The sequence below is a fragment of the Nicotiana sylvestris genome, chromosome 1 (assembly GCF_000393655.2).
Source record: "Nicotiana sylvestris chromosome 1, ASM39365v2, whole genome shotgun sequence".
NCBI classification, from domain to species: domain Eukaryota; kingdom Viridiplantae; phylum Streptophyta; class Magnoliopsida; order Solanales; family Solanaceae; genus Nicotiana; species Nicotiana sylvestris.
Window position 1 is genome coordinate 108,177,210 of NC_091057.1, and position 72,089 is coordinate 108,249,298.

Consider the following 72,089-nt stretch of genomic DNA (forward strand, 5'->3'; position numbering starts at 1 on the left):
TCCCGAATTATTTTAAATTCGTTTAATTTTCCCACAATATTTCCAACAACTATGGCTGTTCTGAAACAGTGTCAAACCTGTTCCAACAGCTATGACTGTTCTGAAAGGTTGCAAACCTTTTCAGAAACAATATCAAATTGACTATAAATATTCCTTCAAATCCCAGAATATTTACTTAAGAAATTTTCTGATTATCTTCTTCTTCTTCTTCTGCACAAAAATTCCAGTGTATTTTATAGTTTTCGAGTGGTTCGCTGTTCATCTGCGTTTTTGGTACCAATACGCTGGTGAGTTAAATCGTTCTATCCTGGGAGGATATATTCCAGAACCTCGGGTACTTGAGGGGAATAATTTCTTAAGGACACATTGTGTATTCAGTGGGCTCGATTTGTTCCTATACTGTTTTTCAGAATTTATTTTGAAATTACTATATTGTTTCTAGAATATATTTTGACGTTCTAGTTCTACTAACTTTCTATTTTTGTTTTTTCAGAAAGTTTATTATTTTATTTTACAGCAATACAGATTTCAATAACATGTACAACAATTAATATTCTCTTGGTAAAAGCAAATTAAAAAAGAGTGTTAGGAGTGGTTACAATTAAACCATATATCTCAAAAAATCTTCAAAGAACTCTGAACCAATTAAGTTTAAATCCTAAAATTCGCTTATGCATACTACATACCATGAAGAAACCCCAATCTTGACAAGCGTTGCTGAGATCGTGGAAGGCTTTTGCACTTTGATTAGGATTACTGCAGATGAGTAGAGAAAAATCAACGATGGGGAGTGAAATTGCGTCATCGAGGTCTGTGGCAGAGGAGTCACCTGAACTGATAGTAGAGTGAACATAGTTAGATGGTATGAAGAGATCAGGCGATTCAGCTAGTTTTTTGACATTGGCTAGTTGAATAGGACTAGTCAAGGAAATTTTAATAACAGGCCTTTGTGGCAGTGAGATTGTTGCTCGGCTAATGAAAATCCTTGAATAGCAGGATGATTTATGCTTGCATTTCGTTGTAATCTATTACTACTAGTATATATTAAAAGACCACTAGCTCATATCAAGTCAAATAAAAGATGCTTTTAGGAGCCATAATTAAACTGAATCAAGGGCAACTTGTATTGGGTTTTTAAGCATTAATCTGGCTTAAAAGAGGGTGAATGAGAAATGGAAGGAAATAAAATTTTAAAGCGATATTTTAAGTTTTCCCCCTTGACAAAGGGACATTGTCCCATATTGGAAGAGGAAGAGGTTTTTGATGGGTATATAAGCAATTGCTATTATTCTAATTCTTAATATTAATATTAATATTAAACCAACAGACTATTAAATGTTTTTACGTTATCTGTTTTCAGTTTTTCGGTTATGTAATTGAAAATTAACCTCCCTCTTTAATTCCCGGTTTATTATTGCAGAAATTAGCCATTTATGTTATGACATTTATGCTATGGCCGTTTTTGCATAAATCACCATTCTGAAGAGTTGCATCTCTTTAGTTTTCAACCCAACATTGGCTATAAATATAAGTCCTTTCTCTCAGAATTTCCATACGATTTTCTGAGTTCTTCTCCTTTCTTCTGCATACTTTTAACTTCAAAGAAGCAACAGTAAGTGTGATTTGCTACTGAATTTTGTGTTCGCTGAAACACTGGGGTTTGAAGTACCACTATACCAATGTGTAATTCGTTCTATCCTGGGAGGAAATAATCCATAACCTTGGGTACTAGGAGGAAATTAAATTCTTTAAGGAAACACTGTAAATTTAATGAGTTCGGATTAACTTATGTTTCATTTACATTTTCTGTTTATATGTTATTTTATCTTTTCCAGAATTAGTTTACAAATACAGTAAACAAACAACTTCAAAGAAAATCTACACTATAGTATATTACGTTTTGTTCGGCTACAAGTCTACAACAAAAATATAAACTAACTAGTATAATTTTTCTATCATAGCCAACCATTTGGTTGGGCATTCTTTTGTAGACCAGATCTGATCTGGGGATGGTGAATGCTAAGGAGGATGAAAGTTGACTGTTCGAGTATGTTTGGGACGCCAAAAATCAATTTTCTTAAAAATATTTTGTATGGTCTTGGACTTACATTTAACCAGTTCAAAGCTACCTGAATTTATCCAACTCCGATGAGTCAGAACTCACCTATTTGTGCTAAAGATGAAGCAATTGTGTGTTCTTTTATTGATTACAATTTTTCTATTTATATAGACTACAACAGTGGTAAGAGTCCTACAAATGAATAGGATAGAAACAACTTCCTATACATTCAAAATACAGATAAGAACAGATGGATAAAGATATATATATACTAATATTATTTGGTGCTATCCCTTATTTTTAGATATTCTGTTATTACGCCCCCTCAAGTTAGGAGTGGTGTCAACGACTCCTAGCTTGTTAAGATGTCGTTGGAAAGGAGCCTTTGCAAGAGCTTTAGTGAGGCTGTCTGCAAGTTGGTCAACTGAGTGAACATGTACAACTTGAAGCTGCTTCTGCTGAACTTGATCGCGAACAAAATGGAAATCAATTGCAATATGCTTCATTCGACTATGGAAAACAGGGTTCTAACATAGATATGTTGTGCCAATATTGTCACAATACACTATTGGTGGTCGGGACGCTGAACTTTGAAGTTCATATAGGAGATTTGTTACCCAGTTCGCCTCTGCAATAGCAGTAGCAACAACCCGATACTCTGCTTCTGTTGAGGAACGAGCAATGGTGTGTTGCTTTTTAGAAGACCAACTGACAGGATTTCCACCAAGATAAAGAACATAACCAGAGGTTGAAGTTCGATCATGGATGTCGCCTGCTCAGTCAACATCAGAATAAATATGAAGTTCTGGTGTGAACGAGCGGCGGAGAAGGAGACCATACTGTTGCGGAATCCAAATGTATATAGTGTGAATAAGTCACAACTACTATACCAAAAATTATGACAGCCACCAAATAATAAATAAGACAATAAAGCAATAATAAAAGAAACACCAGAATTTACGAGGTTCAGCCAATTTTGCCTACTCCTCGAACACAACCAATAGTTTATTTCACTCCAAAAATACAAGTGAAATAATACTAAAGAGAGAAAATACAAATGCCTTAAGAAGATAAGAAGACAAATGAGAGGTGTGTTTAAATCCTAAACATTAGGCCTTCTTTTATAGGAAAAAATTCCCACCTACTTTTGTCCTCCTACCGATGTGGCACTCAACAAATCTCCACCTTGGCAAAATTCCACATCTTCAATTTTCTCTTAATGACAAACTTTGGTTGTGTCTTCATCTTCAATCTTTAGTGTTCAACAATGTTGATCAAATCCAAATAATGTTGAAACTTGACCGCAGTTACCACTTTTGTTAGCATATCAGCAGGATTCTCTGTAGTATGAATATTCTTTACCGTGACTCCACCTTCTTCTATGATTTCTCGTACGAAATGATACCGAACATAAATGTGCTTCATCCTTGCATGATAAACTTGGTTCTTAGCTAATTGAATAGCACTTTGACTATCACAAAAAATTATGATATTTTTTTGTTCAACACCAAGCTCCTTTAGCAACCCTTGAAACCAAATTGCCTCCTTCACAGCCTTTGTAATAGCCATGTACTCTGCCTCTGTTGTAGACAAAGCAATTGTTGACTGCAAAGTAGACTTCCAACTAACTGGTGCTTTTGCAAAAGTAAACACATAACCAGTAGTTGATCTTCATTTGTCCAGATCACCCGCAAAATCTGAGTCACAATATCCAACTACAGACTGATTGCCTTCCTGCTCAAAAACTAACCCAACATCTACAGTATTATGAATATACCGTAGAATCCACTTCACAGCTTGCCAATGCTCCTTTCCTGGATTATGCATATATCTGCTAATAACTCCAACAGCTTATGAAATGTCAGGTCTCGTACAGACCATTGCATACATCAAGCTACCAACAACATTTGCGTATGATACCTTTGACATATACTCTCGTTCAGCTTCATCCTTTGGCGACATAGTAGTACTTAGCTTAAAATGGGGAGCAAGTGGAGTACTAACTGGCTTAGTCTTTTCATCTATGCCAAAACGTTGTAGTACTCTTTTCAAATATTCTTTCTGAGATAAACAGAGTTTCTTTGAACGTCTATCTCTTATTATCTCCATGCCAAGAATTTTCTTTGCCTCACCCAAATCCTTCATCTCGAACTCCTTCTTCAGTTGAATTTTCAACTTATCAATTTCTTCCGATATTCTTGGAAGCTATCAACATATCATCAACATATAGGAGAAGATATACAAAGGAACCATCTTTAAGCTTGCGCAAATATACATAATGATCGTATTTGCTTCTCTTGTACCCTTGCCGCAACATAAACTCGTCAAATCGCTTGTACCATTGTCTAGAAGATTGTTTCAATCCGTACAATGATTTTTCAAATTTGCACACCATATTTTCTTTTCCAACAACTTTGAATCCTTCTGGCTGAGTCATGTAGATTTCCTCCTCCAAGTTTCCATGTAAAAACGCAGTTTTTACATCCATCTGAACTAGTTCCAAATCCAATTGTGCTACCAAAGCCAACATAATTCTAATGGAGGAATGTTTTACAACTGGAGAAAACACTTCATTGTAATCAATTCCCTCCTTTTGAGCATATCCTTTGGCCACCAATCTTGCTTTGTAGCGAACATCTACTTGGTTAGGAAATCCTTCCTTCTTTGCAAATACCCATTTGCACCCAATTGCTTTCTTTCCCTTCGGGAGATTGGCCAATCTCCATGTATGATTCTGATGAAGGGACTGTATTTCATCATTCATGGCAATCCTCCACTTATCTTCTTCTGAACTTTGGACTGCGTCTTTATAAGTGGTAGGAACATCATCAGCTATAATTGAGGTTGCACAAGCAACCGTCTCTATGAGACGAACAGGTTTTGTTATTGTCCTTTTTGGCCTGTTGGTTGCTATTGATTCAAGTTGTTGTTGAGGTTCCTGAGTTAGAATCTCCTCTACTGGCTCTCCTTCCAGAGGATAATCTTCATTTGTTTCCTCCTCTGCTTCTTGTGTAGGAAAAATAAATTTTCCCTCAAACTCCACCTGCTTAGAAGCACCTTCATTTTGTTTGGTATCTTCTGTTACCTTATTTACCATAGCAGATTCATCAAAGGTAACATCCCTGCTGAATATTACTTTCTTTGTCATAGGACACCATAAGCGATATCCTTTGACTCCAGAAGTAATTCCCATAAAAATAGCCTTCTTTGCCCTTGGATCCAATTTTGACTCTGTCACATGATAATATGCAGTTGAGCCAAACACGTGCAAAGAGTCATAATCTACAGCAGGCTTTCCATACCATTTTTCAAATGGTGTTTTGCCATCAATAGCAGCAGATGGTAGACGATTAATGAGGTGGCATGCATATGTAATTGCCTCAGCCCAAAATTCTTTGCCCAAGCCAGCATTGGACAACATACACCGTACCTTCTCCAGCAAGGTCCGGTTCATACGTTCTGCCACTCCATTCTGTTGTGGTGTATGTCTAACAGTGAAGTGTCGGACGATGCCATCATTTTCACAGACCTTATTGAAATGATCATTTTTGTATTCACCTCCATTGTCTGTGCGAATACACTTGATCCTCCTGCCTGTTTGATTCTCCACCATCGTCTTCCATTTGAGAAAAATTCCCAGCACTTCATCTTTGTTTTTCATTGTATACACCCATACTCTTCGGGAAAAATCATCAACAAAGGTTACAAAATAGTGCTTCCCACCCAATGAAGGTGTTTTGGAAGGACCCCAAACATCAGAGTGTACATAATCCAAAATGCCTTTAGTATTATGGATCGCTGTACCAAATTTAACCCTTGTCTGTTTCCCTTTGACACAATGCTCGCAAAACTCCAAGTTGCAAGCCTTTACTCCTTTTAACAATCCTTGATCTGATAAAGTTTTCAAGGATTTTCCTCCAGCATGTCCTAAGCGTATGTGCCATAGCCTGGTTGCTTCTGCCTCTTTTTCATCACTGGATGTTACTATCGCTGTCCCAATAACTGTACTATTGTGATAATGGTACATGTTATTGTTTTTCTAATTGGCCTTCATTACCACTAGTGCACCGGAGCATACTCTCATCACTCCATTTTCTGCAATGATTTTGAACCATTTTGATTCTAGGGCTCCCATAGAGATGAGATTCTTCTTCAAATCTGGTACATATCGAACATCTGTTAATATTCTGATCATTCCATCATGGTTCCTTAATCGTATTGAACCAATGCCATATGAGGTAAGAGGGTTGTTATCCGATGTGTGGATGACTCCATATTCTCCTTCTTGAAATTCCACGAACCAGTCCCTATTGGGAACACATATGATAGCTACAAGCCGAGTCCATCAACCATACGTCTGATGATGTTGATGACTCTGTTGTAACTAATGAGAAGTCTGAATCATCACAATCAGCTACATTTGAATCCATAATGGCCTTTCCATTGATATGTTTGGCCTTATTCTTCAACTTCAGACAGTCTTTCTTCCAGTGCCCCTTTTCTCGACAAAAGGCACATTCATCTTTGCTGGGTTTAGATCTTGACTTGGATCTTCCCTTCTTTTTCCTCATTTGATTTTGAGGACAACTCCTCACAACCAGTGTTTCTCCTTCTCCGCCCTTTTGTTTTCTCCCTTTCTTTGTTCATAGCTACACAAAGCCGAACAAACTTCTCTGAGAGAAATTTCGTCATTCCCATGGAGTAGAGTAGTTTCAAGGTGTTCGTACTCATCAGGAAGTGACCCCAATAACATCAAGGCCAAGTCATCCATATTTTGCAAATCTGTGACCAACTTATTGAAACTAGTGATATGTTCGTTCATTGTGGTACCAGGAACATAGGTGAAGCGAAACAGTCTCTTCTTCACGTACAATTTATTTTGACTGTTTTTCTTCAAAAATATATCCTCCAGTGCTTTCCATAATTTACTTGCAGAAGTTTCCTTTATGTATGGATATTTCTGCTCTCTAGCAAGGTAGAATCGAATGGTACCGCAAATAACACGGTTGATAATTCTCCAATATTCTTCTCCAATAACATCTGGTCTTTTTTCTTCAATGGCAAGATCTAGCCCTTGTTGATAAAGGACATCTAGAACCTCGCCTTGCCACATCCCAAAATGTCCTGATCCGTCAAAAATTTCTACCGCAAATTTCGTATTTGACACAATTCTTGTCATAAGCGAAGATGCCAATAATGACGTATTGTTGATACTTGATGTAGATTCTTTTTGTTTATTGTCTCCCATCTTTGACACAAATATTATTTAATAGATGACAACAAAAATCAAGATTATTTCCTTTCTGGTGTGGAAGATCAGACTAAGCTGCAACCACAAAGCATACTCAGACAGAACCTTGACTCGGTTACCAAGATAAATCTTTTCTGATGTGGAAGATCAGACTATGCTGCAACCACAGAGCATACTTAGACAATACCTTGGCTCTGATACCAATTGTTGCAGAAGCCAAATGTATATAGTGTGAATAAGTTACAACTACTATACCAAAAATTATGACAGTCACCAAATAATAAATAAGACAATAAAGCAATAATAAAAGAAACACCAGAATTTACGAGGTTCAGCCAATTTTGCCTACTCCTCGAATACAACCAATATTTTATTTCACTCCAAAAATACAAGTGAAATAATACTAAAGAGAGAAGATACAAATGCCTTAAGAAGATAAGAAGGCAAATGAGAGGTGTGTTTAAATTTTAAACATTAGGCCTTCTTTTATAGGGAAAAATTCCCACCTACTTTTGTCCTCCTACCGATGTAGGACAATTTTGGCACTCAACACATACAACATTGTGTGTTTAAGGTACCGAATGACTCATTTAACTACTTGCCAATGAATAGTGGAAGGGCTGTGCATAAATTGAGAAAGCTTGTTGACTACGAAAGAGATGTTTGGTCGAGTAAATGATAGATATTGAAGCTTTCCAAGAACCTGACGATATTGGGTGGCATCTGTAGGGGTGTGCCATTATTCAGTGATAAGGTGACTGATGTGCTCAGTGGAGTTTGGACACCTTTACAATCAAACATATCCCATTTGCAAAGAAGATCACAAATATATTTTGATTGAGAAAGGATGAGACCATCCTTGTGAAGAATCACTTCAACACCGAGAAAGTAGTTGAGATAACCAAGGTCTTTTAAGGAGATTCTGTTGTGACAAGGCATGATTGAGCATGTCGTTGTTATTGCCAGTAATCACTATGTCGTCGACATGGACTAACAAATACAGAATAATACCATTTCGGGAGTACACAAAAAGGGATTGATCAGATTGAGTGCGAGAGAAGCCAAAACTTTGGAGGAATTCCCGTAGTTCCGTATACCATGCATGTGGGGCTTGTTTAAGTCCATAGTTAGCCTTTTTTAATCGACATACATGTCTGGGACAATCAGGATGTTCAAATCCCGAGGGTTGTGACATATAAACTTCATCATCAAGTGTTCCTTGCAAGAATGCATTGTTGACGTCTAATTGATGTAATGGCCATCCCCTGTTTATTGCAATTGACAAAACTAGGCGAACTGTTGTTGGTTTAACAACAGGATTGAATGTAGAATGGTAATCAATACCTGGTCGTTGGGTGAAGCCTTTTGCAACAAGGAGAGCCTTGAACCGATCAATCGTCCCATCCACTTTGTATTTTATCCGAAAGAGCCATTTGCACCCCACTACATTGTGTGATGATTGGAAAGGAACTAAGTCCCATGTTTGGTTCTTGAGAAGTGCTTGAAACTCATCATTCATGGCAACACGCCACATTGGGTGTTTTTGTGCTTGTTTGTAAGTGCTGGGTGGCAGAATATCTGATGAAGTAGCTAAATAGTCCATAATTATTTTCGGTTTAAAAATGTTATTCTGTGAACGAGTGATTATGTGAGATGGTGGGGGAGGCATAGATGGGTTTTTGTTAGTATGATTGGAAGCAAGATGTTTAGCAGATGGAGAAGATTCAGAGACAAAATTTCTGATGAAGCAGATGTTGTATGAGGGGAGAGGGAGGAAGAGTCAGATAAACACAAGGTAGAGGACTTACCTATAGTAGAGGATTCTAAAACACGTGAGTCCTGGTTGTTTGACTGAGAGGAATGATCTGTAAGAGTAGCATCCACCATGGCTGGAACACTATTTTGTTGTGAGGTGTTTATAGGTATGTGTGGTGGATTAGGAAAAAGATCTTCTGTTAAAATGGAGTGACTTGGCGAGACTGCTTCAGTGGTGATAAGATCATGCCACTCAATGTTTGGCTTATTATGTTTAACTGAGGAAAACATACTTTGAAAGGGAAAAATGTCTTCATAAAATTTGACATGGCGTGACAAATAAACTTTGGAAGAAATTGGGTCAAAACATTGATAACAGTAATGCTTGGAGGAGAATCCGGCATACACGCAGAGGGGTGGATCTTGGTTCCAATTTATTTTTTTCATATGGTTTAAGCCATAGATAGAAGAGGGAACCAAATGTGCGAATGGTGAGGTAGTTTAGTTAAGTGCCAAAAATGCATTGATAAGGAGACTTATTTTGCAGAATGGTCGTCGGAAGGCGATTTATTAAATAGATCGCAACTTGACAGGCAAAAGTCCATAGATTTGAGGGTAGAGATGCTTGGTGAAGTAAGGTACGAGAGGTTTCAATAATGTAGCGATGACGTCGTTCAACAAATGCTACTCTTTGGGGTATATATGTAGGGGGGGGGGGGAATAAATGTTGGATGCCATGTACATGTAGAAAGGTTTGAAGACCTTCATACTCACCCCTCCATCTGAGTATATTGTTTTTATCTTTTGATTAAAGTGATTTGAAAGTGGAGAAAATGGGGGTGACCTCATGTTTAAATTTGAAAGAGTAGAGCCACGTATACTTGGTATAGTGATCGACAAAGATAATGTAATATAACTTCTTATCAAGAGAAAGAATAGGTGATGGACCCCAAACATCAGTAAAAATAATTTCTAGTGGATGAGAACTCTTCAAAGAAATATGACCAAATGGGAGCCGATGGCTCTTATTACAATTGCAAGAATTGCAAAACTGAAAATTAGAATTTCCTAAGCAAGGTAGAGAATGACTCTTTAAAATATCTTGAAGGACTCAAAAATGTGGGTGGCCAAGTCATTGGTGCCATCGGTAATAGCTGGGCTTGGTTGTAGCAGTAAAGGCAGATGGTGGTTGATATCTTGATGTTGACCACTCATATAGATCATTCCTATTTTGGCCTCGAACCAATGGTGCCCCCGTGTTTAGCTCCTTAACAACAAAGAAAGATGGGAAAAATTCAATAGATGTACGATTTTGATTACAGAACTTAGAAACTGAAATGAGATTTCGTTTAATATGAGGTGCACAAAGAATATTATGGAGATAAAAGTCTTTAGTGGGAATGAAAAGAGTAGATGAGCCAATGTGAGTAATTGGGATACCGTTACCATCACCCATGCAGATTTCCTCAGTGCCAGTGTAGTCAAGCGGCGACATCAAATTGTGTGAATCGGTAGCGATGTGATGGGAGACTCCAGTGTCAAGAACCCATGGGTTATTATTTTGTTGGCCTTGTCGTGTAGCAAGAAGTGCCTTGGCTTCATTATTGTTATGAGAACGCGAACGACACACATTGGCAGTGTGGCCATATTTTCCTCAAAGCTGACATTGAACACGTCCATGTGGGTTGATTTGGAAGTTTTGTCGCTAATAGTGTGGCCGAGAAACAAATACTTGATTCATACCAAATGGATGACCATTGTAAGGCTCTTGTAAACGATTGTTCATATGTTGTGCTTGTGGCTGTTGGTTATTCCATCGCTTGTTACTGTTGCGATCTGAGGTATGGTTGTTTGAACCCTTCTGTGCAACATTAGCTATGATGGAAAGGGTATTCTTCTTGAGCTCCTCATGTTTAAGGAACAATTCATGATCTGAAAGTCTGTCAAACAATTCTTCGTATGAAATCGGTGTGTCTCGAACACGGATAGTAGTGCTTATCTCACGATAGTCGGGGCCTAAGCCGCTGATTATTTTGACTACCAGTTTAGCATTACTGATTGGTGCACCAGCAGTTGCAAGTTCATCAGCTAGTGATCGAATTTCCCGAAGATAGTCAGATACTGATTTGGAGTCCCTTGTCGTCTTGGCCAGCAAATCGCAGAGACTATATATTCGGGATTGGGACTTATTTGCATAAGTCGTGTGAAGCATTTCCCATGCTTGTTGAGATGTTTCAGCAGTAGCTATAGAAGGTGCAATGGTTGCGTCAATATATGCCATTAGAGCATTTCGGATGAGACTATCTTGGCAGAACCAAAGTCTATATTCTGGATTGGCTATTTCTTTGTTGTCTTTGGTTATCTTTTTGGGTGGAAAGGTGCTGGTGTCATCAAGAAATGACATCAGATCATGTCCACACATAAGTGTGAAAAATTGGGCTTTCCATGTGGTAAAATTAGTACTGCCAGATAGTTTTATGGGAAGCTGAGAGGAAGGGTGAAACTCGACAACTTGGGTAATATTGGAGATGAACATGTCAACTGAGTTTGTGGTGGATACAGTAGTTGAGCTTTCAGAGTTAACCATGGCTGGAATTAAGGATCTAATTCTCGTTAGAGTAGGGGCTTCTGATACCATAAAGATGAAGCAATTGTGTGTTCTTTTATTGATTACAATTTTTCTATTTATATAGACTATAACAGTGGTAAGAGTCCTACAAATGAATAAGATAGAAACAACTTCCCATACATTCAAAATACAGATAAGAACAGATGGATAAAGATATATATACTAATATTATTTGGTGTTATCCCTTGTTTTCAGATATTCTGTTATTAATTAACACCCTAACAAATAGTGGTATCCGGAGCGAGAAAGAGAAATAAATGAATAAATAAATAAAACAAAGAAAGTTTGGAGAAGCAACCTTCAACATCAGTACGAGTCATCAACTTGGACATATATAGAGAGATGGTAGCATCAGTCCTATCTGAAAATGACATTTGACTATATATTCACGGGTTCGAGCCGTGGAAATAGGCTCTTGCCGAAATGCAGGGTAAGACTGCGTACAATAGATCTTTGTGATCCATCTCTTCCCCGGATCTCGCGCATAGCGGGAGCTTAGTGCCTCGGGCTGCCCTTTTATTTACTTGGTTATTAAACACGTAGGAAAACCCCGTCATATAGAGTCTAATCAGTAGTGGTACTGATGGATTTCTAATTGAAGTCATGGGTGTATATATTTAATTTTTTGACATACTTATATATATGTCGAGTCGAAAGCCATAAAGCCATAAATTCAGTTGAGTCCGCTACCAAAGAATGCGTCGATCGTACTAAAACGTTTACTGATTAAAAGATCACAATTTACACTATAGTACATCAGTTTGAATTTATACCATTAGTTTTACATTAGAACCAATGTGACCTGACCCTTGCCAAACTCCTCACATAGCCGGAGTGTTGTGCACCATGTTGGTATTACGGTGTTCAAAATCAGAAAATTAGAAAAGTAGAACTTAGAACAAAAAGTGCAAATGTGGAAGATTATTTTCAATGTTGTAAGATATGAATTAGACTTACATTGATACTTGAAAGTATTCTTGAGATCATGAATATAATATATATAAAGATGAACATATATGTGTTTGATTAGAGAAAGAGATCAAACTGTTTAAAGTATTATAATGGTTTAGTTGGAAAACCATTTGGAAAGAGAATTAAAAAATTTTGTGATTTTTACACCCGTTATGGAGATCAAAATTTTCGTGATTTTCTGCTCCTTCTTTGAGATCAAAATCTGTGTGATTTTTTACTCGATCGTTGAGATTAAAGTCTTTGTGACTTTCTATACATTTGTCGGAAATTAAAGTCTAAGCGACTTTATACTCGTTTTGGAGATTAAAATATTAGTGGTTTTCTACTCCAATTTATTATTCGGTTTGAAGATTAAAACTTCACCGTTTATTGAATTTGATTGTGTCACATATACTCGATTTGAAGAATAAAAAACTTCACAGTTTATTAGATTCAGTTGTATCCAATGTTACTCGGTTTGAAGATTAAAAAAACTTCACTGTTTATTAATTCTGAATGTGTCAGAATGGTTTGAAGATTAAAAACTTCACCATTAATTAATTCTGGCTCTGTCGTGACACAAACAACAGTTCTTGTAGTTTGCTCTACAACGTAATAGCGGCGATGAATGTGAATCTCCTTTTCAAGAAATATGTTTGGAATGTGGTATTATTTATCAAACGACGACTCCTTAGTCACCGCAATCTAATGAAATTGTGGAAAGAAAGAGTAGAACGTTAGAGGAGATGATGAATGTCTTCTTGATAAGTTTTGGTTTACTCCAGAACTTGTGGGGGAAAAGTTATTCTTACAACTAACCGAATACTCAATTGAGTTCCCCATAGCAAGACGCAATCCATTCCATATGAAAAATGAAATGGAAGGAAGCCCAACTTAAATATTTTAAAGTATGGGGGTGTTTCGCTAAAGTGCGAGTATCTAAACCCAAAAGGGTAAATATTGGACCGAAAATCATTGATTGTGTTTTCATAAGATATGCAACAAATAGTAAGACATATCGTTTTTTGATTCATAAATCAGAAAATCCCGACATTCATATTCATACGGTAATCGAATCAGATAATGCTGAATTCTCTGAGAATATTTATCTGTATAAAAAGGAATGTGAGTTGTCTAGTGAAATATCTAAGCGAACTCGGGAAGAAGCAAAGAAAAGTACGTTGAATTAGAAAAATTCAAGACGTAGTAAACGTCAAAGGATAATTACTTCCTTTGTACCAGATTTTCTGACATTCTTGTTAGAAAGTGAGCCTCAAACATTTAAAGAAGCAATGTTAGAAAGAGGTCGTCAATAGTGACATAGAATCCATATTAAGTAATCATACTTGGGAATTTGTTGATCTTCCTCCAGGAAATAAACCTTTGCGTTCTATGTGGATTTTCATAAAGGAAATGAAAGCTGACGATACTATTGACAAATATAAGGTAAGATTAGTTGTCAAATGATTTAGACAACGAGAAGATCTTGATTGTTTTGATACATACTCGCCGGTAACGAGGATTATATCTACTCGGGTGTTAATAGCGTTAGCCGCGGTGTATGGCCTTGAAATCCATCAGATGAACTTAAAGACAACCTTCTTAAATGGAGATTTGGAGGAAGAAATTTATATGGAACAACCTGAAGGGTTCGTGGTTCCTGGAAAGGAAAAGAAGGTGTGTCAACTTGTTAAGTCACTTTACAAGCACCCAAACAATGACATGCGAGATTTGACCGAATAATATTATCAAATGGCTTCAAAAATTAATGAGTGTAAACAAATGTGTTTACGTTAAGAATACTTCAAATCATATAGTCATTATTTGATTATATATAGATGATATGTTGATGAAATATTTAAAATGTGGGGGCTTTTAGCTTATGTATGACAAAAGCCAATGTTAGACGTAATGTCTAAATGATATCATTTTTGAACCCCATTGATATGGTAGTTGGTAAATTCATCAGTTGTTTAGTCTTAATGAAGACTAGTTGATGAAACTGCTAATTCGGAAGTTGATCACGTGCTTTTCTCGAAAGATCATTTTCTTTATTGAAAATTTATATTGTTTAGTTCTTTTATGAAATGATATCACTTTGAAGGTTGTGATTTTTCATAGAAAGATACGTCTGTACGTTTTTGTATGGACATGACCGTTCATGAACGAATGTATTAATACATTGGTCTATAATGAGGTGAACCAACCGATGAACATGACCAAAATTCATTGCAAGTTGGATCTGTTTCATGAATGGAGGTGCTATAATTTGCATATCATATAGGCGTATGAATAAATAACATACAAATACTTGAAATGACAGAGTGATTAATAAATGTGTTATATATTAAAAGGTTGTGGCCACAACTGATGACAATCATTCCAGCTGTTGTTATAATATATTATTGCTACATTAAGTGTAGTCAATAATCTGATATGCAATAGAATGTCGAGACGTATTAGTCTACGACATAAGGAAGTTCGCATTGAACTGTCAGGACAATAAAATGAGTTTGGAATATTTAAAATATATCCATAATTATGCTTTGCACTATAATAAGTATCCCGCGATAATGGAGGGGTATAGTGATGCAAATTAGATCACCAGTTCAACCGATTCTAAACAGTCGGTGAAGGAGCAATGTCTTGGAAATTGTCCAAACAAATATACATTGACCGCTCTATAGTGGAGGCTGAGTTTATAGCCTTAAACAAGGCCGATGAAGAAGCTGAATGGCTCCGGAATTTCTTGGAAGATATTCTATTTTGGCCCAAGCCTTTGGCACCGATATGTATACATTGTGATTGTCAAGCGACAATAGGCAGGGCAGAGAGCGTAATGTATAACTGAAAAACTCGTCACATTCGACAGAGACACAAGACCGTTAGACAACTACTCTCTAGTGGTGTTATCACAATTGACTACGTAAAGCTAAGAGATAACATGTTGGATCCACTTACAAAAGGCCTATCTAGAGAGGCAGTTGAAAGATCATCGAAGAGAATGGGGCTATGGCCTAGGACAAGTCATCATGGCGGTAACTCTACCTAGCAGACTGAATATCCCAAGAGCTAGGTTCAAAGAGATCAAACAAAGTTATGAATGACATTTCAACATTGTCAAATAACTCAACCCATTCTCGTGATGAAGACAATGTTCAAAAATCAAGGTAAAGTATTAAGGCTTTTTGATGAGTCAATAAAGCTTAAAGCTTTTTAATGATTTGCTAAGTCTGGCAGGATATGACCAGATAGTGTGCCTATAGGATTACACGTTTAGAAATCACCTATGTGAGTGTGAAGTGTAAGCCGCTTTAAGGGGAATGAAAGTAAAGGCCCATTCTCTAAGCACTCATGAAACCAGGCGATGTTCATGGCTGAAACGAACACAACCGTGAGAACCAAAGACGGTTAAGGATTGATTGTGTGACTTATGGTTGTCTAGGTATACACCAAAGCTCGACGGTTCAAAGATATCAAATCTACCGATTGACCTAGTATATCCGACATAAGTTCACTACGGAAAGTTCAAAGGGAAACTTACTTATTCAGATGCGATGAATCCTTACTTGCGAATCACACTGTATTTTCATGCATGTTTTTACACAGATGCCCATTCCCCATTCATGTGGGGGATTGTTGCATTTTTATTAAGGGGTGTGAATGGAAAATGGAAGAGGCACCTTTTGGATTATACCTCTCCATCTCACCCTTCCTTTATCTATAAATTTAGAGGTTTGACTTCATTTTTTAGTAATGAAAAATCTGAAATATTTTCTCCTCTTTTCTATATTGTTGCATTATTTTCTAAATAAACATAAGTGTCAAGTGTGATTTGCTCTGTTTGTTGAGTTCGCTGAAGTTCTGTGATTTGAAGTGTCGCTATCACAAAATAGTTATTCTGTTCTATCCTGGGAGGAATTAATCCGTATACCTTGGGCAACAGTGAGGGGATTAAATTTCTTAAGGACACATTGTGTATTCAGTGGGCTCAGAATTATTTTTGCATTTTTTGTTCTAAGTTCTATTTTTCTGATTTTCTGATTTTGAACACCGTAATACCAACAATCTTTCACTTTGAACTTTCCGTAGTGAATTTATGTCAGATATACTTGGTCAATCGGTAGATTTGATATCTTTGAACCGTCGAGCTTTGGTGTATACCTAGACAACCATAAGTCACACAATCAATCCTTAACCGTCTTTGGTTCTCACGGTTGTGTTCGTTTCAGCCCTGAACACCGCTTGGTTTCATGAGTGCTTAGAGAATGGGCCTTTACTTTCATTCCCCTTAAATCGGCTTACACTTCACACTCACATAGGTGATTACTAAACGTGTAATCCTATAAACACACTATCTGGTCATATCCTGCCAGACGTAGCAAATCATTAAAAAGCTTTAAGCTTTATTGACTCATCAAAAAGCCTTAATGTTTTACCTTAATTTCTGAACATTGTCTTCATCACGAGAATGGGTTGAGTTATTTGACAATGTTGAACCGTCATTCATAACTTTGTTTGATCTCTTTGAACCTAGCTCTTGAGATCTCCAGTCTGCTAGGTAGAGTTACCGCTATGATGACTTGTTCTAGGCCTTAGCCCCATTCCCTTCGATGATCTTTCAACTGCCTCTCTAGATAAGCCTTTTGTAAGTGGATCCGACATGTTATTGATGATAGGCTATAATTACATATTTTAGTCGATTATTACACTCTAATTTACTGCACTTTAGTTGAGTTTGCGCTTTAATCGCTAATGTTTTGCACTAAAGATGTGTTTTATGCCTTGTAGGAGTGATTCTAAGCTATATAGATGTTATGGAATGAATTCAAGTGATTTGGAGCTTTGAAGTCTGAGTAAAAGCCCAAGGAATTAAGTCGAGATCGTGTCAGGGGTCAACTTTAATAGTTAAGAATAAATGAAGACTCAAGAGGGCATATTGTACACTATCTAGTAAAATACACATAACTCTTTGCTCGAAACTCTAATTTGGCTCATGTTTTACGTTTTTCCAAATTCTAAAGGCAACAGGGCGAAATACGCGAGATGTGAGCCAACACGAACGAAACCGGGAAAAGGGCCGGTTGGGCGCCACAGGCAGTGCCTGGCGCCACCTGTGGCGCCAAAAACAGTATGCACAAATAATGGAGCGTCGTGGAGGGCGCTGGGATGGGTGCTGGTGACGTGAAATGTGTCCTATTTTGCCCGGGACAAGTTTATTTCGGCCCTAGACCTACCCAACTGATATAAAAGCAAGACTAAACCTATTTTTGAGGGGGAGACACCACTTTGGAGTAGAGATACACACGGGATCGTGAGGAAGCAAAGAATTCTCAGTTTTCTTCATCTTTTTCTAGTATTTACAATTGATTCAACATTTATGCAATTGTTTGATTACATCATGAGTGGCTAAACACCCATTGTTCTGGGGTTGTATTTAGCCATGAATATTGTTGTTTTATATTAGCTTGACCTTGATTATAATTCACCAATATATGGTTGTTTCTTCAATTCTGCGTTTAATTGCTTAATTGTCTGGCCAGCAGTTAGGTTCTATTTACTATCTATGATATGCTTGGGAAAGCCGTGTTTAGATTAGAAAAGAATTGAAGAGAGCATGATCTTAACCCTTAGGGGGAGCGGATTTGTGGTTAGGATAGGAATATACCTAGTCACCATGATTAATTAAATCTCGTGATCTTGATGCATTCTTAATAGATTGATTTCATAGGAATATAGGCATTAATCTATTGAGAATAGGTGAGCAGTACTTCAGGAGAAGGCTATGAGAGCATTTATCGATTAATTAGCAACCATGAGTGAATTATACGAAAGGGAGAGTTAATTAGAACACAATACGAATGGTGAATCGATCACAACCCTGGAATATTTGTCTCTACTGAATACACAACAATCAACTCGTTACTTGATAACTTAGTTATTATTTAGAATTGTAGTATAATATAATCATATTATTGGACTTTGATTTTAGCTGGATTGAATAACAATTTTAGTGATTTAGTGAGTAGTTTACACAAGTCTCGGTGGGTTCGACACTCAACTTATCATTATATTACTTGTCGACCACGTATACTTGCGTATGCGTTTGGGAGCAACAGGTTTTTGGCGCCGTTGTCGGGGACTTGAATATTAAGTACTTGCTAGTTTTTGCTTTAATTGTTTATTTAGTGTAGTCTAACATTACTTGATTATTGCTTAGATCTCAGGAACTTTGATTGAATGCGTAGGGTCAGAAGCCAGGACCGACTTCAAGGCTTTGATCCTGAACCTGAGAGAACATTTCACAGGAGGTTGAGGGAAGCAAAGGATACGAATAATATTCAGGCACTTGTTCAATTTCCTGTGGACATGGCAGAGGAGCAACCTATGGCTGTTCAGGAGGTGGCGATGCCCAGCATTGCTAATGTCACCTCCAGTATAGTGAAGCCCAGGATCACTGGGCACTTTGAGCTGAAACAGAGCATGATCCAGTTACTTCATGCAAACGGGCAATTTATGGGTCTTCCACACGAGGATCCACAACAGCATATTCTGAACTTCTTGGAGATTAGTGATACTTATATCACTAACGGGGTCACTCCAGATTACGTGAGGCTCACACTTTTTCCATTCTCTCTATTAGGCGAGGCTAAGCGATGGCTAAAGGCAGAACCAGCTAACTCCATCACATCATGGAATGATTTGGCAAGAAAATTTCTGGCAAGGTTCTTTCCTTCAGGCAAAACTGCAAAGATCAGAAGTGAGATAGTGGCCTTTAAACAGAAAGCGGGAGAATCTTTATACTCAGCTTGGGAAAGGTTCAAGGGGCTACTTAGAGAATGTCCTCATCACAATCAGACGAATGAAGTGTTAGCTCACACTTTCATAGAAAGGCTACATGCTGAAACAAAGATCGTGGTAGATGTTCCAGCTGGGGGTCAAGTATTGGAGAAAAGCTTTGACGAGATATATGCATTATTGAACAAATTCTCCAAGAGCAATCCGGATTGGCAAGGAGAGATGGGCAGACACATAGTGCAAAAGTTTGCAAGGGTTCTTGAGTTAGATGTCGTCTCAGCATTATCAGCGCATATTTCTACACTGACCAATCAAGTCAACCAGATGAACTTGAGTATCAACAAGCAACAAGCCCAACCAGTGCAACAAGTTCAAATATTTTGTGAAGTATGTGGAGAGGGTCACATGAGCAATCTATGCCCAGCAAATCCAGAGTCTGTATATTTTGTGGATAATGCAAATCGAGGCCAAACAAATTAGTATGGGGACACTTACAATCCCAACTGGAGGAACTGCCCAAACTTCTCTTGGGGTGGAAACCAGGGCACTCAAAATCAATACAGGCCTCAAGCACCTCAACAACAATATAGACCACCTCAGGTTGAACAACAAGCGAGTCCTAGAAATCACCTTGAAGATATGTTGAAAAAAATGATGGATGAACAACAAGCCCTTGCCACAACAATGAGAAATTTGGAGCGTCAAATGGGACAACTTGCCAGTGCTCAAAACACTAGACCAGCTGGAGCTCTTCCAAGTGATACTGAGCCCAATCCTAAAGCTCAAGTCAATGCGGTTACCTTGAGAAATGGAAGAGCACTAGAAGAAGTTCCAATGAAAAAGAAGAATACAGATCATCCTGAAGGAGAATTAGCTCCCAAGCCAGTTGAGGGGAATGAGAAAGATGATAAAGGACCCAAGCCAGTAATTGAGACTAGGCCACCGCCTCCGTTTCCACAAAGACTGCAGAAGCAAAAAGATGATGCCAAGTACAAGAAATTCCTAAAATTTTGAGCCAAGTGAGCGTGAATCTGCCTTTGGTGGAAATTTTGCAGGAAGTGCCTAAGTATACAAGGTATCTCAGAGATATTGTGGCAAACAAACGAAGACATGCAGAGTTTGAAACAGTTGCACTTACTGAAGAGTGTAGTGCCAGAGTTCAGAGTAAACTTCCTCCTAAGTTGAAGGATCCTGGGAGTTTCACAATTCCTTTGTCTCTTGGAAAACAAGAGGTTGGTAGAGCCTTGTGTGATTTATGGGCCAGTATAAATTTGATGTCATCCTCTTTATTCAAGCAACTCGGATGGGGGGCGCTTAGACCTACTACAATCACTTTACAGCTAGCAGATAGGTCACTAGTCATGCCCGAAGGAATTATTGAGGATATGTTAGTTCGAGTGGGAAAGTTTATTCTTCCTGCTGATTTTATTGTTCTTGATTACGAGGCAGATGAGGAAGTGCCCATTATTTTGGGGCGACCATTCTTAGCTACTGGTGGAGAAATTATTGATGTGAGAGCAGGGAAGTTAAAAATGAGAGTTGACGATGAGGAGGTCACTTTTAATGTGTACAAGGCACTTAAGCTTCCTAAGCATTATGAGGACTTGTGCATGATTACTATGGTAGAATCGAAGGGGATAAAGCAGAGTCCTTATGTGAATTATAGTGATCCAGATGGGACAACTGAGTTAAAGGAGGTCGTGTTTCCAGCTGAGCGTGTAAAGATGATTGAGAAAAGAGCCAGAGATGAAAGAGGAGACCTTCTGAGAGCGCGGAAAAAGGCTAGAATTCATGGGAGAAAGAAGAAGAGAAAGAGCCCAACCTGAACAGAGTAGCAGAGTCGTGCCACGACTATAAATAAAGCGCTTGTTGGGAGGCAACCTAACCTGTGTACCTTTTATCTATTGATTATTTCTTTTTACTGTGTTTTGTGTTGTTTTTTTTGCAGAGTAGGGGAAGTCTGAGTACCCAAAGTTGAAGTTGAGGATCATGTTTGATCTTAAGTGTGGGGTCGTCCCAGCCCTTAATATTGAGGATCATGTCTGAGCTAGGTCTGAGTGGGTCTCAAGGAGTATTTCTCACCCTTGTTTTAATATTTCTCTACGATCATGTATCGAGGACTATACATAATATAAGTGTGGGGGTGGGGAAACTACTTTCTGAAGTGTAATTGTATAAAACTATTTTTTTATTTAGTTTTTCTTTTAGAACTCGTAGAAAACATAGTCTAGGTAAAAAAAAAACGAAAATTGAAAAAAACAAAAATTTAGAAAAAGTTCAGACTTTTCCCGACGATGGATCTTTTGGATAATTTTCTTGAGGGATAAAGTTCGATTAAAAATACCAAAAAGATTTTTCTTTTAGGATAGTTAGGTAGTATCCCTTAGTTTTCTTTGGGCGCCGGTTCTTTTCCAAGAGTGTAGCTCGAACCGAGCACTTTTAATTTCTTTTTAGGAGTAGTTTAGGAAGGAACTGAGTCGTTCTGAGATACTCACTGGCATGGTTGATATTGGCACATTAGGCTATGACATACATTATGTTTTCCCGTGTATTTGGTTTGAATTGTAAAGCCTAAGTAAAGTAAATAGCCTGTTTTGTGACGCCTTTTCTCAGTTGTCTGACTTGTATGCCGCATAGTGCAATGTTGCTTAAATTTCTCATTTATTTGTGCGTGCTTGACTTGAGAGTTAAACATAACCATCTTGATTGAGTCATGTGCAATGTGTGTGTGAGGATTTGTGATTTTATGTGCTATCCTGTGTAGTCTAGAACTTGCCCCTGTGTTAATTGAAGCGAAATTGTGAGTTGTTCTAATCTCGGAGATGGCGTAGGCATTTTCTTGCTTGATCATAGATGTGCTTGTCACATAAAAGTAAAATTTTCTGTTGCTAGCCCCTTTGAGCATATAGACCTTTCTTTTGGCACCCACATACAAGCTATACTCCTATTTTGTTCTTAATTTGATATTGATTGAACCTTTACCTCCTAAGGCACTTAGTCACTAAAAGAAGCAAGGTGAGATATTGGGGAGTAGCTTTCGAGTGGAAACATGGAAGGGCTCGTTGGTGCACTAAAGTTGAAACCAAAAGTCACTAGCTGATGAACTTTAATGTATGGAGTGTGTGAAAAAAAAAAGAGAAAGGAAAAGAAAAATTGCAAGAAAAGAGAAAAAAGAAAATATGATAGTTCAAATAATGTAGAAAAACACACACCTCCAATTCTTATTGATTTGTGCTAGTGACAAAATAGAGAAGTGCTTAAGTGAAAGGAAGGCTATGTTGTATATGGCAAGTGATTTGGTTGAGAAGAATATGTGCATGAAGTGTAAATGTAGTGTATTAAAGTGCTTAGGAGAGTGAGTTACTATTTCTAAATATATCCTACCCGTCCCTTAGCCTACATTACAGCCTAAAAGTCCTAATTGATCCTAGATTTGGCTAGCTTAAATTAGTGAAGATATACACTACGGGCAAGCTTATGGAACGACCATGAGATGCATATGAATTCTTTGTGAGAGTGAGCGAATTTTGTTCAATTGTGTGATGTCCTTAAATTATGTTCAAAAGCATATTTGAATCTGTGGACCAATTTATATTCACTCTCGATTTGTTGATGAGGGCACATGATCTCATGAATGATTGGTAATGTTGTAAACTTTCTTGTTGGGTAAGTGCATAAATTGAGGGTACTAAGTGGTTGCAAGTCGGTTGTGAGGTTGGGTGGTGACAATTAGGTTATTGGAAATTATTGAATTGAAATATTATACTTGGGCTTGCTTAAACGGGAAGAATGTGAATTTTTGTGTGTTCATGCTTGTGTTCCGGTATTGATCGTAGTCAAGGGTATAGAGTGTGGTTAAAAGTTAAGGTGATCCTCTATGATTGATACTTGTAAGTAGTTGGGGGGTTTATTAGATAGTCCCATTTCTCGAAGACGAGCAACGTGTAAGTGTGGGGTGTTGATGATAGGCTATAATTATGTATTTTAGTCGATTATTACACTCTAATTTACTGCACTTTAGTTGAGTTTGCGCTTTAATCGCTAATGTTTTGCACTAAAGATGTGTTTTATGCCTTGTAGGAGTGATTCCAAGCTATATAAATGTTATGGAATGAATTCAAGTGATTTGGAGCTTTGAAGTCTGAGTAAAAGCCCAAGGAATTAAGACGGGATCGTGTCAGGGGTCAACTTTGATAGTTAAGAATAAACGAAGACTCGAGAGGGCATATTGCGCACTATCTAGTAAAATACACATAACTCTTTGCTCGAAACTCCAATTTGGCTCCACAAAATATGGTTGGAAACCTAACTCAAAGGGCTACAACGTCCTTCATGTTCCCGAGATTAGGAAGAACTTAGTCTCTACTAGACTTCTTGTAAAGCACGGTTTCAAGTGCGTTTTTGTATCTGACAAGGTAGTGATTAGTAAGAATGAAATGTTTGTAGGAAAATGTTACCTTACTGAGGGCCTTTTCAAGCTGAATGTAATAGTTGTTGAAACTAATAATAAAACTTCAGCTTCTTCTTACTTACTTGAGTCAAATAATTTATGGCATGTACGTTTGGGTCATGTCAATTATAAAACCTTGCGAAAATGATTAACTTGGAAGTATTGCCTAAGTTTAAATGTGAAAAATCAAACTATCAAATATGTGTGGATAAGTATGTTAAACATCCTTATAAGTCGGTTGAAAGGAGTTCAAATCCTTTAGACTTAATTCACACAGATATTTGTGACATGAAGTCAATACCATCTCGCGGTGGAAAGAAGTATTTCATAACTTTTATTGACGATAGTTCTCGATATTGCTATGTTTACTTACTTAATAGTAAAGATGAAGTAATAGACGCATTCAAGCAATACAAAAATGAAGTTGAAACACAACTTAACAAGAAAATCAAAATGATAAGAAGTGATAGGGGTGGTGAATATGAATCTCCTTTTGAACAAATATGTTTAGAATACGAGATTATTCATCAAACAACATCCCCTTACATGCCCCAATCCAATGGAATTGCGGAAATGAAGAATCATTCATTAAAGGAGATGATGAACGCATTGTTGATAAGTTCTGGTTTGCCACAGAACTTGTGGGGGGAAGCCGTTCCTATGGCCATCCGAATACTAAATCGAGTACCCCATAGCAAAACACAATCCATTCCATATGAAAAATGGAAAGGAAGGAAGCCCAACTTGAATTATTTTAAAGTGTGGGGGTGTTTGGCAAAAGTGCAGGTTCCTAAACCCAAAAAGGTAAAAATAGGACCTAAAACAGTTGATTGTGTTTTCATAGGATATGCGACTAATAGTAAAGCATATCAATTTCTGGTTCATAAATCAGAAAATCCCGACATTTATAATAATACGGTTATAGAATCAGATAATGCTGAGTTCTTTAAATATATATATCCATATAAAAAGGAATGCGAGTCGATTGGTGAAGGATCTAAACGACCTCGGGAAGAAACAAAAAAAAGTACATTTAATCAGGGGGATCCAAGACGCAGTAAACGTCAAAGAACGTCTACTTCGTTTGGACTAGATTTTGTGACTTTCTTATTGGAAAATGAGCCTCGAACATTTAAAAAAGCTATGTCTTCTTCGGAATCATTGTTCTGGAAAGAGGCAGTCAATAGTGAAATAGAATCCATATTGAACAACCATACATGGGAATTGATTGATCTTCCTCCTAGAAATAAACCTTTGGGTTCTAAATGGATTTCTAAGAGAAAAATGAAAAATGATGGCACTATTGATAAATTTAAAGCAAGACTTGTTGTCAAAGGGTATAGACAACGAGAAGGTCTTGACTACTTTGATACATACTCCCTAGTTACAAGGATTACATCCATACAGATGTTAGTAGCATTAGCTGCAGTGTATGGTCTTGAAATTCATCAAATGGATGTTAAAACGGCCTTATTAAATGGAGAGTTAGAGGAAGAAATTTACATGAAACAACCTGAAGGGTTTGTGGTTCCAGGTAAAGAAAATAAGGTATGTAGACTTGTTAAGTCCCTTTACGGACTAAAACAAGCACCCAAACAATGACATGCGAAATTTGACCAAACAATGTTGTCAAATGGTTTTAAGATAAATGAATGTGATAAATGTGTGTACATTAAAATCACATAGTCATTGTTTGCCTATATGTGGATGATATGCTGATAATGAGTAATAACATTGCCAACATAAATGCTACTAACCGTATGCTAACTAGCAAGTTTGATATGAAGGACTTGGGAATTGCAGATTTAATTCTGGGGATTAAGATCCAAAAGACTCCTCAAGGCCTGGCATTGTCACAATCTCATTATATTAAGACAGTACTTGAAAAATTCAAGCACTTGGGCTTTAAAGTTGCAAAGACTCCAATTGACGTGAATCTTGCACTAGCAAAGAACAAAGGCCAAAGCATATCACAATTGGATTATGCTCGTGTGTTGGGATGCTTAATGTACATCATGAATTGTACACGACCAGATATAGCTTGTGCTATAAGTAAACTAAGTCGATACACGAGCAATCCAGGCCAATCTCACTGGATGGCAATGAAACGAGTTTTGGGATACTTAGAACATACCCAAAACTTTGATTTGCACTACAGTAAATATCCTGCGGTGATTGAAGGATATTGTGATGCAAATTGGATCACCGGTTCAACTGATTCGAAGTCCACAAGTGGATATGTATTCACTATTGGTGGAGGAGCGGTATCTTGGAAGTCGTCCAAACAAACATGTATTGCCCGCTCTACAATGGAGGCTGAGTTCATAGCCTTAGATAAAGCCGGTGAAGAAGCTGAATGGCTCCGGAATTTCTTGGAAGACATTCCATTTTGGCCCAAACCGTTGGCACCAATATGCATACACTGTGATAGCCAAGCGGCAATTGGAAGGGCTGGGAGCGTTATGTATAACGGTAAATCTCGTCATATACGACGAAGACATAAAACCGTTAGGCAACTTCTCTCTAGAGGAATTATCACGATTGACTATGTAAAGTCAAGTGATAATGTGTCAGATCCACTTACAAAAGGCCTAACTAGAGAGGTAGTTGAGAAATCATCGAGGGGAATGGGACTATGGCCGAGAACAAGTCATTGTGGCGGTAACTCTACCTAGAAGACTGGAGATCCCAAGATCTAGGTTCAAGGAGATCAAACAAAGTCATTAATGACGGTTCAACATTGTCAACAAAATTTTTTTAGTCCATTCTCGTGATGAGACAATGTTCAGTACCAAGGATAAAGCATTAAGGCTTTTTAATGATTTCTAAATTTGATACAGGGTATATCAAATAGTGTATCTACGGGATGACACGTTTAGGAATCACCTATGTAAGTGTGAAGTGTTAGCCGCTTCAAGGAGAATTTTGCAAGGCCAATTCTCTACGCACTTATGAAACCAGGCAGTGTTCATGGCTGAAACGAACACAACAATGAGAACCAAAGACGGTTAAGGGATTGATTGTGTGACTTATGGTTGTCTAGGTATACACTAAAGTTCGACGGTTCAAAGATATCAAATCTACCGATTGACCGAGTATATCCGACATAAGTTCACTACAGAAAGTTCAAAGGGAAACCTACTTATCCAGATGCAATTAATCCTTGCTTGCAAATCACACAAGTTTTTCATGCATACTTCCGTGATATAGCCATTCCCCATTCATGTGGGGGATTGTTGAGTTTTTGTTTAAGATGAAATAGTCTTAAAATTAGAGTGAATGGGAAATGGGATTTGGATTTGGATTTGGATTCGGATTTGGTCAAATGATCGATCGATTGATTAATTTTTTGGACCAAATTTATTTGTTAATAGTGAATATTAACGTGATATAATCCGTGTTTGTAACAGATGTTTTCCAATTCGTGTATTGTGTTGCAACACTAAGCAATAAGCAGCCTAGTGCACCTCCTACAATGGTGCAAGTGCTCTTCCCACCAAGCAAGTGTACATTCCACCATGTAAGTGCTTCCTCCATGATAGCCTAGTGCTTGTTGCACCATGGAGGGAGCGTATTTCTCCCAAATAACTGCTATAAATAGAGCATAAGTTGGAGAGAAAGAAGAACACATCGGAAAAAACACTCGAAACACTCTGTATACACTTAATATACACTCTGTATATACTAGATATACACTAGGTATATACTAGATATACACTCTGTATACACTGGAAAAATAAATTGCAATCTGATATTCTCTTCAATAAGAATTCAACATTGGCTATATTTTGCATTCCTTCCTCTCAGAATTTCCATTCGACTTCTGAGTTGTCCTCCTTATTCTGCATTGTTTTTAACTACAAACAAAACATCCATAAGTGTGATTTGCTGCCGAACTTTATGTTCGCTGAAACACTAGGGTTTGAAGTACTGCTACACCAGTGTGTAATTCGTTCTATCCTGGGAGGAAATAATCTATAACCTTGGGTACTAGGAGGGGATTAAATTCTTTAAGGAAACACTGTGAATTCAATGGACTCAAATTAATTTCTATTTTATTTATATTTACGTTTATAAGCTAACGTTCTAATTTCCGGAATCATTATTTACAAATACAGACAGAAAAACAACAGCACTTGCCTCACTTGAAAACATATGCATGTAAATCAAAATGATATGCCAACCAACGTAAATTCATTTGGCAGAAGGAGTAATAAATATAATCTTTAATACATGTCATTCCTTAATTACCATGGCATGCATTTTTTCCTTTAAAGATTATCACAGAAGTAATTTATTCACCCATGAGAACTCACGCATATGCTATAGAAAAAGAAGTCATTTTTAACTTGTATAGGAAACAATAAATCTGAAGCGGCCCTTCAGCTTTTCAATTGCAACTAAACAACGGTTAGGAACTTGTTGGAAAAGTTACGTACCCACTTGCATCGGGCGAATTAAGGACTTTTCCAAACTCCCATTTGGCCATTTGTGTTTCGATTAGGCGCCATAATGCCGTTTCTTAGTCAGATCAGAAAAAACCCAAACTTAAGAAATCTATACTTTGACAGACCAATTGCCAAAAAGATATATCGACAGAGAATACATGTACAAAATGGGAATATAGAAAATTTGACAACACGGCTACTTTTTCCATATTGATGACGCCAATAGTAATCACACTGATGATTATTTGGAAGTATAACCAAAATGAGTTTCTCCAGCAATATAATTAATCAACAGTCACAACTTTTCGCATTACTGTGAACATCACCCATGCAGCTCTGTAAAAATATGGACAAAATTGTTAGAGCCACTAAATTATACGAGAATTTCAAGTCAAATAGTTGCCTTGATTTTCATAAAGCACTAGCTTAAAACTTCAGTGACAAATAAATGACATTTAGTATTCATATCAAGTGCGTAAAAGGCACTTTTGTTTGCATCCTGGAATACATCGTTCCAACATTCATACAGTTCCTCTCTGAATTTTCCTCTTTCTTGTTTAGTCTCCAACAAATAGATGTTAAGATAAACACAGAAAATAATTTAAATTCCTTAAGATTGTTGGTATTACGGTGTTCAAAATCAGAAAAATAGAACTTAGAACAAAAAATGCAAAAATAATTCCGAGCCCACTGAATACACAATATGTCCTTAAGGAATTTAATCCCCTCACTGTTGCCCAAGTTATACGGATTAATTCCTCCCAGGATAGAACATAATAACTATTCTGTGATAGCGACACTTCAAATCACAGAACTTCAGCTAACTCAACAAACGTAGCAAATCACACTTGATACTAATGTTTATTTAGAAAATAATGCAACAATATAGAAAAGAGGGGAAAAGATTTCAGATTTTCCATTACTAAGAAATGAGCTCAAACCTCTAAATTTATAGACAAAGGAAGAGTGAGATGGGGAGGTGCAATCCAAAAGGTGCCTCTTCCATTTCCCATTCACACCCCTTAATAAAAACGCAACACACCAAGCTGCCCTTTTTTATTGTTCCATTAGCCAAGCTTTGTTCACTATTATCTATATGAGAAGAATCTCATCAAACACTTGGAAACAAGAGGTCAGTTCCCAAGGAAAAGAAAGGGAAAAAACACTCAGTTCCTTGAAATCTTGAGTCTTTCCAAGCAGGACTTCCCATCAAGTTGGTTACTCTGTTGCAACTCCAAGTAATCCCTATACTTCATTGGAATATAAGCTGCTGCGCTGTTTTCATTATCTACAAGTGGAGAAGCTGGGCTCACAATTGTTTCCAGTGATGGACCGTGAGCTGTGGCTATTGATATCCTCGTTACTTTGTTGTTCACCGCTGCTCTATGCATATTGCTCTTGTATTTTCCATTACTGAATATCTAACATGATAAAGGACGTATCATTAATCATCATATTTTGAGCCTCAAAGTAACTTGTTATTTATAAACCACTATAAAGGGATTTAATTTACCTCAAGATGGTCGCCGGTGTTTACCAGAAGAGAATTAGGAAGGGCATTGACATTAATCCATTTGCCTTGATACTGAACTTGGAGACCTGAAACTTGGTTCTGAATTAGAAGTGTTAAAAGGCCATGATCTGAATGGGGTGGCATCCCCATTGTAAGTTCAGGTTGAGGACAACTTGGATAGTAATTTCCAACAAAGATTTGAAGGCCTGACTTCAAGTCTAGAGCTTTGTCCAAGAAACTTTCTTCAAGCCCCAGGCTTTCTGATATACCTCCTAGTAACTTTTTTGCCACTTCCCCTATTTTCTCACAATACTCCGATATAATATCCCTATTAAATTGACATTATCAGGTCAACAAAAGATAATTGTCCATAAAAAGTTGAATTAGTAACTGGAACATAAGGTCAGATTACCCAAATTCTTTACATTGTCAGGTATATGTATAATGTAAGTTAATTGACAAACACTATCTTGTACTAGTAAGGACTGACATAAGAAAACTGAATCAAGTAAGGTAAGAGCCTCTGATATTATATTCGTTTTCCAACTTTGGACAATTCAAATAGCAGTCTTCTTAATTTGATGACAATTCCGCGCAGATGAGGAGTAATGTAATAGATGGACACCTGTAGCATTGAGGCTTGGTGGGGGAGTGAAAATGAGGATGAACAAAGACCTTGAGATAGTCTCTCCAGAAGAAGACATTTTCTTTAGAGGCATTAAAACTTGTCCCACATCTTATAGGATCCAACACATGTTTCCCAGCATACTCCCGCTTATCTTCCTCTGGTAAGTTGAAAAAATCATGTGTGCAATCAATCACAGCCTTCATCAAATTTTCTGATATGCCATGGTTCACTACCTGCAGTTTTGCACACCCAATTAAATATTCTCTAGTACAAAACAATTTGAAACGACCATACGAGTCAGTCTCCTTTGTTTTTTTTTTTTCTTTTCTAAACTACAAGGAGGCAAGGAAAGGGGAATGAATACAAGGTGGGGAATCGAACCCTCGCCAATAAGACAACCAACTGAGCAACTAAGATTCTCGAGTCATTCTCATAATATGTACCATGAAGAAGCCCCAATCTTGACAAGCTTTGCTAAGGTTGTGGATGGCTATGGAACGTTGATGAGGATCACCCGAAGTGAGTAGAGAAAAATCAATGATGGGAATTGAGTTTGAATCATCAGGGTCTGTGGCAGAGGAGTCACCAGGATCATTTGTAGAGTGAACGTAATTAGAAGGTATGAAGTGGAGATCAGGTGAATCAGCTAATTGTTTGATGTTGGGTGGTTGAAGCAGTGGAGCAGCTGTGGTTTCCATCTCTGTTACTGGGTGGAGATAAGCCTAAGTGATGATAATATTTGCTGTCTACATTTGATTGTCATTTATCAAGATATTTTTTTTGTTTTATGTGTCAAAGTAGCAACAGAAGTTGTGGAAAACATTTTATTGAATGACAAGTGTTTGTGCACTCTATTATATATATAATTGAGGGCCTAAGAAGCCAGAATTTTTATTTATCTTTTACCTCAATTTTTTTTTTTTCTTCCCTTTTCTTGATTTATATGCTACTTAAAATAATTCAAAAGTCACCTCATAAATTCTCGATCTAATTGCACTTGTTCACTACTATACTAATCATCCTAAAAGTCACTATCAAACACACGGTTAATCTAACCGTTCATAATAGGACTCATGCTTCTTCTTTGGCGTTTCATCTTCAAAATTCATAATGAGGTTTTTTCTTTTAATGTTTACTTGAACTACATATCATTATAAATATTTTAGTTATGTAATTTTACTTCAACATCACTTTTGTTTCATCCCCTTAGACTTCAGTCAACTTCTTATCCTTTAGTCATTTTCTTCATTAAGCCTCTTCCTTATAGCCCCTTCAAATTTCCTTTCCGTCATGTCATTTACATATTATATAGACCTTTACTTCAATATGGGCCCCATCATTCCTCCTCAATAATATGCATCTCGAATTTTAGTGTATGATAATGAATTGATGTTCCTGACGCCGCTTTGGATGACAAAGGTCTCTGCACGAGATCGTCATTCTACTAATAAGTGAAGGAATAAAGAAGTGATCATGACATATTTTAGTGTTCGATGGAGATTTTCTTTTTTTAATTTATCTTTCACTTACCCTCCTGTAATTCTTATCTTTATCTATTATGTACTTATTATGATTTTCCTTTTATATTTTCATGGTTGTACTTGTGTTTCGGGTTCAAATGTCAAGATAGGATCTTATTGCTTGACTGGTTTGGTTTTCATTGGATGTTAAGGTTCCAGTATATTTGTATGTTTGTGTTTCGCTGAGTTTATGTGCCCACTTCATCAGGATATTGAGTGGCTACTGAAGGTATTCTTAAAGTATTGACTTTGGTTGTGATAAACAATTTCTCATTTCTTCTCTTGAAAAAATCACAAAATGCAAGATCCTTTGAATCTTCATATTTCCATACTTGTGAGGGCATTTGAAATATTTAACTTTCTATTTTTCAGTTAAACACGTTTACGCTTTAGGGCACCTTTTTATGACCAAAATGCCAAAATCTTTTTTCTCTTTTTGTCTTCTTCATTTCTCAGCCTTAGTTTTTTAGTTTTAATTATTCTTTAAAATCAGATCACTAATGCGTTCAGTCTATTTGTTATCAATCTATCTATGTTATTTGGAAGTTAGAAAAGAAGAAGGAAAAGAATATTTAACATTTTTTCCAAGAAATAGAAATCGATACGGAAGTAAGAAACAACACCAATAACTAAAAAGAAAAAAAGGGGGGGGGGGGGGGTGTGAAAAAGTGTTAAATAGGAGGAAAAGGAAAAGAATAGGTTAAGACAAAATTTACGGGAGGATTCTTATATTTGATTCAACAAATTTGGACGACGCATTCAATTTTGCCGCTTTTCCCTTTTCATTTTTCTACGATTGCAGTTTTTATCATTGTAACTTCTTGGATTTTAAACAAAAAAAATCTGAAAATAATAAAATTATACTCAATAAAAGAAAAAATTAAATAATTACTTTAAATATCACACAAGCTTCGTTTTTTCTTAACGGACGAGAGGGGGGAGGTTATGGGGAGGGGATTACAAAGTCGGGAATTGAACAAGGCGAAAGTTCATATAGCTAATCAACTAAACTATTGTAAGATTCTGCACAAGCTTCCTTATAATTTGTTACACGAGAACTTTGTCTTTCTATTTCAATTTAGTCTTGACTCTTGATTATTCCAACAATTAGCTAGCAAGTTTGAATGGATAAATCATAAGTTCAGCTACTCCCTTTGTCCTAAAATACTTGTCATGTTTCATTTTTCGAGAGTAAAATTGACTAACCTTATATGGATTAGATTAATTTAATATTTTAAAATTAAATTTTAGATATTTGTAAACTATATAAAAAATTACAGATCTTCTCATATAGTACGGTGAAAATATATATATTAAAATATTGATCAAAGTTCAGGTAATTTAACTCTCAAAAAGTGAAATGTGATAAGTTTTTTGAGAAGGAGGGATATTAGTATTTTTCTTTTACAAATAATGTGAGTTAGTTTTTGGTTTGTAAATTGTGGTCACATTACATGTGACTTGGCACTTCTGTTATACCAAGTTACATACCTTTTTTTCTCGACAAAATTACACAATAATGCACTCCATAAGTTGACTTTGCATTATTTTAGCCCACTTACAAGTTTGCAAATGTGTAGCCAAATATCAATAAGCTTAGATCTAAATTTTTTTTCCAGTTTTTTTATTCTCTATATCTTTAAGCGTGAAATATTTTCATTCTCCTTTTTCCTCAAGTTTCTACATACCTATCACAACTACGAAAATTCACAAACAGACGCGAGAAATCTAAAATCTCATCTTCTTTAATGCTAATCTTATTAGTTTTTGAATACGATTTTATGAGAAATTTGGAGTGTGTATTGTTTAAACTTATTAAAATTAGTCTAAGTAGACTGTATACAAAGTTTGAAGTCATTTAGTGGAGATTTGGAATAGTCTTAATCAAGAATTGCAAGTGAAAATCGTACAAAATATTCATCAGAGATGCTTATACACTTTTATACAATATTATACACTTTTATACAAAGAGGTATATTATATATATAGTTGTATAAAAGTGTATATATAAAAATGTATAAGCACAGTAGTGAAAATGTTAGTGATACACCATGTTTATATGTGTAGCAGTTGAAGAAGAAGAAGAAGAAGAAGAAGAAGAAGAAATGTGAGAAATCCACCAAACACCTGTAAATAATGTATCATCCTTGTATAAAATAATGTATAAGAGGTGTTTATACACTATTATACATTACTTATACAATATTATACACTATTATACAAATGAATCTTATTAATGGAACTTCACTAGTTCTTCTTCTTCTTCTTTGGACATCTTCTGAAATTCAACTCAAATCTACCTCAAATCTGCTCCAAATCACTTCAAATTTGAGTTTTGAACTCCCCTTGACGATCCCAATCAATTGGGCCAACACCCAATCCAAACAACTAACAAAATCGAAAAATCCAATTTCTGAAATTGAAGCTTCGAATGACCTTTAATGGTGACTCCAAAAATAATAATTCTCTTAAGTGGTATTTTTTCTTCTCATCTTAATAGTGATTATCAATTTTGAATCTGGAAGGAGAATTGAAGAATATATATAATGGTAGAAAAACTTTAGGGTGCAAAGTCGTTAAAGAGGAAGAAGAAGAATGAAGAAAAGAAAAAAATAAGGTAGGCTAATTGGTGAAAAATAATTTTCAAATTATGTACAACCTAGGCTATATCAGGTAAGGACTTCAAACGTGAGCCATTTTTTGATGGATTATGGGGCCAAGTGACAAGGAGCGTAATTCCCCCTTTTTTTCTCCTCTTTCCTGTCTCGCGATTGTCCCTATATAGGTGTTTATTTATTAGACATTTCCAAACACTCAGTTACGTGCTCTTTGATGGTCTCAAATTTACCCCCTCCTTTGTAATGTTTATATATTTGCCATTCATTTATGGTTTCAAACATTTTCCCTTCCCTAATAATGATACTTTTAACATTCATTTACGTGATTTTTTCTAATTTCTTACTATAAAACCTATTTGACAAATCATTTAACAAAGGAAATGTGCACGCTTATCCTTCAAATTAGAATTTCATGTTTAGCCTTTTGTTTTGGCAAATTTTCTTTATTTTCTCGATCAACACAAGTCTTTACTCCATGAAAAGGCCAAAAACAAGCTAGCACTATTAATCGTACAATTTCAGTATTTGTAAAATCTTCTACAAAAAACTCTCTGCAACTTATATTTCTATACGTAAAGTGTTTACTATTTACTTAAGCAACTGATATTCAGAAATTCCATTAGATTTATTTGGGGGGACGCTTTAAATGGTATCTGTGATCGCACATTTAATTATAGTATTCTCAAGAATTTAGGTAATTTTGTCATAAGTTATATCATACTATGTGCATGTAACAATTAACTAAATGTATGAAAAGTCTTTTAGTTTTACCCAGTCTTTATATTACTTTTCTTTTGTTTTTTACAAATTGGAAAAAAATAAAAGTATGAGTTTAAGCAAGAAAAACATGGTTAGTATGTCCGTTCATGCATTAAAAAATACATCTAATTAAACATATATCTTCCAATGATATTAATTAGAGAGACACAATTGTAGTATGCACAATGTTTATTACATGATTGATAATAATATTTATGAACATCATCTAAAAATGCACACTTACACGATTAATTTCTCTTTGAGAAGACTGTCCTTAAGAGCTGTCATTTTAAAACTACAAATATATAGGTAGGCAATGCTCTATTTATTTGGATTTTCTTGCTTTAGTTTCTCTTTGAGACAATTGTAGTATGCACAGTTTTTTGCTTTATTTGGTAGACTGTCCTTGCATGATATATTTGTTGTTTTTATTTTGGTACTGTAAAGTTTTTATTTTTTTATATTAATTGAATTACAAAAAAGAACACCTAACTGTGCGAAGCGCGGGTTTAATTAACTAGTTAAATAAAAAGGAAGGGCAATAACGCAAACGTTTTCTTTAATAAGTCAGATAATTTGTGGTTTATATTTTTGTCCAATCTGTTTGTAAAATTTATAACACCTGGATAAAGTTCACAAATTCTGCTCCTATCCATCGTAAAACCTTCCTCAAATTCATCAAAAGATAAATTAACCCACTCGTGTTATTAAGGAGTTTTGATTACTTCTTTTTTGGGGTAAATTAAACAAAATCCACTTGTCAAACAAATAGAATGCTTCAGTCGACAGAACTTATAGTAGTAATTTATTATGTAAGACATAATTAAGTAAAAGTTCTCCTCAGTCCTCATCTATCCATAAAGACCAATCACTCATATCCAGTTACATAAGGGGCAACTTGGAGTAAAGTAAACAAAGGCAATTTGCGACGAGAAAAATTATTACATGCATGTCAATTAACAAGAGCAAAAATTCAAAATAACCGCGTAATTTTGCCAGCAATAGCATACTGTGTTTAACAAAATCAAAGTATAATTAATGTGGTGGTGAATTAATCTTGATTCGATCCAAGCAGGATTTTCCGTCGAGTGGATGAGTCTGTTGCATCTCCACATATTCACTATATTTGGTTGGAAAATAGAGAGGTGGAAATCTTTCATTTTGGATTAAAGGTGAAGCAGCTGGTCTCACTGTGACATTCATAGCTGGGCTATTTGCAATTCCTATTGATATCCTTGCTACTTTCTTCACTACTGCTCTGTGCAATACACTCTTGTATTTCCCATTTGTAAATATCTGTCCATGCCACACACACACAAAAAGAAAAAGATCAGATTGCATATAGTAGTAAATATAACAACAACAACAAATCCAGTGTACTTGATTTTTCTTCGCAGAGTTTTTCAAGAATTATATTGACCAATATTTAGTGTAAAATTAGAAATAGACAAATTCGTCACTAAAACTATCATAAACATGTGATAAAACTACCCCCAAAAAATGAAAAAATTTAACCATTATTTCAAAATTCAAAGTATCAAATAATTGCTTACTGTAGCCTCGCGAAGAATTTCCAACGAACAATGTAGGATAAAATGAGTAATATTACGGAATATTTTATACCTCGAGGTGATCACCAGTGTTAACCAAAATAGAGTTGGGAATGGGATTGATGTTGATCCATTTTCCATTGCGTTGTAGTTGTAATCCTCCAACTTCATTTTGTATGAGAAGGGTCAAAAGCCCAAAATCAGAATGGGGTGGAAGGCCCATTACAAGTTCGGGCTGGGGACATGCTGGATAGTAATTTGCAACAAACACTTCGAAACCCGAGTCCAGATCCATGGATTTTTTCATCAACTCGTGTTCCAGTCCCAAGCTTTCTGATATTCCTGAGAGTAACCTTCTCGTCACTTTTCTGCATTTCTCACAATACTCCCTTAAAACCTCTCTGTAAAATCAAACGACAAACCAAAAATAAAATAAAAAATGCTTTTACTTTCATGACGAATATTAATAAATTAAAACAGCTTTATAGAAAAAAAAAATGAACTAAACAAAAGTCACCACACTCTAATTTGCACATTGTTCTCCTTTAAAAAAAGGAGAAGACATGAAAATTTAAGAAAAAACTATTCTTTAGATAAACTAGTCATTAATATAATTGAGTTAGATGATAAATATGTAAAAAAAAAATCATACTTTCTCTTAGGGGTGTAAATGAACCGGGTTGGTTCGGTTTTTATTAAAACCAAACCAAACCAAATATATCAGTTTGGATTGGTTTGGTTTTGTTGGGTTTTCGGGTGTTTTTGTAACATGAATATTTTTTCAATTTTACTTTATTAAATTTTTTATAAGTAAATATATGTTTAGTAAAAATTTAAAAAATTGACAAACATATGATCTATTACAATATTTTTATGGGAGAATTTTGTTAATAACACATGTAACTACAATAATTTTTCGTTGATGTATACTTTCAAGGTTAAACGAATTTAATAATTAAATATAAAAATCAATATAATACCTAATTAATGATATATTCTATTTAATTTTAGATTATCGAAATACCACTTCAAATTCAAAAAAGACATAAGAATTTAATGAATCTTGACATAAGAACATGGAAGAATAAAGAGATTCACGCATTTCAATAACACTTGATAAGAAAGTGATCATATAACTCATTATATTATTTAATGTTAATAAAAATGGAGTACTTCATATTCTATTAAATATTACATTCCATAAGAGAATCTCAAATATTTCTAGAATTTTTGTAAAGAAAATTTTATATAAAGTCTTAAAAGTATATATAAAAATTATATATTTATATGTCGGTTTGGTTCGGATTTTTTTTTTACTCAATATCAAACCAAATCAAATCAAATCTAGTCGGGTTTTTTAATCAGTTTGGTTTGACTTTTCGGTTGGTGTGGTTTTCCGGTTCATTTTGTACACCCCTACTTTCTCCGATCCAGTTTATGTGATAGCATTTTATTTTTACTCTCTTCTAGAAAAAAAATGATAGTTTTCTAAATTTGAAAAGAATATAACTTAAATTTTTATTTTACAATTAATGATAAGTTTATATAGCCACACAAATGTTATAAAATATTAAAGATCACAATTTTTAAAAATCTTATAACTACAAGTATTATAGTAGGCTTATGACCACAAATTTCAAAGTTTTTTTTTTCTTCATTCTTGAATTTTATGTGTATTCAAATTTTGCATCATAAATTGAAACGGAAGGGGTTCTATATAGTATAGAAGTTTAAAAATAAAAAAAATATCTTGGACCCTTTTAATGAACTTTAGGCCACATGTTTTATTGGATCGATTTTGAGTGCACAGGCCAACCTCAGACACGAGTGACCCGTTGACAGATGTATTCACCTGACATGACATCGACCATTTTCTTTTAGCTTGATTTGTGACTTTTCATGGCCAAATTTCAAATCTGGATTTTTTGAAGTAATAATTTCGATAGGACGATTCTCTTGTTGTACAGTTATTGTACTATGAATTTGCACATTGCTTTTTCAGGTTTCAAGCTAGGTAGCTTTCATTTTATTATACCTTGTAAAGTTTTGGTGAGTGAATGTGACGTATCATGATAAATATGTGAAAGCCAATAGGTAGACCTCTTAAGAATTTTCTGTCATGATAAATTAATGATGTTGTGCATATATAATTTATGACGAGACAATGATTGAACCTGAAATGCTTGGGTTGATGAGGGGAGTGAAAGTGAGGATGAACAGAGAGTTTAAGGTAATCTCTCCAGTAATAGCTATTCTCCTTTGAAGTATAATTAAAGCTGGTGCCATACTTTATAGGATCAAATACTTGTTGCCCTATGTACCGACTCTTCTCCTCCTCCGCCATCTCGAAAAACTCATTTGCCACCTCAATCATCTCCTTCATCAAACTTTCTGCTATTCCATGGTTCACTACCTGCATCACACATGTGTTGCTTAAACAAACTAAATATCTATACTTATTTTTCAAATATATGGGTGTGTGGTTCGACGAAAACACAGATACGCGGAATCAAAAATAAGAGCGAAGAAGAAGAATCAATTAGAATATGAACCCTAATTACCTTTATGAACTCAATCAATTGTAACCCTAAGCTATCAAATGATTGACAACACTTGAAGACCCGGATAAAGTAATTAAGACTAATTTAACACTAATGAAAGAGTGTGAGACCTGATGGCCATAAGTTTTATTTCATAATTAATTCAATTTCAACTACCACTTATATTTGTTAATCAAGGAGGTAGTGAGCTCCCATATAAAGCTTTCCGAAGTTCTGGAGAAGACGATGCATCTTGTATTAGACGCGTAATGCGACTTGTCAGAGCTCCGTCTGTTAAATTTGCAATTATATTGCATTCATTCATGTCTATACTTGCAACTAATACAACAGCACGCTAGCACCTAAGAATCTTAAGTTGAAGTTTAATAAAATTAAACCATGCTAGCTAGCTTATTATACGTACGTACCATGAAAAATCCCCAATCCTCACAGGCTCGTCCAAGTTCCTGTATGGCTTTGGAGTGTTGATCAGGATCTTCTGAAGAAAGGAGGGAAAAATCAACGATAGGGATTGAATCTGCATCATCAGTACTACTAGTGTCAAAGGCCGGGGAGTGAATGGGGCTATTAGGGTGAGCATAATAACAAGGCACTACTGCTTTCATCACATTCGGCATCTCCGTAAGTTGTTTAACGCTTGTGATAATATTGTTGGATTCCCAAGCCATATTTCTGATAGATGTCTTGTGCTGTGATCAGCAGCTGTAGTGTGGAGCTTATTGTTAATACTATATGAAAGCTGGTCTTGGATATATATATATATATATATATATATATATATATATATACACTGATGAAATGAGGTTCACCAGTCAGATATACTACATGAATTAATACTATCTTTTATTAATGGTCGATATGAATTCACACATCAACTTCGTTGTATTATATTTTCAGTAAGTATATTAAGAATGAACCAAAAATTACAAATCTTTATAGAAAAAATCGTTTTAAAATGTTTGAAATTTTTTCCACGGAATCCTATAATATCTCGGGGGGTGATAGTGATCTAAAAATGAGGCAGAAGAGTCCCACACTTCAGCCGTCTCTTTAATTCCCCTATATATTTCCACGTGAATCATATGAAAATATGAGTTCACTTACTTTTCTCCATATCATTTTATTGTTAAATTATGAGGCGTGAGCCTCTTGGTCCTGTGTATTAATTAGAAGATGTAGACGATTGATGTTAACACCTACAAGGTTACATGAACAGATGAACTAGGGTTGAGCTGCTTCTCTAGCTACTCTTTTTAAGCTTTTTCTTTTAAATATTTTTTATAATGGTTGTGTGAGCGACTAGCTGTAGTGGGCACGCGGAGAGGTAGAGGGCGACCTAAGAAGTATTGGGAAGAGATGATCAGACAGGACATGGCGCGACTTAGGATTACTGAGGACATGACCCTTGACAAAGAATTATGGAGGTCGAACACTAAAGTTGTAGGTTAGGGGAAAGTTGTGAATATTTCTACAGCACAATAGAGTGAGACTAGCTAGTTAGGAGTTAGACTAAGAATGTCATTGGTCGTCTATTGATGCAGGGCTTTACCTGCTAGTTTTACTATACAAGCCATTTATTTCGTATTTTGTATTCTGTATTTCATATCTCTTATATTGCTATTATTGTATTCAATGCAGTGGTGATTCAACGCAGCCGCTGGCCTGAGGCGCATCGTATCCCGCCTAGGTACGCTATCGGGATCGTCATCATCAAGTCGCCTCCTTATAGCCGGATGTGCCACTGCATGATCATCAGTGGTGCTGACAGGATCAGAAGAAGGGGTCGTCAGTCCAGTAGAAACCTACATAAGAATAAAAAGCTTAGAATAACAAAGTATATAATAAGTCACAACAATTTGAATTGTCGTATCACTATCTCGTCGGGCTCCTAAATGTAATCATCTGTCGCAACCATGTCAACATTGCATTCAGCCTTAAAAAGGAAATTAACAAAGTTATGGAAAATAAAGACAAATTCTAATTCAATACTATGAAAACCATACCTGCGAACGTGATGATGAACCATAACTCAGCCGGCGCTAACTATGTAAATCTCGGGTCGGCCGCTCCTCAGCAACAGTAGACGGGCTTGGAAAGTATGTATCCCAATCCATTCCAGAACAGTGCGTGCCCATGATCAATAATTGACCTGACGGGGTCACCTGCGAAGTCCCTAGAGCGAGATCCATCCCAAGGCTGTATGACGGCATGTCCGTCTCATGTAGGCCACTCGGCAGATCAGTAGCAACATAATCAGCAGGGGCCTCAACGCTCCCTTGCTGGGGACCACCTCATCTCCGCCCACTGCCACATCGTCCGACACCCCCGCCTCGTCGGGCACCACTACCTCGTGCCATACTAGGGCCTTGCTCATACTGCACTGGATCCACATAATCAGGTATGTGAGCCAAACACTGATCCTCACGGGCTCGCTGTAGTGTCCGGGCAGCCAACTCTACAAATCTACAGCTATAATCCTGCAAGGCGTCTGCAAGATCGCCGACATAATCCTGTATCTGCAGTCCCATCTAATAGACTGTGTGTAGTCCAATAGCCTGTACAACGTATAAAATATAAACTATGTATATTGCACTAAAATACAGTTATATAATGAATAATAATAGAAAACATACCAGGGCCTCGTATCGCCCGACGTATGGAACGTACCGACTGCCAACCTGATGAATAGGGTTCCCGATAAAAATTCGGGTGACGTGCCGGTACTAGGACATATACCTCTGAAGATCAACCTCCTGGATATATGTAGGTGGGGGCGGAATCATCTGATCTCGATGGTCCCAAATATGGATCTGCGCCGCTAACCATGCCATAAGTGCGTCGTCTGCCCTACAATGATCATCCTTCTGATAATGTGTAGGCTCCCATATAGGTCCCCTCGGTATATACTGCGGGCGGCCAAACTGCCGAAGTACCCACTCCGAGGCATGTTGCTCCACAATATCGAGGCATATGAGTGGGGCAGAAGTGCTCCAAATCAATCGGTCGGCCGAGCAATAAGGTACTAGGGAAGCTATCAAATCGTCGTTGTATGGCGTCCAGATGAACTATCAAATAAGAACATGAAACGTGAGTATGCGCAACACTAAGTTAATCTACACCAGATAAGTTTAGGTACATATTTACCTGTGCGCCCTCCAGTAGATCCGACACATCCCTGCAGAGGGAGAGATTATGATGAGCATCATACTCTCGTGAAAGTGTACGACGGAGAACCCACCTCCTAGCTAGAGGGAGAAATAAAGGTGCTACAGTATGAGGTAATTGTGGTCGCGGTGGCTGAAACTGCAAGAACCGCTCCCAGACCCAAACCTAACATACAAAGTTGACGTAATGTTTAAGATAAAGTCTAACTAGGTAAAGTTGGAACTGATGAACACTTTATTTGAATATGTTGTCACCTGTAGAAACGGCATAAAACTACAAATATCTCTCTGAGTGCCCATGCTCGCCCGGCACATCTGCCCATACATGTAGCCGAGAACAGAAGCACCCCAGCTGTAATAGGGTAACTCATCTAGCAGCTGAAAATGATGCAAAAATCTCAGGCTGACTAGCTTCCCCCAAGTGTTCGGGAACAAGACCCCTCCAAATAGAAGAAGTAACAACAACCTCGTATACTGGGTAGTATGTACCTCCTCTGTATCATCGATGATATCGGGGTGGAGTAGCTCCAGGTGCTGTCTAATAAGGGTCAAAGTCAACCGACTAGCACCCGACGATGCAGTCTCGTCCTGTGGCCTAAAACCCGTGAGCTATTGTAGCATGTCTAAATAAGCATCACACGACATAAATCTAATAGCAATAGGCAGTGAAACGGGCATGCCATCAACGGGCAGGCCATATAAAACCTCAACGTCCTGTAGCGTGATGGTAGCCTCACCAATGGGCAGGTGAAAAGTGTGCGTCTCCGGTCGCCACCGCTCAATCAACGTCGTGATCAAAGCCCAGTCAACCTGTATCCGCCCGATCTCAATAATCCTATAGAATCTCGTGGCCTGGACGCAATGGACTACACGCTCGTGGAGAACTCTATGCCTCAGAAAATCCCACAGGTCGTCCACTCTCCTAGCGCGGAGAGTCTGGGAAAGTAACTCTCCCTCCCATATATGAGCAGACCTATGATCGCCTTGAAGCACTAATAGCTCACGAGAGTAAGGGCCGGGATGTATAAGCGCGCCCATGTCGTCAACTGTAAATTAAACAACATTAATTGTATGCATATTATTTAATTGTATAAATTATATATAACAATTGAGTTCCAGGCTCGATATTTGAGGTCCAGTAGTACCAACTTATCATGAATATTGATGTGTGTCAAATTCAATTTTTTGATAATTTTGTGTGGGTTTGTTTTATAATTTTGAGTATTTAATTGTACAAAATATATATAACAATTGGGTTCCAGGTTCGATATTTGAGGCCTAGTAGCACCAAACTATCATGAATATTTATGTGTGTCAAATTCAATTTTTTGATAATTTTGTGTGTGTTTGTTTTATAATTTTGAATATTTAATTGTACAAATTATATATAACAATTGGGTTCTAGGCTCGATATTTGAGGCCTAGTAGCACCAAACTATCATGAATATTTATGTGTGTCAAATTCAATTTTTTGATAATTTTGTGTATGTTTGTTTTATAATTTTGAGTATTTAATTGTGCAAAGTATATATAACAATTAGGTTCCAGGCTCGATATTTGAGGCCCAGTAGCACCAACTTATCATGAATACTTATGTGTGTAAAATTCAATTTTTTGATAATTTTGTGTGTGTTTGTTTTATAATTATGAGTATTTAATTGTACAGAGTATATATAACAATCTACCATTATAAGAAATACTTAAACTACAAGGATTCTACGCTAAAATACTATACAGTTTACTACGCTAAAAGTTTCTACATTTTACTACGCTAATAAATAAACTAAATATAAACAACAAATACATTTTAATCACATAACATTAACAAAAATACATATAACATACTAGTTTCGCAAATAAAACACAAAACGACATGGAAACACTAATATCTAAATTCGGATATTAACATAAAAAATTAAATCTCAATTTTACATTTTTTAGAACACTAATATCTAAGTCCGGATAAATATAACATACTAGTTTCGCAAATAAAACACAAAACGACATGAAAACACATTCAATAGCCAGTGATATACATTATTATACAAGTTTGGACATAAAATAAATCGAAATACCTCGATGTAGTGAGTGTTTTGTGTGAAAATTGAAGGCGAATGAGTTAAACCACAACAATACAATGCTGTACTACGATGTGGGGCCTACGTTCTTAACCTTTTTGTGTGACGGGATGGGCTCACAATTTTTTTAATAACGGGCAGTGGTGGTGGGTGGGTGGGTGGGGGGGGGGAGAATGGGGTTTTAAAAAAAATAGGGGAAAGGGTGGTCGGGGAAGAAAGGGCAGTATTTAAATTGGGGTATAGCGTATGAAAAGAAAACATTATATATAACGTACAATAACAAGATGCTATATATGGCAGTCAAATCGTCAGACCATATAGCTTATGAATAAAAGACGCTATACCTTAACGGCAGGCGTTACCGTTAATGTATAGCGTCTTGTTTTTGCACGCTATATATAAAAATGTATTTTAAAAAAAAAATACCTATTAAGATAATATGTGTCCAAAAAAACAATATTTAGGTTCGGACTCTAAAAAGTGGCATATTTGGTTACTTTCTTTTTTGGTTCAACTTGGTCAATTTTTGAGTTTTGCATGCAATTCTTCACTGGTTTTCTGGTAACTTAATAACATTCAATTATTATGGGTTTTCATTATTGGTTTTTGGTTAGTATTTCACCTATTAGAAAAGAGTTTTTGTTGTAGCACGTGAGAACCAAAAGGTCGATGGGCTTTTTGTCCAATGCAAGAAGCGCACACCGATAAAGCAATAAAGTACAATTTTCATAAGGCACATAAATCAATGAATTACCAAAAATGGGCCTTGATCGGCAAGCTGCTTCCAAGGCTCTTCTATGTAGTAGTAAAAGTAAATATAATTAGTGTGGAAGTCAACTTGCTAACAATGAAATATGATGTATTTAAAGTTGGGAAAGTTACACAATACAGCAATATATATATATATATATATATATATATATATATATATATATATATATATATATACTTTTTTATCCTAGTGAATATAGTTTTTTTTGGTCAACCGATTAAATGTGTAACGTGCCCAATTATTGTCACCCCTTTCCCGTGTTCCCATCAATTCTTTCATTTTAATTAACCACGATAAAGACTTCATAGGCATCCAGATCCATCTCATTAATTTCTGAAATGATGTGGTGAATATCTTAGGAAGTTGGCTAATAAATTGACAACCACGTCTAAAGAACCTTTTTATCACGTGCGTTGTTTGCACCAAGTACCAATCAATGTGACTTGAAGGAACTGGTACTACACACTCTTTTTTTTTTCTTTTTAACTGGTATGACACTCATTTCTTAAAACGTGACACTCATTTCTTAAATCGTGTCACATAGCTTAGACATAATCCACGTGGGAATGGTGTTCTTCTAGAAGTGATAATGAGGCTGTGTGGGCGAATTGAGACTTAATTCGCAAAATTTTAAACCCGTCTCGTCATGTCCCCTCCAGCGTAGCATTTTTCTACTTTCAACCTGCCCCACCCTGCAAAAAAAAAAAATTACTTTTGCTAATACACACAAGTTTAATATTTGAATTTTAACATATAATATTAGCTACTTGTATCTTCAGTTTAATTTCTAATTAACGTCAATTTTTTAATAAGTTTTTGTGCATTTCTTTTCAGTTTCTAGATACCAAAATAAAACTTCAAAATAATAGTAATCTCTTTAAAATAACTTAAGTAAATGTAGTAATACAAAATTGTTAAAGTTTAAAGTGAAGAATAATAAGGTGTCATACTGGAAGTTCGGTGTAATACTTTATATATTCAAAACCCATCAATGTTAGAGTGTAGTAAATAAAAAATCAAGACCCATCACTATTAGACTGTCGTAAAAATCTAGAAATAGTTGCCTAACGTGTTCTGGGTCTTAGAGATGCTACTTATTTTGTTTCTTCTTTACTTGGTTTTGGTTCTAAGTTGATAGTAATTTTGATCTTGTTGTAAATTGGTAGCTTCAAATCAGTGGAAGCATATTTCTAATATTTTTTTTTTCTCTTTGATAAAACCGGCAAATTTACTTGTCTCAAAGTAGCATAAACTAATTTTAAGCGTATCTTCATATATAAGAAATGCTAGCTAGCTAAAAAACCTTGAGGGCATATCAGATTCAAAATTTTAAGCAAAACTCCTGAAACTCGCCCTCGCCCCGCATCCGAATAGAATTTAAAAAATTATTTCAACCCACCATGCACCTGCTCAGCACCAGCACAAAGCCAAAAACGCCTGCCCCGCACAAGGTCAAATCCGCCCCGCCTTGCACCCGGTCTGGCCTATTGCCATCCCTAGTTCTTTCCGCGCTACATGTTTGATATTGCACGAGTACTTTTTGTTGGGGTCGAAATTAATAACAAGGTGCATGCGGAAGCTAACAATATAAAATTTAGTGGACGATTAATCAGAAGACAAAATAATTATACTAAAATAAGATACTATTATAGGGTTTGGTCAATTGATCTACAAAAAAAATAAGTATAAAAATAAAAACTAGTATAAAAATAAAAAATTATTGAGAGAAAAATCTCCCCCTAAACAAGACTCGTTGATGACTACATTATGAATGCTATTGTTGTTAGGGTGAGAAGTAGAGATCCTCAATTTATAGATGTCGAAGACTTTTCCTCCAAGAAAAGGATAAGGCATATATATATATGGAGGAGATTTATTCATTCTAGAAGCCTTTTTCCCTTCCTTCAAGAAAGAGAGTCCTAATAGATTAGAAATTTAGGGAAACTCCTAACACTTCTTAACACGTTCAATATATAACAACAACAACTACCTAGTATAATTCCACATGTGGGATCTGGGATGCAGACTTTACCCCAGCCTTTAAGAAGGCAGAGATGCATTTTTCGGTAACCCCTAGGCCTAGAAAGGGAAAAGGGGAGAGGAAATAACAAGCAAACCGATCTGACAACCAAGCCGAAAATGCAAAACTAGCAATAAGTAATGCAATTAAAAAATCGAAACAAAGACAATAACAAGTAATGACAAAAGTTTAGGGATACAAAAAAATATGAAAAACACCTAGTGGTGTATCAAAGCTATTGTTACAAACAAGGACAACACTCGGATACCTAACCCTTAACCTTTATTCTCAACATCTGCCCCTTCCTATTCATGGTCATGTCCTTAGTAAGTTGGAGCAATGTCATATCTTGCCTAATTACCTCTTCCTAATACTTCTTCGGCCAGCCTTTACCTCTCCGTTGGCCCTCAAATGCCCGCCTCTCACACCTCATCACTAGAGTATCAATGACTCTCCTTTTCACATGCCCGAACCATTTAAATATACCTCATGTATCTTGTCCTGCACATGGGCCACACCCACCTTGTCCCAGATAACTTCATTTCTAATTTTTTAACCTGGTCTGCTCGCACATCCACCTTAACATCCTTATCCTAGCCACCTTCATCTTCTGTACATGGGAGTTCTTAACTGGCCAATACTCCGCCCTATACATCATAGTTGGTCTGACCACCGCTCTATAGATCTTACCTTTAAGTTTTGGTGACACATTCTTATCACACAAAATATTGGAAGCGAGCCTCCATTTCATCCCCCCCCCCCAATATGGTGTGAGAAATCCTCGTCAGTCTCCCCATTTCTTTGTATAACAGACCCAAGGTATTTGAAACTTTCTCTCTTAGGGATGATTTGTGAATCAAGCCTCACGTCTTCGTCCACTTCCTGAGTCGCGCCACAGAACTTGCGCTCCAACTATTCTGTTTTGGTCCTGCTCAATTTGAAAATTTTAGATTCTAGGATCTGTTTTCATACCTCTAACCCCTCATTAACATCACATCGCATCCCGTCAACCAGTACAATATTCAATATACATTTTGAAAACACAAATACCATATTATTGATTAGAAACGTCTAATCGGAAAATCAAGTTTACCTGGAAACATAAGCAATCAATTTTATTTCTATAATATATTAAATTACACTAAATTATACTGAGAATATAATTTTTTTGTGAAAAGTATGTGGCAATATAACCTAGATAAAACTTGAAATCCAAAAAGAATTGATCATATGTACAGAATAGAATTCTTTTGCCTGAGTTTTGTTTCCTCAAGATATATAGTTCATACCCAAAGAAATGTATTTTTCGGCCACCGAATGTAAATAGTTTTTGGCACGGGTTAAAAGTGGTAATACCAACTTTAAAGGGATCTTTACACAAATAGCCTCCATATTCAACATTTACTTTTTTTAGCCATATACATAATTTATACATTGATTTTATATATATAATACACAAATTAGACATATATTATACCTCCACCAACTATTTTTAATTTAAGCGATTTGGTGAACGGCTATTTGGGTTAATTCTTCAAAATTAAAATTTAGATTGGCTTGGGCCCTCCATTAGTAGAAATACTGAATCCAGCCCATTTGCCTGATCCATTGCAACCCAGTCCAGTATACTAGTTATAATTGTAACTGGCTAATTCATCCATCATCAGAGAAATAAAATAGTGCTTGAGTTTTTCACATTGTTTATAGGACCTTTAAGAAAATTAATTGCTAGGATTATCTTTGCCGGAAAAACATTGAAAAAAGAGGTTTAGGGCTAAATTGGAAAGGAGTCAAAGAGATCGAATGAATCATACAATTCACAGACATGTCAATAAAGAAATCAAATCGACTTTTTCTAACCCGACGGGCAATGAACAAATAAATAAACAAAAACGATATCCTGCAGATAGAATGGTACTCCAGCTATTATGTTGAGTTGTTGCTGTGTCACATTGTAGAAGTACAGGATTCGATTATCTTTCAAGCTTTTTTATGAAACTATCTTTTTTCTTTCTTAACAAGATGTAAGTGTAGAACATGCAGTTAACTTTCTAATATCCATTAACTATGGGAAAGGTTGCATTCGTCTCGTCGCCATTTCTTTCTAACAAAAATCAATTTATAATACAGCTGTTTCATTTGGAATCCCATTAAGATTTTGTAAAAACGTAAGAAAGGAAGTATTTCCGAATATAGTCTTGAATAGCCGACTTGTGTGACTTCGTGTGAGGATTATATGTCTCAACTCTCAACTCTGAATTCAGATTTGCTTATTTGATTTTTTTAAAAAAATAGTTAAGTACATCTATCAAAATCTTTCAAATTATTTGCACAGAGATGCATTAAGTATTTTAGGTGTTTACCCTTGAAAATGGATAACAATTGAATTTATACGCGATTTTAATGATATGTTGGTTAATCCAATACAAATGATCAATAACGTTAGATAAACGAATTAAAGGTAAAACAAATAATCAAACCAGTTGTAATGTTAAGTCCGAGCTCGGGTATGAGCTTAGTGACTGTTCTGCCCTCGATTCGAAGCCAAATATCTATGAAGAGCTATGAACAAGAACAAGAACTTTGAACAACTTAGAAGCAGAGAAAACAAGTGTATATTGCCTTGGAATACGTGTTACAGCGTCTTCCTTGAATAAAAATTATCTCCTTTATATAGTAGGAGAGTTCCACCCCTAGTACAATTTTAAGAAAGGTAAAAATACTTTTTTTCGTTAATCACTGATCTGCTGCCAATACGGGCCGAGATCCACGTTGTGATATCCGGTCGGGCACGTACATCATAGCCCTTTGTTAATCGTGTGTGAACGTTTGGTAATGTTTTCCAAGGTCTTGGAGCCCGAACCTGATCCGGGGGGGCATGGTCTCGATGGCTCCGAAGGCAGGTGTTTTGTTCGGGCCTTGATACGAGAGGCTCCCAGCTTCGATTTTGATTCCTTATAGTTACTTCCTTGCTTCGTTGCCCCATCGAGAAATCGGGGTACTCATTAGCCCTGGTTCTACCCGTATACAAATATTCCTCTCATTTTTCAGAGAGTAGGTTTACCGAAATGATGAGAAACGATAGATGCTCTCTGGTTCCTTCCTTCGTATGTTACAACAGAAACGACAAAGAAGTCGAAACGTCCTATCAGTCGCGTTGTTCTGACTTTGAACACATGTCAACCATCGGCTAGTTGCCTCCAAATGTGAAGCGTTGCGAACTTCCCCTATAAAAGCTTCTATCCCCTGTCCTTTTTCCACTTTCCGATCAAGCTTCTACCTTCGAATTCTCTAGCTATCACCAACTTCCTTCAAACATTCATATCTTTATCCTTGATCTTCAAATTCTCATAGTTGTTCTTAGGTTCTTACCCAGATTTTCTTCAAATCTTCATAATCTATTCTTCAGCCTTCAAACTTGTTCCTTCAAACCTTCGTGTTCTTTTTTAAAATTTTTAAACTTTTCCAGATAACAATGGCCAAAACGCCTAAATCAGTTTCTCAATAGGCTACCTCTTCGTCTTCCCAACCGGACACCGGTACCAAAGTTGTCACTCCTGAAATTGTTGTCCTTGAGACGGCTGCTCCCGAAGTGGCTGCCACCGAATTAGCCCCCTAGTGCCCATTGAAAATGTTTATTCCCGGGGGCTGTTCAATTGCGGACAACTTCAAGGTTGAGAAGGCCTCGTCCAAACAAGACCGAGGTAAGTGTGCATCGAGATATATATACTCTGTCACAGAAGATACTCTCCCTCATTGTCCGAGAGGACTGTAAATGGAGAGATAAGGATGTGGTAGTCCCCGGGCCTGAAGACGATATCACTACTCATATGAAGGGATATTTAAGTATTTATACTTATCCCTTCACGTTGGACCCGGTTGACCCAGTCATTTTGGATTTTTGCAAAAGATACGTGGTGTGCCTCGGGCAAATCCACCCATCTCTCTAGAGGATCGTGATCCTCCTTCTTTATTTTGTGAATAAAATCGAGTCTCCTCGGTTCACTTTGACCACCTGTTTCGTCTATACAGTCCTCGAATTTTCCGAGGGGGACTGATCAAGCTTACTCGTCATGCCAGGAAGGCCTCCTTTTATAGGTTTGCCTAAGATCACTGGACTGAGGCCTTTGGAAGGGGATGGGGACGTGTCTTTGTCCGTTGATCCCTCCGTTATGGGACATCTTGGGGCTACTGCAGGGGAGAAGAAGAAGAGGAAAAGAAAATCTTTGGGCCCCTTGGTCCCGAGGTAAAGCCGAAGAAAATGAGGGCTCATAAGCCTAAGAAGAGTACCAGCTTTTGGGTGCTAGATTTTGAATCGCTTCTTTGGTTCAGGGATGAGTCGGAAGAAGATAACATTTTTGTTGCCCATGATCGACCTCTCCCGGGGAGCAGGCCACAGTCGAGGGGGCGGACCATGAGATCGACCTCTCTTCAACTCAAGGGGTCGATATGGAGACAAGGACTGATACCCCCTGAGACGGGTTCTGCACCGAAGGAAGCGATCAATGTAATAGAAATTATGGGGACGCCCTCTTGCATCGAGTCCATGCTCGAGGAGGCCCAAGCAGGAAAAGAGAAATCAAGTGAAGAAGTCCATGGTAAGGGTGACCCCCCCTTCATTCCTTCTTCGACGGTGTGGATTCGTCTACTTTGGAAGATTTTTCGTGGCTGGGAGACTTGGAAGTCCCGAAGAAGAATATATCTTCGGAAGCTGGTGGGCCGAGTTCGAGCCCAAAGTTGGTTAATCAGTTTCTCGCTCCGAGCGTGGACCCTAATCGCAAGAGAACGATTATTCTTATTGCCCTGGAGAATGCTCAGTTCTATCTTCTCCCGTATGCATATCAAGCTGTCTCTAATGCCTGGTGACCAAGGAGGACCAGGCAAAAATGAACAAGGGGGATGTGTCGTGTCTTTTCAACGAGGTGCAACAGGCGCTGAACCGGGTAAGGCATTATTATGCCTTCTTGAGTTTTACTTAGGTTTTGATATCTCTCACGACTTTTGTTGTTTTGCAGGCCTCAGTACTTCACCATAAGAGCTTCCTCCGGTATCGAGTTGAGGTCAATCATCTCAAAGAGCAGGTTCAAAAGAAGGATACATACAAGCTTCTCAGAGAGCAACAAGATAGGGTCGTCAAGGACCTTCAGGCCGAGCTGGATAGGGCTCAGAAGGAAGTTTCGACCCTGAGGTGGGAACATGCCGACCTGGTCAAAAAGATAAAGATCTTTGAGGTTAGAAACGAGGAACTAGTCATAGTGGATAATGACAAAACCTCGCAGGTCCAACAGAAGATCGACCAGATTGACCAACTCGGAATCGAGATGAACGAGGTCTAAGACATGGGCGACGGGTGGAAGAGCAAAATGGACCTACTGGCTTCGGAGAAGGAAACCACCCAGGCAAAGTTGGCATCAGTAGAGGTTCAACTTCGGGTGGGGAAAGAGAAAGTCGACAAGCAGACCTAGTTGAAGGACAATCTCCAAGCATAACTAAGCTCGACTCTAATAGAGCGGAACGCCCTCGATAGAGAATACGAAGCAATAAAGTCCAAGTTAGACACAACCTCCACCGATTTTGAAGATATGGCGGCCAAGTACAAGGCCAATGTTGAAGCAGCCGAGGCTTGCCTGAAGACCAATGCTGAATATATGAGGCGGGTGTCTCGACGGGAGACACTCAAAGAGATTCGCGCCCGAGGCTTCGACCTGGCGGCCGAGATCAAGGAAGCAAAAAAGCTTGAGGTCAAGGCAAACAAACTTTCCAATCCTGAAGGTGTTGAAGTGTCCGAGGGTTCTAAGGGATCCGAAGGCTCCGACGGTTCTGACGACGAATCAGGCCCCGATGAAGATCGGGCATGAATGCCTCAGAACCTTTTTAGTTTTTATCTTAATATATATATATATATATATTTATTTATTTTGAGGCAGTTTTTGTTAGGCCTTTGTTAATACATTCCAAAATATATAAAATTTTTCTTTCTGGCAATTTTGAGTCTATACTTTTTTAGCATCTTTTCATGATTTCTATTCTTGCAAATATTTCTAATGTCTTAGCATAGAATCAAATATAGTAATAAGTCATTCGTTTTCGGAGGCCCGAATAGAGCCTGACTTTGATGGAACTTTATTTGCTCGAGGCTTTGAAAACTCGGAGTGACCGGCAGTTTTTCCAAGATGCTTAAGTAATTTTAGATGATGCTTTTGCCGAGGGTTACCTTTTAGCAGGTTTTGAATTTTTATGAAGGCCTTATGTTTTAATTACGAGCTTCGGACATCTCCAAGCTGCTTTTTAGGGTGGCCATAAACTTTTGTATTAGGCACTACCTAATAGGTTTTGTGTCTCCGAGATTTGGTAGCCCAAGTTGCCCTAGCTTTTTGCCGACGATAGTCCCCGGATAGGGTTAGGATGTATGTTTTTAGAGGCAAAAATGTGTGATAGCAAGGTGGAAATCTTCTTTCATTTCTATGTGTAAAGTACATGATCGAAAGTGTGCAAAAGCTTGTATCACGGCTAACGTGGCCTGTGTGGGCACTATTCACTTAACCGTTTGGCCCTTACAATAAATCCTAACCACCGTGCCTAAACTATTCAAGTACAAAGTTTCCTTCTTCCCCTGCTAAGAACCTTAACCTGAGGGTGATAGCCCCATTATTCGAGGTCGATCTTTAGCGGGCTCGGATACAGTTGATGTGCCCATTGACTTCGATTTAAGATAGGCCTTCAAATCTAAGTTAGCACGATTTACTGCTGGATCATTAAAAACCTTGCCAAAAAAACCTATTTGGTACAAAACAGGTTCAAGGGAAAAAGAGTGCAACGCATGCTTTCAAACCTAATAGTCGCATTCTTCCTTGACCATTGCCTGCAAGTGTTAGTCCGATTCATAATTTTATAAAAAAATAAATAAGATCATACCTTAGCAGTAGTATTGCTTTAAGTGCGTCACGTTTCAGTTGTTCGGTGGCTGCGCACCGTTTCCTGCTTCGAGTTTGTACGAGCCTTTGCTAGTAATTCCGATGAATCGATATGGTCCTTCCCAATTCGGTCCCATTTTCCCTTCATTCGGGTTTCAAGTATGCAGTGTTACTTCAAGTCCCCGATCTTGAAGTGTCGAAGGTTGGCTCTTTGGTTGTAATATCTTTCTATGCGCTATTTCTGGGTGGCCAACTGGACTAGGGCGACCTCGCGCCTTTCATCCAATAGTTCCAAGCTCGTGCTTATGGCCACACCGTTCGATTCTTCAATCTCATATTGAAACTTGAGGCTCGGTTCTCCCATTTTGACCAGTATTAATGCTTCAACACCGTAGATTAGCAAAAACAGGGTGGCCCCGGTACTAGACTTCGATGTTGTATGGTATGCCCACAAGATTTCAGACATAATTTTCTTCCATTTCCCTTTGGAATCGGTCAACCTCTTCTTTAGGTTTTGAAGTATTGTCTTGTTTTTTGATTCCGCCTATCCGTCTCCACTAGGGTTGACAAGATCTTTTTAATCTTATGACCTTCGAAAAACTTGCTTACCTTGCTGCCGATGAATTGCTTCCCATTATCACAGACTATCTCGGTCGGTATCCCAAACCGGCATATTATGTAGTCCCAAATAAAGTCAATGACTTCTTTTTTCTAGATTTTCTCGAACGCTTAAGCTTCGAACTATTTGAAAAATAATCGGTCATAAACAGCATGAATTGGGCCTTACCAGGTGCCCACGGTTGGGGACTGACGATGTCCATTCCCCACTTCATGAACGACCATGGGGACAAGACCTGATATAGTAGCTCTCTGGGTTGATGGATCATCGGTGTGTGTCTCTAACAACCATTGCATCTTCGTAAGAAGTCCTTTGCATCTTTCTCCATTTCGATCCAGTAATAGTTGTCGTTGATTATCTTCTGAACCAAATATTTTGCCCCAATGGTTTCCGCAGGTGCCTTCATGAACTTCTCCCAAGACATATTCAGTATCTCCCGGCCCCAAGCATATAACGAGCGGGCCGTCGAATGTTCTTCTGAATAGTGTCCCTTCGGACAGGCTAAACCTGGCAGCCCTCGTACGCAAAGCTCTCGATTCTTTAGGATCCGAGGGTAATTTCCCAATTTTCAAATAATCTATGTATTTGTTCCTCCAATCCCAAGTTAAACTTGTTGAGTTTATTTCGGCATGGCCTTCTTCTACTTCCAATTTCATGAGTTGTACGACTGTTCCTGAACTGAATTCATCATCATCAACCGATGACCCCAAGTTAGCCAGAGCATCGACCTTGCTATTTTGATATCGGGGCACGTGCTGCAGGATCCATTCCTTGAATTATTGTAGCGTTACCTGCAATTTGTCTAAATACATTTGCATTCATTCCTCTTTTACTTCGAACGTCCCATTGACTTGATTTACCACAAGGAGGGAATCACACTTAGCTGCGACCACCTCGGCCCTAAGGCTTTTTAGCCAATTCAAGACCTACAATCATGGCCTCAAACTCGGCCTCATTCTTCGAAAATTTCACAGTTTTAATAAACTGCCTGACTACATTACTCGTAGGCGGCTTCAACATGATGCCGAGTCCGGACCCCTTTGCATTCGAAGCACCATCCGTAAAAAGGGTCCAGATTCCTTAGGAGGTCCCGGAGATTAAAAACAATTCCTTTTTCAACTTTAGGTATTAAGGATGGCGTAAAGTCAGCCACGTAAGTCTGCCAAGATTTGTGATTTGATGGTGGTTAGGGATCGATATTCGGTATCGTACCTGCTAATTTCTACGACCTATTTGGCCAACTGACTCGAGAGCTCAGGTTTGTGCATAACATTCTTTAGTGGATAAGAGATTACGACGCATATGGGGTGGCATTGAAAGTATGGTTTCAACTTTCTGGAGCCACTTAGCAAAACGAGCTCCAATTTTCCAAATGAGGATACATCATTTCGGCCTCGCCTAGAGTTCTACTAATATAATAAATAGAAAATTGCATACCTTCCTCTTCTCGGACTAAGACTCCACTTTTCGCCACCTCGGATACCGCTAAGTAAAGGTACAACTGCTTATCTGCCTTCAGAATATAGAGCAGGGGTGGACTCGAAAGGTACCATTTGAGTTCTTCCAAAGCTTATTGGCACTCCGGAGTCCAAGAAAAGTTATTATTCTTCTTCAATAGCGAGAAGAACCGATGGCTTTTATCTGAGGACCTCGTTATGAATCGGCCTAGGGCGATGATGCTCCCCGTTAGTCTCTGAACATCCTTGACACTGTCCACCATGGTGATGTCTTCTATAGCTTTGATTTTATTGGGATTGATCTCGATCCCTCAGTTAGACACCATGAACCCAAGGAATTTTCTGGATCCGACCCCGAATGCGCATTTTTCGGGGTTCAGCTTCATATTTTATCTCTTCAATATGTCAAAGGTTTTGTGAAAATATTTCAAATGGTCCTCTGTTCACAAGGACTTAACTAACATGTTGTCAATATAAACTTCCATTGATTTTCCTATATGTTCTTCGAACATCCGATTTACTAGGCGTTGATAAGTGGCACCAACGTTTTTTAGTCCAGACGACATTACATTATAACAATAGGTACCAAACTTAGTGATAAAGGAAGTTTTTTCTTAATCGCCCGGGTCCATTAGGATTTGGTTGTACCCTGAATATGCATCGAGAAAGCTGAGTATCTCGTGCCCGGCCGTCGCATCAATCATGCAATCGATGTTAGGAAAAGGAAAAGAGTCCTTAGGACATGCCTTATTCAAGTCTTTGTAATCTACGCACATTCTTAATTTATTTCTCTTTTTAGGCACTACCACTACGTTAGCCAACCAGTTCGGGTATTTAACTTCTCAAATGGAGCTTATTTTAAGGAGTTTAGATACCTCGTCTTTGATGAAGGCATGCTTGACTTCAGACTAAGGCCTTATCTTCTGTTTAACCAGGTGGAACTTTGGATCCAAACTCAGCTTGTGAGTGGTTATCTCCAATGGGATCCCTGTCATATCAAGATGGGACTAGGCAAAACAAGATATGTTAGCTTTAAGAAATCTAATAAGTTCTTTCCTGATCTTGGGGGTCAACTCCGTGCCCTGTATACCTTTCGATCTAGCAGGTGTTCGGTCAATATAACTTGCTACAGTTCTTCGATCGTAGATTTGGTGGCGTCGGTATAATCAGGAGCTATGAATAATCTAGAAACTCCGTAATCATCTTCCTCATTGACTTCTCATCCCCTCGGTCTGATCAGGACCAGCATCAGTGATTGCTATTTAACTTCAGCCTTTCTAGTAGACTCCCCGTGTTTTAACACCAAAACGGTGGGTACTGGGAGTAATTAATCGACTGCGAACATTTTCTTTGCAGGTGGGCTGCTTTCCGTACACTATCTTGATCCCTCCTGGTGTAGGGTACTTTAATTCCTCGTGCAAGCTCAAAGATACTGCCATCATGTTGTGAACCCATGGTCTTTCGAATAAAGCATTATATCTCATATCCCATTCGATCACATTGAATTTTGTCTCTTGAATGGTCCCGATGGTGTTCTCTGGTAGGGTTATCTCCCATTTAGTAGTTTCACATGCCATATTAAATCCGTTCAACACCCGGACTGCTGACATTATTTGGTCTTGTAGACCCAACTGCTCTACCACCCTCGATATGATGATGTTGGCCGAGCTACCTAGATCAATCAATATATGTTTAACTCGAGATTTGTTTATAAGTACAGATATTACCAGTGCATCATTATGCGATTGCATGATGCCTTCGGCATCGTCATCGTTGAACAAAATGGTTCCCTTCGGGATATAATCTCGGGTTTGTTTTTCCTTTGTGATGGACACCTTAGTGCGCTTTTTGTATTGGTCCCTGGAGGACGTCGACTACTCCAATGATCATGTTGATGAGATGCTGAGGTTTTTCTTTTTCGGTCTGTTTGTTGGAGTCCCTGTTCCTGAAGTGATTTTTGGCTCGCTCACTCAAAATTCCCATAGATTCCCATTATTGAATAAACGTGCCCTTTTTTCTCTTAACTGTCAGTAGTCCTCGGTTTTTTGGCCATGAGTACCATGATACTTACACATCAAGTTAGGGTCTCTCTGGGTAGAGTCAGACTGCAATATTCGAGGCCACTTGGTATCCTTGATGTGCCCGATGGCAGATACGATGCTGGCATCATCGACATTGAAGTTATATTCTGATAACCTTGGTGCCTTCCTGGCCCCGAGTGGCCTGTCAAAATCGTTTTTGCTCATGAGTACCCGACTACCGTGTCCTTGATTGTTCCTTTTTTTGTTTCTCCCCGGTTTACGCCCAGATCCTTTACCCCTTTGATCTCCACTGTACGATTGATACCGGTCTCTGTTTGATTTTGGTTCTTGATCGACGACTCTATTAGACCTGTCATTAGTTTTGATGGGGTAAACGGACCCAGAGGGGCCCCCGGGATGATCGTCCTCGACTTTGATTTTTGACAGGTACTTGTTATGGACGTCGGCCCAAGTTGCCGACGGGTACTCTATCAAATTCTGTTTCAACAACTGTGAAGCCAATGAGCTTCCGGGGTTGAGTCCTTGAATGAATGCCTGAACGACCCAATCATCCGCAACTGTAGGCAGGTCCATCCGTTCCATTTGAAACCTCGATATGAATTCTCTGAGCTTTCGTTGTCTCTTTATTTTACCTTGAAAAGGTCCGCTTCCCAGGTCTCGACTTTGATGGCCCCGTAATACGCTTTCACAAAGGCATCTGCAAGTATAACAAATGAATCAATAGAATGTCGGGGTAAGTTGTGATACCATATCATTGTTCCCTTTGACAGGGTTTCTCCGAACTTTTTTAATAAGACCGACTCGATTTCGTCATATTCTAAGTCATTTCCTTCGATGGCACACGTGTACGAGGTCACATGCTCATTTGGATCCGTGGTTCTGTTATACTTTGGAATATCGAGCATACAGAACTTTTTCGGGATTGGCTTCGGTGCCGCACTTGGAAAAAAACACTTTTGGACTTCTTGGAGTCCAGGCCCTTCAATATCGGGGGCGCCCCTGGGATTTAATCAACTCTGGAGTTATAGATCTCCAATTTTTTGTCGTTGGCCTCAATTTTCTTCTCCCCCCGATTCCACCCGCTTTGTTAGTTCCTCAAGTATTTTTATTATTTTAGGGTTAGTCCCAGGCTCAGCTTCACCCGGCCTTTCTGTGACTTGCTCATTTCTTCGGGTGTTTTCCCGGGATGGTTCGGGCTCAACTCTGCTGGGGGCGCGACTTTGATTCTGCAGCTGTGCTATCGTCACCTATTGGGTCTGCAACTGGGACTCTGTTGGGATCAGCAGGGGGAACCTCATTGCTAGGTACTATGTTGTTGTTTTTGCCGTGATGGCCAGACTCAGCATCAAGTTCAACTGAGCAGACTGAGAGTTTGACATTCTTAGGTAGATCTAAAATTAAAATCTCAAAGAACAAGCGTAAAAATAGAGCGTGTTATGAAAATTTGTATCAAACTACTACTATTATCCTTAGCCCCACGGTGGACGTCAAATTGTTTATCCTTAAAAATGGATAACAATTGAATATATACGCAGTTTTAAGGATATGTAGATTAATCCAATATAAATTATCAATGACGTAGATAAATAAATTAAAGATAAAATAAATAATCAAACCAGTTTTAATATTAAGTCCGAGCTCGGGTATGAGCTTAGTAACTGTTCTACCCTCGGTTCGGAGCCAAATATCTGTGAAGAGCTACGAACAAGAACAAGAACAAGAACTTTGAAGTTTGAACAACTTAGAAGCAGAGAAAACAAGTGTATATTGCCTTGGAATACATGTTACAGTGTCTTCCTTGAATAAAAATTATCTCCTTTATATAATAGGAGAGTTCCACCCCTAGTACAATTCTAAGAAAGGTAAAAATCTTCTTTTTCGTTCATCACTAATTTGCAGTCGATTCGGGCCGAGATCCATGCCGTGATATCCGGTCGGGCACGGACATCACAGCGCTTTGTTAATTGTGTGCAGATGTTTGGTAATGCTTTTCGAGGTCTTGGAGCTCGAACCGGATCCGGAGGACATGGTTTCGATGGCTCCGAGGGCAGGTGTTTTGTTCGGGCCATGATACGAGAAGCTCCCAACTTCGATTTTAATTCCTTGTAGTTACGTCCTTGCTACGTTTGCCCCACCGGAAAATCGAGGTACTCATTAGCCCCGGTTTTACCCGTATACATTAGGGTTCAACATCTAATACGCTTCAACTTTGAAATTCATTTTCTTGGAAGTAAATTTCTTTAAGGAGGATAAAAAGAGGGAGAATTGATACAACTTGTAGGTTTTTGTTTAATATTTATTTTTGGAAAATTTCCAGGAAAATCTGTAGCCACTGTGCATTGGGTAATTCTGCTCACTGTACAATAGTTAACTAATATTTAAATACGTGTATTAGTTAAACATAATACTAAATGGTATTATTATTTCCGTTTGTGTTGCCTGTGACTCCACATGAAGAAAACGAAAACTACATAATTATGTAGGGAACCAGACAAATATATAAGTGCATTGCAAGAAGCTTATTTATTTGTATTAGAAGGCCGTATGTGAACGACGAGAATTAACAAGGTACATCTATAGAAAGATGTTTAATTTATCTGTAAGTAGTCCTAAAGAATAGAAGAGAAGAATTGTACAAAAAATAAAAATAAAAAGATGAAGAGCAAGAAAATCAAATAATCATGATCTTAACAAATTCCTCATAGCTAACAAGACCATCTCCATCAAGATCTGCCTCTCTGATCATCTGTTGGGCTTCTTCATCTGTCAATCTTTCTCCCAAATTCATCATCACATTTCTTAACTGCATTTACAATCACGACCAACAATTTCATTATTAAAATATGTTTCAACGCAGCTAAAGTCAAAAACCCTATAGCTTGTCTACGTATTTTATTTATGGTCTTCTTCCTTTTGAGACAGAAAGTTAAGGTCTTTGATCAAGAGGTAATTAGGGAAAGAAATCAATGAAATATATTAAGAGTGTAAGTATTACCTCATTAGCAGAAATAAATCCATCTTGATCTCGATCAAATACTTTGAATGCTTCTTTTAGCTCCTCTGATACGTTGTCCTGCACAATAGTAGTATTTAAGTATATGAGTTTAACTTCTATATAATGTCACCTAAAACTTAACTACAGATATTGGATTATCATTGCATTTAAGTTGATTCCTCTACAAACTTAAATATATTGGGGGCCTAAACAGATGCAGAGACATATTGAAGTTTATGGGTTCTGAATTTGCCATCAAATTCATACATCGCCATAGTTCTTGGGTTCATAATTAAATGCTTATACATATTTAATAGATTTCTTAGTACAAATACAACTTCCAAGCAAAAGTTACTGAGCTCGAACGAACCCGTAACTAATACTCTTCCTTCGCCCCTGTGCCTATAATCTAGATATCAGAATAATCACTTAATTATAATTACCTTGAGCTTTCTAGCCATGATATTTAAGAAATCTTCAAAATCAATGGTGCCATCACCATCAGGATCCACTTCGTTTACCATTTCTTGAATCTCTTCTTTGGTTGGATGTTCATTTAAAGATTGGATTACTGCCGCAAGTTCCTCCATTCTTATCACCCCTTTATTATTTCCATTCAAACAACACAAACTTTAGATTTCATGAGCAATATGTACAAAATAAAAAACCATAATCTGAAGGATTTATTATAACTATTGGTACAAGGAGACAATCGAGTTATATTATTACTTTTAGCAAAATCCTTTGATATACTATATGTACAAGAAATGCTAAACGTACCATCACAATCCTTGTCGATAACCCAGAAGGCTTCACGAAGCTCAGAAATTTGGTCTTCTGACAATGCATCAGCCATGGCTAATTGCTCTAAATCTTAATTTGAAGCAAAATAGAACAACTCTTTAATTTGAAGAAGTAAGAGAAGAATTGGACACGATACACATATGCCAAACTTTGTCCTGCTTTTAAAAGGGTGTAATTACGACATTTTCCACAAAAAGTAAATTGTAGAAAGTCAGATAAACAGACACGCTTGAGGAAAAAATGGAATTAAAATTATATTCAACATTCAAGGATTGAAGCTTCTATGAGATTTGAGTCCAAATATTCAATAGTCAAGAATTGAATATTAAATAGAGGGGACACCAGCAAAGACTTGACACTATCATATTAGAATGGCCAGGGCTACAGCCTTTCATTCTCGTCAATTGAACCTTGACTTTTTAATTCTTGACTATGGGTTTGATTGTGATGGTTAGTTATGAGTAATTATGACTCAAGAAATAAGTAATACATACTCCAATTTTATTTCAGTCAAACTATTGATTAGAAGTATATATGCAAAACGCTGTGCAGTAGAAATACTCACCACTCGGAGATGATTCTCCACTTTTTGATTAAGTCATTCGCATGCACTTAGGAAATATTCAAAGTTCAACATGCAAAATCGTTATCAATATTATTCTCCTATATGAGAGTCAACAATATTTTTTAATTATTGTTTCCTTTCTGAAACGCCACAAAAAAGTGTCCAAAAGATAATGGATTTCGAAAAAATTCTTTTCGAGATTAATAATTTGTGTTTGACCAATTCGTTTGAGAAATATTTTTTTCGATAGTTGATAACAAATTATGTTTAGCCAATCTTTTCAAAAAGTATTTTTGACTGTGAAAATACAAAACAAATTAAAATAGTGAAGGTTTAGTTTACAATTAGTATTGTTTAAAAAAGAGAAATTTTAAATATTTATTATACAAAAATATAATTTAATTAATATTGTATTTTTATTTAATTAAATTATAAAATATAAAGTAATATATATTAGAAGATTTATCAATATATAAGATACAGGTATATAGTAATAATATTGGTAGGAATATATGTGTTTACGAGTAGGGGTGTACATAGGTCAGGTTGGTTCGGATTTTACAATTACCAAACCAAACCAATTGTGTCAGTTATTAAATCTAAATACCAAACCAAACCAATAAAACTCGGGTTTTTCACTCTTGGGTTTTCTCAGGTTTTCGGGTTTTCTCGAGTTGTTTTTCAGTAAAATCTTCGTAGAACAAAACATATAAATTGTGCTCAAAATATTTCTTTAGTCCTAGTAAGATACAACTATATAAAGTATTTTCCAAAAAAATAATACAAAATATGAGATGTGTCATGGCATTATCCTAAAATATTCAACAATAAAGACAATAAAATTATGTAATATAAATATTGCTAATTCAAAAGCCATAATAAAAATAAACATAATCTAAAAGTGCTAAGTCATGATAAAAACAATAGACTAATAGGGGAGTATTAATTACATGACTAAACACTAAAGAAAAAATAAAAATAGGTTATGCATTTTTATCTAAATTATTGCAAAATAAAATATAGATATTCAATACATTCTCATTCATAGTATTGAATTGAATGTCTTTTGTTAGCATTAGTATTGATTTGATTTAGGTTTAGGCTTTTGTTGCAATTATTTAGTTTACCAATGTTAATGGCTATAAAACTTATCGGAACATTCAAAAGTTCTAAGTCCAACCGTGAAATAATATCTTAAAAGATAAAATTATGAAATTTTTTAAGAAATATTTATAAATTACATCACAATAAGTATATTTATATATTAAATATATCTAAAAATTTTATATATGTAATATCGGGTTGGGTTGGTTTCGGTTTGACTTTCTTTAGTTAAAACCAAATCAAACCAATTATGGTCGGGTTTTTTTTCCAACACCAAATCAAATCAAATCAAACCATAGTCAGATTTTTTTTCTCGGTTTGACTCGAATTATCGGGTTGGTGCGGTTTGTCGGTTTCCTTTGCACACCCCTACTTACAAGTTACATATATGAAAAACACTATCTATTCTTGAGAAAATAATAAACTAGGTAGTATTGCATTCTGCCAACTATATTATGTGCATGCATGCCAATAAAAAATCTAAACAAAACTACAAACTAGAGATCATATAACTCCAAAAAAATAAGAGAAAAATAATAAAAATGTGGTAAATATAAAAAAGAGAAGAAAAGGATGGTAGAGAAAAAAAAAGTAAAGTTAGACTAATGAGAGATAACTTAGGAAATATAAATTTATGGTAAGGATATTTTTGTCTTGAAAAGATTAATTTTTTGCTTTCGATTTTTGGAAGAAGTTCGAATTTATAGATTCTTATCAAAAGCAGAAAAACTGTTTCTTCTGTTACTCAAACTCACTTCTCTAAGCTCAGTACATGTCGAATGTCATGTGGTTATAGTGGACTGTGTCCGTATCTTTAATTTGTAGTGTCTTCTTTGCTCCAACCCTTGTTCGTGTCTTGCAGGGCTTGTCTTGGCTTTGTAATGTCGGCATTGACAACAACACATGGTTGTGCGTCGTGTGTTGGGATGCCATTGTTTCATTGGGCGTGCATCGACGAAGTACTACTTAAGGTATAACACGTGTTTTGGCCAAACGCCTCAACTTTTCAAATAATTATTTTTTTAACAAAAAAAATATTTTAGACTTCCTAAAAGCTTGGCCAGATAGACTCTAGATCTGTCGTTTTATCCGATTATAACATGGTCCATTGATTATGTGCGGGTTTTTCTATAAGCTTAAAAAGTTGTCATTTTTGACTTATTCACGTTTTTGGTAAACAATTAAAAAAAATACTTATAATAAGATAGAATTAGCAAAAAAATCATAAGTTAGGAGTCCCAAGTCTTAACTTATGACATTTCAGTTCCCGAAATATCTTTCCCAAAACAAAGCTCGTAAGGATTTCTTTCCGTTCCATTTATGCTATTTTTCCTTGTCCAAGTAAAAGTACTTTAATGTAAACAAAGACGGACTTGTTTAGTTTGCATAGAAGCTAGAAATCGATTTATTCTTCATTCGAACTTAAATATATAGTTACATTTTTATAAAATAGTTTTACACAATGAGTGCCTGTTAAAATGTTAATTTCCTTATTTTCTAGATCATTATATATTGATCCACATTTATTAGTAAAGTTGTCTTTTACATGAAATGATAACTAATGTTAAATTATTTCACTGGCGTATGGAAGTTAAAATCTTTTGATTTATACAGTATTGTGGTTTTGGTATACAAACTTGAATTCGTAAGAACAGGGAATCGTACATAAATGTCCCAAATTTTTTTTAACTTACTAACCTTTAATCATTAATTATAGATTTATTAAAATTAGCCAAACACTTATAAAAATTAAAAACCCAAAGAAATAAGGTTTTTTCTTTCCAAGAATCACACACAAATGTGATGACCCGCCATGTCATCATGCCACATAGGCACCATTTGACATATATTAATGCCATATGGAAGCTTACATAAGAAGAAGCCTAGCATTTGTGAGAAGATTCTAGAGAGGTATGAACATTTCCTTAGGAAGAACCTAGATCCTTATGGATTTGCTAAGAAAATCCTTGGAATCTTCTAGGCTTGTAGAGAATTCTAGAGAAAGCCGTTATCTTGTAAATATCAAGGACTTGTATAATAATTAATATTTACATACTAGCCCCTAGGAGACTAGTATATAAAAGGGGTCACTCATTTGTAATTCACCAAGCAAACAATTCAAGTTCTCTCTAATACAAAGCTTCCTTGAATAATTCTCTTGTGTTCTTTCTTCCATTCTCTTAGAGATCTTGAAGGTAGTAAGGCTGACTTAGCATAGCAAGAACGTGAGCAAGTTGTGCAAGATCGTGAACGAGTTGTCAAGTGTCGCACGTGTACTTAGTTAACAACTAAGGACGTGACAACGTGGTATCAGAGCGAAGGTTTCAACTAAGGGAATAGCGAACGATGGAGAAATTAACGATGCCAACACCCAAGCCAATGTCATCCAGGTTGTTGCTGGCAAGAGCGGCCGTAGCAAAAAGAGGAATGCCGCCAACAAGAGCCAGGAGGTGCCACCTGAGGTTGTGTCAAACGAATGACTTACGTCCCAAGAACCATCTGCCACTGAGGCGAGCGAGGATGAAATGGAGGTCCTTCCAAGGGACGTCTCGCTCGGTAAAGAGTGGGTAATGAAGATGAATGCGGGGATGGACGCCGTGGAGATCTTTGGCCAACGCTTGGGGAAGGTGGAAGGCACCCTTAACGTTCTTGAGGGGCACACTCTTGAAGAGATTGAGAGTATCCGAAATGACTTGGAGGGACGTACACAGACTGAGATGGAACTAAGGCAAACCATCACTGCCTTAAAGTGCAGACTCATGGAGGCTTTGAGTACTATCGATGCTATGAAGGCAAAGATAGAGTCACTCGAGGAGCATGTCAATGCTGGCGTGGCCGAGGTAGCCAGCAATGTTGTGGTGACGAGGGAGGCCAAGATCGAGGCTCCCAAACCCCCTGTGTTCAAAGGTGTTTGTGATGCACAAGAAATGGAAAACTTCCTTTGGCACTTGGAGAACTACTTCAGGCACGACAAAGTGAGGGACGGCGAGGCCAAGATCAACACTGCGGTATTGTACCTCTCAGAGACTGCCATGCTATGGTAGAGAAGGAAGATGGACGACATGGATAAAGGTCTATGTACTATTAGCACATGGGATCAGTTCAAAGCGGAGTTCAAGCGACAGTTCTTTCCAAACAATGTCTTGTACGAGGCAAGGTGCAAGCTTAGGGAATTGAAGCAAACATGGAGCATACGTAACTATGTCAAGGAGTTCACTACCCTTATGCTTCAAATCCCCAACCTGACTAATGATGACTTGTTGTTCCACTTCATGAATGGGTTGTAAAATTGGGCTAAGCAGGAGTTGCAACGCCGACAAGACACTGATATAGACCAAGCCATAGTGGAGGCCGAATCATTGATGGATTTCAGGCATGACAAGCACGACAAAGGCAATGGGAAGGAGTCAAAGGTTAACAATGTCAAAGGTGGGGAGACCGTGGCAAAGGCAAGGAGATACAGCAACAATACTCCAAGACTCAAGATTTCAAAAAGTAGAGTGGCCGTCAAGGCTACGCCGAGAAGCAGGCGCAGGTCGAGAAGAAGGGATGTTATATATGCGGAGGGCCACATGGCTTCAGGAATTGTCCTGACCTCAAGAGCCTTAGTGCCATGGTGCGTGAGCGGAAGGAGCAGCCACAAGGAGAGAGTCGGGAACCGCACAGTTGGGTATGATCGGATTATGTGGTGATGTCACAAAGCAAGCTATCCAACCTACCGAGAATGGCAATCAGTACGTAGATCTCACCATCAACAACAAGCCCACTTGTGCAATGGTGGATACTGGAGCAACTCATAATTTCGTGACTGAGGTTGGTGCAAAGAGACTAGAATTGAAACTTGCTCCAACCAATTCTTACGTCAAGACCGTAAATGCCGAGATACAGAATGCTCGTGGGGTAGCTAATGGAGTTGGTGTCAAATTGGGAACTTGGAAAGGTATGACAAACTTTACCGTAACCGCTATGGATATCTTTGAATCATACTGGGTCAAGAGTTCTTTAGGCATTGTCATACTTTAATCGACCCCTACCTCCAATGTCTCTTGGTTATGGAGCGAGAAGGAGCTTGCATGGTACCTACAGTGACTATGCCATACTGACAGATCCAAGCACAGCTCTCAGCTATGCAGGTTGTCAAGGGGATCAAGAAGGGGGAGCCGACGTTCGTGGCAACCATTGCAAGTCTAGAGGAAGACAAGAATTTTCAAGAGACAGTGCCGCCTTGCATAGAGAAGTTGCTTGAGAAGAACAAAGATGTCATGCCCGAGGAGTTACCTAAGCACTTGTCGCCTAGGCGATAGGTGAATCACAAGATTAAGTTGGAGCCAGGGGATAAGCCACCCGCATTTGCCCCATATCGTATGGCACCGCCCGAGCTGGAGGAGCTCAAGAAACAATTGAAAGAGTTGGTGGATGCTGGTCACATTCGCCCATCAAAGGCACCTTTCGGTGCACCAGTATTGTTCCAGAAGAAGAAGGATGGATCGCTGCGCTTATGCATAGACTACCAAGCATTTAATAAGGTTACAGTGAAGAGTAAGTACCTGATCCCGCTCATTGTTGATTTGTTCGATAGACTTGGGCAAGCTAAGTACTTTACCAAAGTGGATCTTCGAAAAAGCTACTACCAGGTTCGCATTGCGGAACGGGATGAGCCAAAGACAGCATGTGTGACGAGATATGGAGCCTTTGAGTGGTTGGTGGTGCCCTTTGGCTTAACCAATGCACACATTTTGCACCCTTATGAACAAGATTTTTCATCCCTACCTTGATCAGTTCGTGGTATCTACCTAGATGACATAGTCATCTACAACAACACCTTGGAGGAACACATGGAGCATTAAGGAAGGTTTTCTAAGTCTTGCGGGAGAACAAGGTATACATCAAGAGAGAGAAGTACGAGTTTGCACAATCAAAGGTGCACTTCTTGGGCCATGTCATTAGCAATGGTGAGCTATGCATGGACAAGGCTAAGGTACATGCTATCCAGGAGTGGGAGACACCCATAAAGGTAACTGAGTTGAGATCCTTCCTTGGCCTTGTTAACTACTATCGTCGGTTCATCAGTGGATACTCAGCAAAGGCCGCACCATTGACTGAGTTGCTAAAGAAGAGCAAGCCATGGGTTTGGACGGAGCATCAAAAGTCATTTGAATGCCTTAAGGCAGCTGTAACAGAGGAGCCAGTCTTGGCATTACCTTACTTTGCCAAGACATTTGAGGTGCACACAGATGCCTCAGACTTCGCCATTGGGGGTGTCCTAATGCAGGATAAGCATCCCATAGAATGTGAGAGCCTCAAGTTAAATGAGACGGAGCGCCGTTACACGGTGCAAGAGAAGGAAATGACTGCCATTGTGCATTGCCTTCGTACATGGAGACATTATCTGCTCGGGTCGAGGTTTGTGGTCAAGACTGATAATGTGGCTACTAGTTACTTTCAGACACAGAAGAAGATCACACCAAAGCAGGCTAGGTGGCAGGATTTCTTAGCCGATTTTGATTATACGCTGGAGTATAAGCCGGGAAAAGGTAATGTTGTAGCCTATGCCTTGAGCCGGAGAGCCTAGATTACTGCAATCACTTCAGCGAGATGGGACATTCGTGAGGCTATAAAATAAGGCATGCAGTATGATCCAGCAGCCAGACAGCTTATCGAGTTAGCTAACAAAGGCAAGATGAGACAATTTTGGATAGAAGACGGCCTACTACTTACCACAGGTCGGCGGGTCTACATTCCTAAGTTTGGAGACATTAGACGATGGATCATAAGGGTGAGTCATGACACAATGTGGGCTGGTTATCCAGGTCAACGTCGCACTAGGGCCTTGGTTGAGTCAGTCTACTATTGGCCATGCATGCGAGATGACATAGAGTGCTATGTGCAGACTTGTCTTATTTGTTAACAGGACAAGGTTGAACAACAACAACCCAGATGACTTTTGGAGCCACTACCAGTTATAGAGCGTCCATGGGAGAGCGTGACTATGCACTTTATCACTTGCCTACCGAGGTCTGACGGTTATGGTACTATTATGGTGGTCGTGGATAGATTTTCCAAATATGCCACCTTCATGCCCGCCTTACCGGGTTGCACAGCTAAAGAAGCCGCCAAGCTATTCTTTAAAAACGTGGTAAAGTATTGGGGCTTACCAAGGCATATCATCAGTGATCGAGACCCCACTTCACTGGGAACTTTTGGAGAGAGTTGTTCGACATACTTGGCACGGAATTGCACTTTTCTACTAGTTTCCACCCACAGATGGATGGACAAATAGAACGGGTCAATGCCTTACTAGAATGCTACTTGAGGCTTTATGTAAGCGCACACCAAAAAGATTGGGCAAGGCTACTAGACATCGCCCAATTCTCTTATAACTTGCAGCGGATTAAGTCCACGGGGCGGACACCATTTGAGCTAGCCACAGGCCAACAACCACAAACTCCACATTCATTACCAGTCGCGTTCGAGGGAAAGAGTTTAGGGGCTTATCATATGGCTAAAGAATGGGAGGAGCAGCTCGACACTGCTAGTCCTACTTGGATAAGGCAGCTAAGAAGATGAAGAAGTTTGCGGACTGTAAGCAGCGTCCCACAGACTATAGAGTTGGGGACATGGTTATGGTGAAGTTTAACCCAAGACAGTTCAAGGCACTACGGGGCATGCATTAGAATCTGAATCGCAAGTACGAGGGGCCATTTAAGATCGTCGCCAAGGTAGGCAAGATCTCATACAAGCTTGACATGCCATCGTATCTTAAGATCTACCTTGTCTTCTATGCCAGCATGCTTAAGCCATATCATGAAGATAAGGATGATCCGAGTAGGGGCTAATCAAGTTGAGCGCCAATGACTATCACCGCCTCGCATGATTGGGAGATTGAGGCTATTATAGATTACCAGGCCAGGCGAGAACAAGGGAAAACATCCACCACTATGTTCCTCGTCCATTGGAAAGGGAAATCACCAGAGGAGGCCACGTGGGAACGATATGAAGACTTGTGGCAATTCAAAGATAATATCCGAGAGTTTATGTAGCAGCATTGCGCCGCAGTCGTCGCAATATTGGGTGGGGGAGAGTGTGATGAACCGCCATGTCATCATGCCACATAGGCGCCATTTGGCATATATTAATGCCATGTGAAAACTTACATAAGATGAAGGCTAGCATTTGTGAGAAGATTCTAGAGAGGTATGGACATTTCCTTAGGATGAACCTAGATCCTGATGGATTTGCTAAGAAAGTCCTAGAAATCTTCTAGGCTTGTAGAGAATTCTAGAGAAAGCCCTTATCTTGTAAATATCAAGGACTTGTATAATAATTAATATTTACATACTAGCCCCTAGGAGACTAGTATATAAAGGGGGTCACTCATTTGTAATTTACCAAGCAAACAATTCAAGTTCTCTCTAATACAAAGCTTCATTGAACAATTCTCTTGTGTTCTTTCTTCCATTCTCTTAGCGATCTTGAAGGTAGTAAGGCTGACTTGGCATAGCAAGAACGTGAGCAAGTTGTGCAAGATCGCGAGCAAGTTGTCAAGTGCCGCACGTGTACTTAGTTAACAACTAAGGACGTGACACAAAGATCTCCTTCCATATTCTTAAGCGTGATTAGCAACATTACATGCAAGACAGAAAGAAATTTCATGGATGAGATAGCAAATAAGGTGATGAAATACAAATATATATATATAAAAGATTCCAAAAATCTAAGCAAAAAAAAGGACCTTTTCAATGCGTATGGCTGATATTCATTGAAAATACATAGATCATGAGTCAATATACAAAATTCGAGAAGATTGGAGGTGATTTGGACTGAATTGTTATCAAAATCAGCAGTTAAAATCGAGTTCAAAAAATTCATTTATGACACATGTATCAAATATGTATCTCACACGCAGGTATATAATATACATGTGATACATATTTGATACATATCTGATACACAAGTGATACATAGTGTGATAAACATTTTATTTTTTTTTCATGTTTGTTTTATACTTTGAATTTTCAATTCAAACCATTCCAAAACTCAACCAATTCATCCCAAAACTGAGATT

The 72,089-nt window shown here is 37.6% G+C and overlaps 4 protein-coding genes and 1 non-coding gene across 5 annotated transcripts; 1 reads left to right on the forward strand and 4 right to left on the reverse strand.

The window, feature by feature from the left end:
- Positions 1-19,395: 19,395 nt before the first annotated feature.
- LOC138882065 (small nucleolar RNA R71) lies at positions 19,396-19,500 on the reverse strand. Its single transcript, XR_011403530.1, has one exon. It is a non-coding gene; the product is annotated as a small nucleolar RNA R71 (small nucleolar RNA).
- Positions 19,501-20,094: 594 nt separating this feature from the next.
- Positions 20,095-21,269, forward strand: LOC138873068 (uncharacterized). The gene is made up of 2 exons (XM_070151504.1): positions 20,095-20,367; positions 20,499-21,269. The coding sequence occupies exons 1-2, from the start codon at positions 20,095-20,097 to the stop codon at positions 21,267-21,269; spliced, it is 1,044 nt and encodes a 347-aa protein (XP_070007605.1).
- A 7,907-nt stretch (positions 21,270-29,176) lies between these two features.
- Positions 29,177-31,308, reverse strand: LOC104220830 (2-oxoglutarate-dependent dioxygenase 19-like). Its single transcript, XM_009771787.2, has 4 exons — positions 30,926-31,308; positions 30,480-30,715; positions 29,855-30,182; positions 29,177-29,762 (listed from the first exon to the last, which is right to left on the reverse strand). Exons 1-4 carry the CDS (start codon positions 31,178-31,180, stop codon positions 29,508-29,510), a joined length of 1,074 nt encoding a protein of 357 aa, XP_009770089.1. The 5' UTR covers positions 31,181-31,308; the 3' UTR covers positions 29,177-29,507.
- A 4,856-nt stretch (positions 31,309-36,164) lies between these two features.
- LOC104220831 (2-oxoglutarate-dependent dioxygenase 19-like) lies at positions 36,165-40,252 on the reverse strand. Its single transcript, XM_009771790.2, has 4 exons — positions 39,898-40,252; positions 39,104-39,342; positions 37,003-37,330; positions 36,165-36,675 (listed from the first exon to the last, which is right to left on the reverse strand). The coding sequence occupies exons 1-4, from the start codon at positions 40,156-40,158 to the stop codon at positions 36,415-36,417; spliced, it is 1,089 nt and encodes a 362-aa protein (XP_009770092.1). The 5' UTR covers positions 40,159-40,252; the 3' UTR covers positions 36,165-36,414.
- Positions 40,253-61,065: 20,813 nt separating this feature from the next.
- On the reverse strand, positions 61,066-62,515 carry LOC104220832 (calmodulin-like). The gene is made up of 4 exons (XM_009771792.2): positions 62,332-62,515; positions 61,995-62,152; positions 61,552-61,629; positions 61,066-61,359 (listed from the first exon to the last, which is right to left on the reverse strand). Exons 1-4 carry the CDS (start codon positions 62,405-62,407, stop codon positions 61,228-61,230), a joined length of 444 nt encoding a protein of 147 aa, XP_009770094.1. The 5' UTR covers positions 62,408-62,515; the 3' UTR covers positions 61,066-61,227.
- Positions 62,516-72,089: the final 9,574 nt, after the last annotated feature.

Bases quoted from the DNA above. Each gene is read 5' to 3' on its own strand.
- LOC104220831 (XM_009771790.2), bottom strand. From the start codon at position 40,158: ATGGCTTGGGAATCCAACAATATTATCACAAGCGTTAAACAACTTACG. The intron at 37,331-39,103 runs GTTCAATCATTG...TTGATTTTACAG, and splicing joins CATCAACCCAAGCATTTCAG to AGAGGTTTTAAGGGAGTATT. The intron at 36,676-37,002 runs GTATAAAATATT...TGGCATGGACAG, and splicing joins ACACTGGTGATCACCTCGAG to ATATTTACAAATGGGAAATA.
- LOC138873068 (XM_070151504.1), top strand. From the start codon at position 20,095: ATGATGGATGAACAACAAGCCCTTGCCACAACAATGAGAAATTTGGAG. The intron at 20,368-20,498 runs GTAATTGAGACT...GAAATTTTGCAG, and splicing joins ATGATAAAGGACCCAAGCCA to GAAGTGCCTAAGTATACAAG.
- LOC104220832 (XM_009771792.2), bottom strand. From the start codon at position 62,407: ATGGCTGATGCATTGTCAGAAGACCAAATTTCTGAGCTTCGTGAAGCC. The intron at 62,153-62,331 runs GTACGTTTAGCA...GAAATAATAAAG, and splicing joins TATCGACAAGGATTGTGATG to GGGTGATAAGAATGGAGGAA. The intron at 61,360-61,551 runs GTAATACTTACA...TTGTAAATGCAG, and splicing joins GATTTATTTCTGCTAATGAG to TTAAGAAATGTGATGATGAA.
- LOC104220830 (XM_009771787.2), bottom strand. From the start codon at position 31,180: ATGGAAACCACAGCTGCTCCACTGCTTCAACCACCCAACATCAAACAA. The intron at 30,716-30,925 runs GTACATATTATG...GCAAAACTGCAG, and splicing joins AAGATTGGGGCTTCTTCATG to GTAGTGAACCATGGCATATC. The intron at 29,763-29,854 runs GTAAATTAAATC...TTATCATGTTAG, and splicing joins ACACCGGCGACCATCTTGAG to ATATTCAGTAATGGAAAATA.